Source organism: Salvelinus namaycush, chromosome 20 (assembly GCF_016432855.1).
Source record: "Salvelinus namaycush isolate Seneca chromosome 20, SaNama_1.0, whole genome shotgun sequence".
In the NCBI taxonomy this organism is placed as follows: domain Eukaryota; kingdom Metazoa; phylum Chordata; class Actinopteri; order Salmoniformes; family Salmonidae; genus Salvelinus; species Salvelinus namaycush.
This window is the reverse complement of record NC_052326.1, coordinates 11,697,506-11,769,344: the sequence shown is the minus strand read 5'-3', so window position 1 is coordinate 11,769,344 and position 71,839 is coordinate 11,697,506. Positions and strand designations below refer to the sequence as shown.

The 71,839-nt window shown below is 42.4% G+C and overlaps 3 protein-coding genes across 3 annotated transcripts; 2 read left to right on the top strand and 1 right to left on the bottom strand.

Moving 5' to 3' along the window:
- Positions 1-13,107: 13,107 nt before the first annotated feature.
- LOC120065033 (suppressor of tumorigenicity 7 protein-like) lies at positions 13,108-30,666 on the bottom strand. The gene is made up of 15 exons (XM_039015685.1): positions 30,453-30,666; positions 29,796-29,878; positions 29,390-29,549; positions 29,088-29,142; positions 28,844-28,959; positions 28,573-28,651; positions 28,330-28,418; positions 28,116-28,216; positions 27,260-27,374; positions 26,917-26,989; positions 26,483-26,585; positions 20,010-20,160; positions 19,737-19,829; positions 19,357-19,496; positions 13,108-15,125 (listed from the first exon to the last, which is right to left on the bottom strand). The coding sequence occupies exons 1-15, from the start codon at positions 30,658-30,660 to the stop codon at positions 15,030-15,032; spliced, it is 1,662 nt and encodes a 553-aa protein (XP_038871613.1). The 5' UTR covers positions 30,661-30,666; the 3' UTR covers positions 13,108-15,029.
- A 473-nt stretch (positions 30,667-31,139) lies between these two features.
- Positions 31,140-41,541, top strand: LOC120065032 (F-actin-capping protein subunit alpha-1-like). Its single transcript, XM_039015684.1, has 10 exons — positions 31,140-31,243; positions 37,795-37,858; positions 37,986-38,037; positions 38,123-38,186; positions 38,539-38,745; positions 39,066-39,145; positions 39,283-39,361; positions 39,534-39,605; positions 40,018-40,080; positions 40,186-41,541. The coding sequence occupies exons 1-10, from the start codon at positions 31,205-31,207 to the stop codon at positions 40,324-40,326; spliced, it is 861 nt and encodes a 286-aa protein (XP_038871612.1). The 5' UTR covers positions 31,140-31,204; the 3' UTR covers positions 40,327-41,541.
- A 1,901-nt stretch (positions 41,542-43,442) lies between these two features.
- mov10a (Mov10 RISC complex RNA helicase a) lies at positions 43,443-66,447 on the top strand. The gene is made up of 21 exons (XM_039015683.1): positions 43,443-43,675; positions 43,801-43,906; positions 46,796-46,995; positions 47,217-47,458; positions 47,628-47,883; positions 48,062-48,202; positions 48,336-48,498; positions 48,909-49,060; positions 49,142-49,312; positions 50,223-50,370; positions 55,879-56,040; positions 56,211-56,314; positions 56,499-56,596; positions 56,876-56,974; positions 57,792-57,900; positions 58,041-58,158; positions 58,642-58,833; positions 58,925-58,996; positions 59,391-59,516; positions 62,724-62,812; positions 66,132-66,447. Exons 1-21 carry the CDS (start codon positions 43,551-43,553, stop codon positions 66,277-66,279), a joined length of 3,021 nt encoding a protein of 1,006 aa, XP_038871611.1. The 5' UTR covers positions 43,443-43,550; the 3' UTR covers positions 66,280-66,447.
- Positions 66,448-71,839: the final 5,392 nt, after the last annotated feature.

Genomic DNA, 71,839 nt, shown 5'->3' with positions numbered 1-71,839 from the left:
TCAAGACATCAGTCAGGAAGTTAAAGCTTGGTCGCAAATGGGTCTTCCAAATGGACAATGACCCCAAGCATACTTCCAAAGTTGTGGAAAAATGGCTTAAGGACAACAAAGTCAAGATATTGGAGTGGCCATCACAAAGCCCTGACCTCAATCCTATAGAACATTTGTGGGCAGAACTGAAAAAGCGTGTGCGAGCAAGGAGGCCAACAAACCTGACTCAGTTACACCAGCTCTATCAGGAGGAATGGGCCAAAATTCACCCAACTTATTGTGGGAAGCTTGTGGAAGGCTACCCGAAACATTTGACTCAAGTTAAAAAAAAAATATATATATATTTTTTAAATAACCTTTATTTAACCAGGTAGGCCAGTTGAGAACAAGTTCTCATTTACAACTGTGACCTGGCCAAGATAAACCATACCAGTGCGACAAAAACAACAACACAGAGTTACACATAAACAAACGTACAGTCAATAACACAAAAGAAAAGAAAAATAGAAAGATCTATGTACAGTTTGTGCAAATGTAGAAGAGTAGGGAGGTAAGGCAATAAATAGGCCCTAGAGGCGAAAATAATTACGATTCAGCATTAACACTGGAGTGATAGATGTGCAGATGATGATCTGCAAGTAGAGATACTGGGGTGCAAAAGTGCAAGAGGGTAAGTAATAATATGGGGACGAGGTAGTCGGGTGTGCTATTTACAGATCGGCTGTGTACAGGTACAGTGATCGGTAAGCTGCTCTGACAGCTGATGCTTAAAGTTAGAGAGGGAGATATAAGACTCCAGTTAAACAATTTATAGGCAATGCTACCAAATACTAATTGAGTGTATGTAAACTTCTGACTCACTGGGAATGTGATGAAAGAAATAAAAGCTGATATAAATCATTCTCTCTACTATTATTGATATTTCACATTCTTAAAATGAAGTGGTGATCCTAACTGACCTAAGACAGGGAATTTTTACTAGGATTAAATGTCAGGAATTGTGAAAAACTGAGTTTAAATGTATTTGGCTAAGATGTATGTAAACTTCTGACTTCAACTGTAGGTATGCACGTCAGCTTTGACGTCGGTTTTGTACATCGGCGTTAAACTAGACATCCGATATATCGTGCATCCTTAAACTTAACTCTTAAACATAACCCTTGCCTTAACGCCTAACCCTAATCCCTAGCCTAGCTAATGTTAGCAACCTAGCCACTTAGGAAGAATTTATAATCATAACATATTGTATGTTTTGCAAATTTGTACATATAATACAAATTGTAATTTGTAACATATCATACGAAATGGGTGTTTTGATTTACTTACAGAATAATATGAAATGCTGTGAGACCAGGTTGGAAAGTGAGAACAAAGCAGTCAGTGGGGGCAGGGGAAGTGACTCACTTTCCAGCAGTGGAGGCCTTTAAAAATATTTTTTTTACCCACTTCGTACATTTTGGGGAGACATGTCCCCCCCTGTCCCCCTGGCTCCTACGCCCATGATCATAGAGTATTAACTTCTTAAATCATCTACCAAAGTTGATTGCATTAAAAAACTGTTTTATCAGTATGATGAATGATTAGGCTATAATTACCCTTTATTTATTACAAAAAGTTCATGGGGGCCTACGGCCTTATCTGTCCTTTTTAACAAATCCTGCAGTTCACCCTGCACTCCTTGCCAAATCTGTTTTGTTGAGTAATAGAAGAAAATATGTATGTTTACTTTTAAAAGTTGTCAAATGGCTCCCGGGACTGCATGCGGAAACGTGTTGAAAGTTACCTATGTCTTTGAGAAAACAGCCTGCCAGTTTCATTAGTTTAGTTTGGCCCTGAGCAGAGCCCCATCAACTGTAATCAAGATTTGTAGGTGCACACACTGGTCTTCACTGTGCTCTACAGAACAGCAGCTTCAGCCAAGTGACATCAGCACTAGCTGCTGAAAGAGAGTCAAGTCCTTTTCTTTCGCATCCTAAATTAAAGCTTCATGACAACACAGGCCCACATATCACACATAACCCAAATACGTAGCCCACCCTAACGCATGTAATCTACGATGAACTGCTTAATGGTTACGTTGGCTCATCCCTAATCTTATTTATTTCATAAATTCAACACCATATGAATCATACCACACTGATGTAATCCCATAATCACCACATATCCCGGTTGTGGTCACACTGTGCTGCGGCCTAGGAGGCTGCTTTAGAGTTGGGTGGTGGGTCTGTCTTTGGTTGGGCCGTGTGCTTATTACTTACCTGTCTGTCCGATCCAACCGCAGCGCTGCATAGCAGCGAGCTCAGGGTCCGTGCCAGTGAGAGGTCCCTGGGGGAGATTTATAGGGGAGTTTAGTGTATTATATACGTGACCTTCCGGGGCGTGCATGGCAAGGCTCCCAGGCTAGGTTCATGGTCTATTAACACACTCCCTGTCCGGGTGAGATTACCGGGCTGGCGGCAGAGGATTAACACATAAAAACCCTTATCTAGTGAGTCAACTGTCAAGAATGCGTCCCTCGCCGGGTTTTTGTCAGATGCAGGAGGCGGAGGTTCTGCCTGTCTGTTGCTGTAGAGAGGATGAACCGAAGATGGATACGAAGATAGTGTCTGCTCAGTTATAGGCCAACCATTTTCACACTCATGTTCACACAAACCGTATCATGCTGGCTCAGATTTTTTTGTCTTTTCTAGTATGGTTCCAGCTACTGTGGTGAATGTGAAACCAGGCCGGGGACGCAGTACATCTAAGCTTGGCTCAGTAGTGTAATAAGGTATTATTCTCCCAGCCATTCAGAGACTTATTAGCCTGGCCCCAGATCCATATTAAACCAACACATCTCACTATTGTTGTATTGCCTACATATTCAGAGGAATTGGCTAAAGCACTTAGACCAGGGACCAGGCTTGTGGCTATGCCTATATGCCCTAGTTTGTCTACCCCGAGGTAGACAGCTTACCCTCTCCTCTCCAGCTTCTGACCTCTGACCACCAGCGTTGACCATCTAGGCCAGCCAGCTCCAGCGTTGTTGGTTTAGTTGAGGTGACACCAAGTATATACAATACATCAAAAGGATGTATCAAAGGGACTTGTGTCCCACATCACTCTATTCAGTCTTCAAGTGCAGGAACACACCAAACGATCATCTCTATATATGTTATCAGGGGTCCCAACCAGAAGAATGAGGGCCAACCAGAGAGAATCAACTCCAAACCAGGGGTTGAAACCGGTTCAGGGAACAGAACAGAAAAATAACATAATTTTCCCGATGAACAGAATCAGAACTGAGAACGAAAGTGATCTATACTGTTCCGGAACAGAACCTTTATTTTAAAAGAACAGAAACTGGTTAATGTTATTTTATATTCTAGGCATTTTTTTCCAGTCCCACAAAAAATGCAACCAAGTGCCTATGCAAAGCCCTCACTCTGAAACGTATTCCTGTGTCTGCCTGCCAGCCAGCTGAAAATCTTATCCAGTGTGTGTGTAGGCTACCTGCCCTTTCCCCCTCCGAAGCAAAGTCTAGTAGCCTACTGACGTTACAAGCGTGATTCAGAAATTAGGGAGAGAGATTTGTAATTAGAGAAAAATGGATTAACCTTTTCAATGCTAGTTAAGGATACTATAGGCAGCATGTTTCACATTGGATTTATTAACTTCAAAAAGGTAAGACGTGTTTTTATTTTAATTCTGGTGTCGCTTTGCACACACAAGCTTGTTAGCTAGCTAGTTGGTCCAACGTTAAGCCAACTCTCTGAAGTTCAAAGACATTCAAAGTTCCTTCACAGAAGCCGCTCCTCTGTAGGTATAATTCTGTGGGCCTGATTCAGATAACGAATGTCATAACAACAAGATGCCCAGTGCTTCAAGCCAAGCCTCCTCCACCCTCTGTTGCTCTCTGCCCCACTCACAAAATTTCAGTCGCACCTTGCGCCTTACACTCATTTGTCTAATGCATGTAAATAGCTTGCCCGCTCCATAGCAAGCTACTTTATCCATATTGATTGGTGAAGCAATTTAATGTTGAGCTAAATGTAAAAAAAAAAAAAAAAAGATTTAAGATTCAGAACTTTATTAACAGATTATTAAAGTTCTGAACAGGTTTGAACCCCAAAAATGTAATGGTTTATATCGTTCCTTTCTGTTCCATTTGAAACCTCTTAACCTGTCTAGGACTGGGGTTCCGCTCGCCAACAGCCAATGAAATTGCAGGGCGCCAAATACAAATTAACAGAAATCTCATAAATCAAATTTCTCAAACATACAAGTATTAGGCACCATTTTAAAGATAAAATTCTCGTTAATCCAGCCACAGTGTCTGATTTAAAAAATGCTTTACAGCGAAAGCTCCACAAATGATTACGTTAGGTCACCACCAAGTCACAGAAAAACCCAGCCATTTTTCCCACCAAAGAGAGGAGTCACAAAAAGCACAAATAGAGATAAAATGAATCACTAACCTTTGATGATCTTCATCAGATGACACTCATATGACTTCATGTTACACAATACATGTATGTTTTGTTCGGTAAAGTTCATATTTATATCCAGAAATCTCATTTTACATTGGCGTGTTACGTTCAGTAGTTCCAAAACATGCAGTGAATTTGCAGAGAGCCACATGAATTTACAGAAATACTCATTATAAATGTTGATGAAAATACATGTGTAAAACATGGAAATATAGATAAACTTCTCCTTAATCTGTTCTAACCCCTGCTCTAAAAAGGAAATTCTCTCAGTGTAGCTTTGAGAGTATACTGTAGCTACTGCCATCTGGGGGTATGTAGTGTGAAGTTGGATTTTGCCCGTAATGCTTATCCAATCCTTTCAGAACTACACAAGTACCTAGGGGATAAGGGTTGTTTCAAACCCCACCACTTTTGTGTTGCAAGCACTAACCCTAACCCAAGCACCATGCTCCAGCCCAATGAGTTATGGGAATCACTCTCTATAAGTCTCTGTGTATCTCTCCTGACAAAGACAAAGTGGCTGTTAGTGTATCTTCATAGTGGGACCGATGAGAGTGTTTTGTCCCTGCTGTTGTTGTCATTGCCCCTGAGTCTGAGGAACATTCACCAGCAGTTTGTTGGTTCAAACACAAACATCGTCATTAGTAACTTTCACAAACCCCTGGAGCTAATACAACTTCAATAAGTGGCCAACTTCCTCAGCCTCAAATTGCACGTATAAATGTAAATATAACAGTTGAACAACCCCTAGTCTAGTGTTAGGAAATGGACTCTCTCTTTCACAGTGTTGGGGAAAGGGAACATTGAGTGGGCCATAATGTCAAAGCTGGTTCGCATCCAACCACCAAAAACAGCAAAACAGTTAGGGCATATAATATAGGTGGGTCTCTCTATAAACTAGGGTACGTACCAGTGAGCATTTCTGGAGCTATTACAAAGGCATTAATAATTATTAGATTTTTTTTTCATGTGAATACATTATGATATAATGTATATACCATTTCCTATACCATTATACAGTATCAGTCAAAAGTTTGGACACATCTACTCATTCAAGGGTTTTTCTTTATTTTTACTATTTTCTTCATTGTAGAATAATAGTGAACACATCAAAACTATGAAATAACACATATGGAATCATGTAGTAACCAAAATGGTGTGAAACAAATCAAAATATATTTTATATTTAAGATTCTTCAAAGTAGCCACCCTTTGCCTTGATGACAGCTTTGCACACTCTTGGCATTCTCTCAACCAGCTTCATGAGGTAACCACCTGGAATGCATTTCAATTAACAGGTGTGCCTTGTTAAAAGTAAATTTGTGGCATTTCTTTCCTTAATGCGTTTGAGCTAACCCGTTGTGTTGTGACAAGGTAGGGGTGGTATACAGAAGATTTGGTAAAATACCAAGTCCATATTATGGCAAGAACAGCTCAAATAAGTAAAGAGAAACAACAGTCCATCATTACTTTAAGACATGGTCAGTCAATCCGGAAAACTTCAAGTACTTTGAAAGTTTCTTCAAGTGCAGTCGCAGAAAACATCAAGCGCTATGATGAAACTGGCTCTCATGAGGACCGCCACAGGAAAGGAAGACCCAGAGTTACCTCTGCTGCAGAGGATAAGTTCATTAGAGTTACCAGCCTCAGAAATTGCAGCCCAGTTCAAGTAACAGACACATCTCAACATCAACTGTTCAGAGGAGACTGCGTGAATCAGGCATTTATGGACGAATTGCTGCAAAGAAAACACTACTAAAGGGCACCAATAAGAAGAAGAGACTTGCTTGGGCCAAGAAACACGAGCAATGGACATTAGACCGGTGTAAATCTGTCATCCGTTCACGTAGAGTAGGTGAACAGATGATCTCCGCATGTGTGGTTCCCAGCGTGAAGCATGGAGGAGGAGGTGTGATGGTGCTTTGCTGGTGACACTGTCAGTGATTTATTTAGAATTCAAGGCACACTTAACCAGCATGGCTACCAGAGCATTCTGCAGCGATACGCCATCCCATCTGGTTTGCGCTTAGTGGGACTATCATGTTTTTCAACAGGCCAATGACCCAACAAACCTCCAGGCTGTGTAAGGACTATTTAACCAAGGAGGAGAGTGATGGAGTGCTGCATCAGATGACCTGGCCTTCACAATCACCCGACCTCAACCCAATTGAGATGGTTTGGGATGAGTTGGACAGCAGAGTGAAGGAAACGCAGCCAACTCAGCATATGTGGGAACTCCTTCAAAACTGTTCCAGGTGAAGCTGGTTGAGAGAATGCCAAGAGTGTGCAAAGCTGTCACCAAGACAAAGGGTGGCTACTTTGAAGAATCTAAAATCTATTTTGATTTGTTGAACACTTTTTTGGTTACTACATGGTTCCATATGTGTTATTTCATAGTTTTGATAGCATCACTATTATTCTACAATGTAGAAAATAGTAAAAATAAAGAAAAACACTTGAATAAGTAGGTGTGTCTAAACGTTTGACTGGTACTGTTGATGCATTCAATATAATTAATGAGTTGAATCAAAACTTTGTTGTTTAATCCCTTTCTCATTTTTTTTTTCATTTTTTCACCTTTATTTAACTAGGTAGGCAAGTTGAGAACAAGTTCTCATTTACAATTGCGACCTGGCCAAGATAAAGCAAAGCAGTTCGACACATACAACAACACAGAGTTACACATGGAGTAAAACAAACATAATACAGTAGAAAAATAAGTCTATATACAATGTGAGCAAATGAGGTGAGATAAGGGAGGTAAAGGCAAAAAAAAGGCCATGGTGGCGAAGTTAATACAATATAGCAAGTAAAACACTGGAATTGTAGATTTGCAGTGGAAGAATGTGCAAAGTAGAGATAGAAATAATGGGGTGCAAAGGAGCAAAATAAATAAATAAATACAGTAGGGGGAGAGGTAGTTGTGTGGGCTAAATTATAGATGGGCTATGTACAGGTGCAGTAATCTGTGAGCTGCTCTGACAGCTGGTGCTTAAAGCTAGTGAGGGAGATAAGTGTTTCCAGTTCATGCTTGGAGTCTTCACAGATTTGGCAAAAATCATGTGATATAAAACACTACCTTTCTTTCCTTAGATTTATGATACCATTGTTTATTGTTATATCATATACTAAGCATTTAACAATTGAATTACACATTGACTTTGGCCCTGTGAAATTCCTGAATATTGCTGTCAGGCTCTTTTTTTTTAGTATGGAGATCTCGGAACCTCCTAACATTTGTGTTACCGTGTGAAAACAGCTTTCATTGGCACATATATCCAAAATAACGCAAAGTCCAATGCTTCAAACAGAAAGAGTAACTTTAATATTGATACTGTCATTAATGGGGTTCTTCAATAATTATGCGTAATAGTTGTTTGATACAAGTTTGATGTCTAGCTGTTTAGTTCCATGGGGACATTATTGCACAACATAAGCTGATTCGGGAAAGGATTTTTCTGTGATAAAGAGCTTGTGTGATACTGCACGCAATTTAACAACAGCCAAAGTGGCCAAAGTGCGGGAATTAATGTTGATCTCGAGGATTGACAGAACATTTGTGACTATGTTGTTGCAGTGGTCAAGATAATTAGCCTACTTGGTGGACAGAGCAATCGGGAACATGAAAACGGCTTATTTATGAGTTTTTTAATAGAAATCGAAAAGGAAAAAAAATGGCTTGTTTTTTCCGTTTTTGCATATAAAACCAAAACACAACTTTATATTTCAATGTTCAAATGTGGGTGGGGTTAAATGAGGAATGCCTGGCCAAGTGCACAGCCAACTCTTCCTGTCCTTTCAAAGCAGGAGGTCACCATTCTAACTCCATCCTATGAATCCAAGTCATTCATTGATTAATACATAGCTGCCCATAATATTCCACAGTGCCAAGATAAGGTAAGACTTCTCAATTTCTGCATAATATTTAGTGTGTATTGACTTATTAATGAACTCTTGTTCATGCAAATGGTTAGCTCACTGATATATCCTAGCTAACCATTGGTAATCTTATTAAATAATGCAATACCGCCAAAACAACAGTATCTATTGATAGACTAGAGAACAAATCATATCAAATCAAAGTTTATTTGTCATGTGCGCCGAATACAACAGGTATACGCTGCACCGACGCCGCTCCGACAACGGATCAGAACCAGGGGGCTCTGCCAACGAGGCCTCCAACCACGGCTCTGGCTCTGACAGTGACTGAGGCTTCAAACTCAGAACTGACTTTTTTCCTACTGAACTTTTTTACAGTGAAATGCTTCCTTACAGGCTCTAACCAACAGTGTAATTTCTAAGTAAAAAAAAAAAAGCTATTAGGTGAACAATAGATAAGTTAAGAAATAAAAACAACAGTAAAAAAGACAGTGAAAAATAACAGTAGCGAGGCGATATACAGTAGCGAGGCTATATACAGGCACCGGTTAGTCAGGCTGATTGAGGTAGTATGTACATGTACGTATACATACTTGCACAGGTGTATGCCCCAGCTATAGTTAGTCAGCGGTTTCACATCTAACTAGCTGGAATGAAGCAAGGGTATGAATAGTAGACATGTAAATATATCCTTTGACTGTTTACAGCAGGTCTTCACCTACCCAGACCTGTCTGATAAGCCTGATAGGGTGCCGTGGATGTGTCCAGCTTACACCTGTGCAAATCTGTGTGTATAGCAATGGAATTAAACATCCAATCAACGCCTTAAGTGTCGTGCTGTCGGTCAACCACACACCTGAAGAGGTTTGCGGTTCTGTCCAGAAACAGCCCCTTGTCACGACTTCCACCTTGTTCCGGCGGCGGTCGTCGTCACCAGTCTACTAGCTGGCACCGATTCCTTTTTCTTTTATGTTAGTTTTGTCTTGATTGCTTTCACCTGTTACTTATTTGTTGTTAATTATTGGCCTATTTAAACTTCCAGGGCCCGCCTGCTTTTGTGCGGGCTTATTCTCACTGTCAGTGGTGAGATTGTTTGCTGTCTGTTATTTTCCCTGGTTTTGGGGACAGACCTGTTTATTGGTATTTTTGCCTGTTTTGTTGGCTAGATCCAGCTTAATAAACGTATGCATTGGAAGCATTGCTCTCTGCGCCTGACTCCACACCCACCACTCCTAGCTATCCGTGACACCCCTACTGTAGCTCCTACCCCTAGACACTTGTGGAGATCTGAGAGAATTGGACAGGTGTAAGCAATACCGCCACAATTCAACCAAGCCTATCAGAGAGCAAGGTGGAGCTCTCACCATGTCAACACCCATCAATCCCTCTAAGATCTCCACAAGTGCCTATACTCTTGGCAGTAGAGACTAGGGGTTGTTTCTGGAAAGGCCATGGGTATTATGGTAGCTCAGTAAATCAGTCAGTCTGGCACTGTCAAAAAAATTTAATAGCTGTCAAATACTTGCTTCACCCGTCCTTGGGAGAAAAAATCAATTGCATTTTCTTGATTCGTTGCGTGCTCTCTCCTTGTATCCTTCTCAAAACCCATTGGATGAGAATGTCAGCGTTCCCTCCCCTCTCACCTTCTTATCCAATGGGTTTTGAGGAGGCGGCGAAGAGAGCGGATGTGAGGAATGAAGGAAATGCAATTGAGATTCTCCCCTTGCATACTCCATTCCTCACCTCCTTCTCAAAACACATTGGAGGAGAGGAGGAAAGGTTCCTCCCCTCGGGCGCCAATGCACTTTCAAGGAGAGGCAAGGAGCGGAGGAAACAAGGACAGAGGAAGCAAGAATCAAATCAAATGTTATTTGACACATGCAGAGAATACCGTGAAATGCTTACTTACAAGCCTTTAACCTAACAATGCAGTTTTAAGAAAATATTACTAAATAAACTAAAGTTACAAATTAAAAAAGTAACAATAAAATAACAATAATGAGGTTATATACAGGGGGTACCAACCGAGTCAATTTGTGGGGGTACAGATTATTCGAGATAATATGTACATGTAGGTAGGGGTAAAGTGACTATGAATAGATAATAAACAGCGAGTTGCAGCAGTGTAAAAACAAAGGGGGGTGGGTCAATGCAAATAGTTCAGCAAAATAATTGTTCAGCAGTCTTATGGCTTGGGGGTAGAAGCTGTTAAGGAGCCTTTTGGACCTAGACTTGGCGCTCCGGTACCACTTGCCATGCAGTAGCAGAGAGAACAGTCTATGACTTGGGTGACTGGAGTTTTTGACACATTTTTGGGCCTTCCTCTGACACTGCCTAGTACAGTATATAGGTCCTGGATGGCAGGAAGCTTGGCCCCAGTGATGTACTGGGCCGTACGCACTACCCTCTGTAGCACCTTACGGTCGGATGCCGAGTAGCTGCCATACCAGGCAGTGATGCAACCGGTCAGGATGCGCTCGATGGTGCAGCTGTATAACTTTTTGAGGATCTGGGGACCCATGCCAAGTCTTTTCAGTCTCCTGAGGCGGAAAAGGCATTGTCGTGCCCTCTTCACAACATTCTTGGTGTGTTTGGACCATGATAGTTTGTTGGTGATGTGGACACCAAGGAACTTGAAGCTCTCGACCTGATCCACTACAGCCCCGTCGATGTAAATGGGGGCTTGCTCGGCCCTCCTTTTCCTGTAGTCCACGATCATCTCCTTTGTCTTGCTCACGTTGAGGGAGAGGTTGTTGTCCTGGCACCACAGTCCCAGTCCTCTGACCTCCTCCCTATAGGCTGTCTCATCGTTTTCTGTGATCAGGTCTACCACCGCTGTGTTGTCAGCAAACTTAATGATGGTGTTGGAGTCATGTTTGGCCATGCAGTGGGTAAACATAGCGTACAGTGGGACTAAGCATGCACCCCTGAGGGGCCCCCATGTTGAGGATCAGCGTGGCAGATGTGTTGCCTACGCTCACCACCTGGGGCGTTCAGTCAGGAAGTCCAGGATCCAGTTGCAGAGGTAGGTGTTCAGTCCCAGGGACATTAGCTTAGTGATGAGCTTGGAAGGCACTATGGTGCTGAACGCTGAGCTGTAGTCAATGAACAGCATTCTCACATACACTACCGTTCAAAAGTTTGGGGTCACTTAGAAATGTCCTTGTTTTTGAAAGAAAAGCACATTTTTTGTCCATTAAAATAACATCAAATTGATCAGAAATACAGTGTAGACATTGTTAATGTTGTAAAGGACTATTGTAGCTGGAAACGGCAGATTTTTTATGGAATAACTACTTTACATAGGCGTACAGAGGCACATTATCAGCAACCTGTGTTCCAATAACACATTGTGTTAGCTAATCCAAGTTTATCATTTTTAAAAGGCTAATTGATCATTAGAAATTCCTTTTGCAATTATGTTAGCACAGCTGAAAACTGTTGTTCTGATTAAAGAAGCAATTAAACTGGCCTTCTTTATACTAGTTGAGTATCTGGAGCGTCAGCATTTGTGTGTTCGATTACAGGCTCAAAATGGCCAGAAACAAAGACCTTTCTTCTGAAACTTGTCAGTCTATTCTTATTCTGTAAAATGAAGGCTATTCCATGCGAGAAATTGCCAAGAAACTGAAGATCTCGTACAACGCTGTGTACTGCTCCCTTCACAGAACAGCACAAACTGGCTCTAACCAGAAGAGAAAGAGGAGTGGGTGGCCCCGGTGCACAACTGAGCAAGAGGACAAGTACATTAGAGTGTCGAGTTTGAGAAAGAGATGCCTCACAAGTTCTAAACTGGCAGCTTCATTAAATAGTACCCGCAAAACACCAGTCTCAACGTCAATAGTGAAGAGGCGACTCCGGGATGTTGGCCTTCTCGGATAAACTTGGATTAGCTAACACAACGTGCCATTGGAACACAGGAGTGATGGTTGTTGATAATGGGCCTCTGTATGCCTATGTAGATATTCCATTCAAAATCATCCGTTTCCAGCTACAATAGTCATTTACAACATTGTCTACACTGTATTTTAAAGGGACAAAAAACAAGGACATTTCTAAGTGACCCCAAACTTTTGAATGGTGGTGTTGGTATTCCTTTTATCCAGGTAGGAAAGGACAGTGTGGAGTGTAATTGAGATTGCGCCATCTGTAGATCTGTTGGGGTGGTATGCTTATTGGAGTGGGTCTAGGGTGATGTCTAAGAATGCGATGTCTAGTTTTAACAAACACACACTCAGCTTGAAGAGTTGTGATTATAATGATTTTATCATTGGTTATTATTATTATTGTCAATGATTATGTTGACAGAACCCATTATAATAATTTAATTCAATAATATAATACATCAACTATTAAAAACTATAGAAAAGCTGTTTATCCTTTTTATTCTCCTGGAAGGTTTAGCATGGCTATAAAAGTTGTCTAAAGCACAAACAGACCTAGCTACTAGGCATGACAAAGAAATATGCAGTGTCCATGTTTCATATGACATTTTGCACGACATGTAGATGCTTTGTTGTTGCTAGGAGTCACGATCTCATTGTGTCTATCTAGACTCGTACTCCTGTAACTACACAAGAGAAGCTGCAAGAATATCACATTTAAATGTATATCAAACCTTTCAGAAAATGGGACCTTGATGCCACACATTGGCCCCGTTATAGAAAGACCCAGGTAGTCTGGACTTGTTTAACATGTATGTTCTCTGTCTAGGTAAACCATAGAGCCTCCTAGGACCAAATTCCCAAGACATAATCATAAAAACAAATTCCATCTTGAATCGTTTTTATTATTATTATTCATTTATTTGTTCACAATGTACAACAAAAATTCAAACACAAACACATTCAAATTACATTCAATAACCAATTTATTGTGAGCTATCCAACTCATCATATGGTAGTTAGGTCAAATATTATGACTTCTGTCTTCAGCATTTCATCATGTTACTCAAATATAACCCAAGAGTATGGAATTAAAATAGTGGACAGTAAGTACACCCAGATAGTGCACAGTATAGCCAGACAGGAAGGCTGATGGCTTTGACACAAGTTGAATGTAAGCAAACCAATTATTAGTGCTGTTCAAGCAATGTGTGATAATTGACCGTGATGCCAATGCACCACCAGCAACCAATAAACGGTCAGCTCTCACTGCTGTCTTGACTCATAATTGGGTTCATGTATACTCAAACATATAATACAGTTGAAGGAATTAGCAAATGAATGAGCATGTTCTGAAACCACTGGTCTTCTACGGTGAATAAGGCACTGTATGCCCGCAACGTTGGTTCATCAACACAATAAATAAATATCTGGCAGTATCGTGGGCAATGTCTTTCAATTTCATCAAGCCGATTATTTCCAATCTGTCTGTTGAGCCAGTGAGGCACTTCATGCTATTCAAGTCCTGCCACAAAATATTGGCTATTGACTAGTCTTAGATCATGGTTCAGAGTATTTGCTGATGAGGATAAAGTGAGATCATACAGTACTTCAAACAAATAGTGTCCTGTTGTGATTGCTATTGCCCCATAACCAGTGCTTGACTTGGACTGAAATAGGTGCCGGTACTCATTTTGGGTGCCGGTACTGTTTATATTTTGGTGCAGGAGCTCCACAATACTTTTGAGCTAATATTTTACAAGAGGAACAGGAGCTCAAGCAGTAGAACATGCCGGTGCCGGTACCCAACTCCGGTGAGCTCCTGCCCAAGTTAAACACTGCCCATAACACCTGAGCAATACGAGTTGCCTCCAACTCATAGAGGAGAAACTAGAAATGCAGCTTTCCGTTATGTAATTGGCTGTGAGTGATGCCATGACCAGTCAATATCCCATTTACATTTTCATGCTACGTCTGAGGGGCTAGAGTGATATAATACTGAGGTGGCATGCCGTAGCAACAACTGGCAAAACGTTGCAGGCGTTGTATACACTACAGACAGGGTGAGGCAGTAAATCAAGGATTTATTTTTAGACGGTCTCACAAACTCCACCCCATAGGAAGACAATGTACCATAAAGGTTATGCACATTTTTTTTTTTACCTATCTGAACTGGCATGTACTCCTTTGATACACATACTTTGTTCTAGTGAACAGAAATTTGTCTGTGCATAACTGTGATCCTGGAAAACAGGCCTTTACCTCTATCTCGCTCCTGTTGCACCAGCTAACACAGGCAATACATTTGGCCAGATATTATCGACAGCAAATAGAACAGAGTAGGAACTGTAGTGTTAAGCTTTCAGAATGATGAAACGTGAACCATCACTGCACTCCAAAAGAAAAAGAAGTGTGTGCTCATTTAGAATCATTCATTTATTGTTTCATTTACTGTTTCGGCACTTCATCTATGAGAGAATGGCCCAATTTCGAGGTCAGACTCTGGAGTAAACTGTGGGTTGAAATACTCTCAATTTACCATTCTGTGTTACTCAACGTAACGTCAAGTTCATATAATAATAATAATAATAATAAATGAATGACTGTGCGAATATCTGGTAAACGTTTACTTTAAAAAATATCTGTCTCATGATACAAGACTTGGCCAACAGAATCATTACCAAAGTGTGTGTAAATGCTGAAGACAGGAGAGCAAACATTTCTGTCTATAGTTTTGGAGTGTTGGTGTCTGAGGAGTGTGTTTGTGTATGTGGTGCGTGCGTGTGTGTGTGTGTGTGTGATGGGGTCAGATTCGAGTCAGCTGATGCCAAAAACTGGACGGCATGAAGCTCTCCATCTTGTCAGCGAAGAAACCCAGGGGTGCAAATAGGGTGCTGAAGAACTGAGGAACGAAACAAAGATATTTCAATACACTGCTTTCAATAGCCTACACAAGGGGTACTCAACTCCAACCCTACGAGGTCCGGAGACGGCTGGTTTTCTGTACTACCTGATCATTAATTGCACACACCTGGTGTCCCAGGTCTAAAACCAGTCCCTGATTAGAGGGGGACAATGCAAAAAAATGCAGTGGAACTGGCTTTGAGGTCTAGAGTTCAGTTTGAGGGGCCTACACCATCCCAAATCATACCACACAGCTCTATCTATCTTTGTACATGTATATCTTTACAAGCTCAGGCACAACAATAACACAATTGCACATGTGCTATAACTATATTTCTTACAATGCTATGACGTGGCATTGACCTACTGGGGGTGGCTACCCCAACACGATATAACTGATGAACGGAAATGAACACACTTTATTTTGAATTTTGACAACTGCTATTCAACAAACTACACAGACTGCTGTGGAAAAAAAGAGAGAGTATGGTGAAATCAAATTGAGATGACAAGCATTGGCCTGGCGAGTTGTATTGACGGGGCATGTTAGAATGTACCCTTCATCTAGGGTTGAATACCAGAGCTTGCATCACTACTACACCCTAGGGATCCGAGGTCTAATTCTATAAAACGCTCTCCCAAAACAAATAAGCAAGGAGAGAGGAGACCCATAACCCTTGTCCAGGCCTCTATCTCCAGCTTAACCAATTGAACTTGGCCCACGATCGCATATCTGAAAAATGTTTCAACCCCAATAGTTAAATCCACCATAAACAACACTTTCATGTGTTTATAAAGCAATACGTTTGCGAGGTGAACAGATGGCTGTGACAGGATAGGGGAAGCAAGGCCACAGCATTGCTCTAGTATCTGGAACCACAGCCAAAGCTTAAGCATACAATGCCATGGGTCTCTCTCCCCCAATGCATTTAGCCTCAACCGACGGCGATGCCACTGCCCAACGTGATAGACATAGGCTAGTCTTCATGCCTAGTACAACAACAGGACTAGAAAAATATTTTGAAAACATACTTCACGTTAAGATATTAGCCCAATTGATCGAGGTTTTTCCAAATTCAGGTCTGCAAAAGTGGAAGGTTATTGAGTGTGGTCTTCACACATTATTTTGTTGAAAGGTATTTTGTCCAACTATTTGCTTGTGTTTAGAAAAACAAGCCTTGAGGTAAACATTTCAATAATCACAAGTCTCCAGACACGTCCACCCAGACCAAACAGTGTGCAGTGACCATGAGTCAGATGTGTCAGTGTTTAAAAACACCCAGTCAAATAAGATACACTATATATACAAAAGTATGTGGATACGCCTTCAAATTAGTGGATCTGGCTGTTTCAGCCACACCAGTTGCTGACAGGTGTATACAATTGAGCACACAGCCATGTAATCTCCATAGACAAACATTGGCAGTAGCATGGCCTTACTGAAGAGCTCAGTGACGTTCAACGTGGTACCGCCATAGGATGCCACCTTTCCAACAAGTCAGTTCATCACATTTCTGTCCTGTTAGTGCTGTTATTGTGAAGTGGAAATGTATAGGAGCAACAACGGTTCAGCCGCAAAGTGGTAGACCACACAAGCTCACAGAACGGGACCGTCGAGTGCTGAAGCGTGTAGCGCGTAGAAATCGCCTGTCCTTGGTTGCAACACTCACTACCGAGTTCCAAACGGTCTCTGGAACCAACTTCAGCACAAGAACTGTTGTCAGGAACATCATGAAATGGGTTTCCGTGGCCGAGCAGCCGCACACAAGCCTAAGATCACCACGTGCAATGCCAAGCGTTGGCTGGAGTGGTGTAAAGTTCGTCGCCATTGGACTCTGGAGCAGTGGATACGCGTTCTCTGGAGTGATGAATCACACTTCACCATCTTGCAGTCCGACGGACAAATCTGGGTTTGACGGATGCCAGGAGAACGCTACCTGCCCCAATGCATAGTGCCAACTGTAAAGTTTGGTGGAGGAGGAATAATGGTCTGGGGCTGTTTTTCATGGTTCGGGCTAGGCCCCTTAATGCTACAGCATACAATGACATTCCAACTTTGTGGCAACAGTTTGGGGAAGGCCCTTTCCTGTTTCAGCGTGACAATGCCCCGGTGCATAAAGGGAGGTCCATACAGAAATGGTTTGTTGAGATCCCTGTGGAATAACATGACTGGCCTGCACAGAGCCCTGACCAACTCCATATTAATGCCCATGATTTTGGAATGAGATGTTTGACGAGCAGGTGTTCACATCCTTCTGGCCATGCAGTGTATATAAAAATAAACTCTCTCTCGTCATACCACTCGGTCACCTACTTCTGAAGACTTTGAAAACAACATCCATCCTCCATAAGATGGAGTGAGTTACAAAGCACACTTTGAATTAGGTTAGGCCTACTGACCAACTGCCACCAATGAGCCATAGAATAGGTAACCTAATAAAAGCTGGTTGAGGACAGACATGGCTGCCATGTAGTGGGGCTAGGAGTAGATAAGAGGAAGCGTGGGGGGGGGGTTCACCCCACTGTCCTGTTTCAGGCCGGGGATTTTTATCCTCTTCAGCAGAAATCTCTGTTTTTCCTCAGAGAACAGTGTGGGCCTGGGCAGTTCCCCTCCCTCCAGCCTCCGAGGCTTTCATGTAGTGCCTCTATCTGTCCCTTACACAAACCAGGCTCTCCACTGCGCTGTAAAAGTGTTATCTAGAGGCAGTCTTTCCCATAACAAAAGTGTGAGTGCGAGGCGGTCTCTGCGGACTTGTTTTTGCCCAGGCTAATGGCCCTGCTCTGCTGTGTAAAGTGAGAGCTAATAAACAGGGCCACCGTAAACAGAGGATTAGCGTGAGAGAGGGCCTAGCCAAACAAGCTAAAAACAGAAACACTGACAGTCTGCCACACTGTCTTATAAATAAACAAGGGACTAAATCACATACATCAAACCCAATGCTTAAACCCTGGAACTAATGCGCATTCTGTAAGCCTATGTCGAATTGTGTTATCAGCTGCTGGCTTACGCTCTTTCGGCCCCCATATATTCCCATAATGTGCGGGAAAAGGGGCTCTGTGAAATGGGCTATGGGGGCAATTGGACTGCAGTTCTTTACTTTTGATGTTTAACAGGCACGGTGCATTAGGCAACTGAGCCCGGGCTGGAAAACAGCCCTTTGAGAAGGACTGAGTGGAGGTGTTAACCTGTTCTGGTAGTGACAGGCACACTCTATCATCCTAAACCTTAACCTCCGCATTCCCTGGAGACCCTCCTGACAGGGTGCGGCTCTGTGGAAAACCAGCATCATCAAAGCAAGCTTCCTCTTCAGGTCTCCTATAGTAGCCAAGTACAGTGCTGCTGAGCGAAGGTGTTGTTCGCTTGTTCTCAACCTACATTTCCGGCTTTCTCAAGAGACTTGGAACTGGGGAAGTGTGACAACGCAAGACTAGCCTGCTCTGGTTGAGAAATGCCCACGTCACTTATCTAGTCTGAACTAATCACTAGAGTGGCCCTCTTAGCTGTTGCTCGGTGGATGATCTTCAAGTCCTGCTATCCAATACATGAGTGAACTACTAACTACCTGGCTGGGACAAGGCTTAGTTGGAGATGCTGCTTTTGCGCCAAGTCATACAGTACAGTACTCTGGGAATCTACTTAGACAACAGGATATGGTTAAGCTATATTTCATTCTCACACCTTGGAGATAAAAACAACTCTATTAAATAATACAATATTAAATCCTAAGAGATTCTGGCTGTATTGCTCTAGCGCCGTGCAGTGAAAGACACAGGAGCCTCTTACAAATCAGACCCAGGCATCCCATGAGCCTCGTTGTCGACAGAGATGAGAGGCAGCGACTACACAAGAGGTCAACTGGGTCAGAGTACATGAGAATAATAACACGCATACAACATGTCTTAATCATTTAATTGTTCCCGTTAAAACGCTTCTAAATTTAAAACAGATCCAGTTCGATATCAGCAAATCACTCTAGGTTCATGGTATTTTCTATACTAGGATATGTCAATGCCACACCTCTGCAACTCCTGAGAAAGTTGATCACAAAGCAGAGAAATACCACATCCAGATTCCATTTCTATATTGACAACCTTGTTTTTTGCTAGCCCAAATGACCATCAAGTATTCATTCAGTGAATGTAACATGAAAAGCCATGTGAAGCGGTCCATAGTAAATATTACCCCCCAACAACCAAAACGATCAGTGGAAGACAATTGCACGACTTACTGCTTTGGCAAAGACGCCCATGAGCTCAGGAAACTGGTGTGTGAGCATGGCCAGCATGGCGGTGAACGAACAAAGGCCCGCTGTGAAGAGGATGAAGAAGGGAAGCTCTTTCTTTGGGTACACAGACACCTCGTGGAAGGCTGCAGAAGAGAATGAGAGAGGGGGGGGGGGGGCAGAGAGAGGAGAAGAGAGAGATAGAGGCACATATTATCATCAGAATTCATATCAAATCAAATTTTATTTGTCACATACACATGGTTAGCAGATGTTAATGCGAGTGTAGCGAAATGCTTGTGCTTCTAGTTCCGACAATGCAGTAGAGAGAGAATTGACCATTGCATTGAGTATACTGTATAGTAATGACTTGTCCTACTACTTACAGGGCAGCAGTTCCCGATCTGCTGTTTCTGTGCACCCAGGGTAGGGGTAAAACAGGTGACCCTTCTCTAGAGGGTAGGGAATTATCCGAAAAGCTTCAAGGGCAGGAGAGAAACGCAGAAAAACACATCAAGCATGAGAATAGATTCAAAAGATGTACATGCATAGATTTTAAATGTCAATTCTTTTTTTATGCGAGTACTGCCAGAAATGCAATTAATGAATTAATCAACCTACTAATTAATCAAACAATCAATCAATGTCCCAGTACGTACTGCCTTCCCAGGTGCAGTGCAGCAGGTTTAAGGCTCCCTCGGCCCTCTTCCAGTGCTGCAGGTGAAAGAAGGCATAGGCCACCGCCTCGCTGTCCCCCCTCTTCAGGATGTGTTCTGGAGGCAGGATCAGACTCTTCATCTCTAATAAATACTACAGACAGAGAGGCAGACAGGAGATAACGCCGTTACAGTACATTACAGGCAAAGGCGGTGACATAGTTAAACAGCAGACGCTCTTATCCAGGGTGGCTTACAACCAGCGCTAGGTAAACAACCGCATTTCGAAATAACAGTTGCTATCTGCAACATTTGTGCTGTTCAGAAGAGAGAAGTGTGAATGTGAGTGCAAGGAAGACAAGGGCAGTGTAGTTCATTTATTTGAATGGGAATTAGTCAGCACCTCATCCATATCCTGTTGAGCAATAATTCCCTAGGCTAAGGCTATCTGACCGATAGACTGAAATATACTTTTCCTCGTGAGGTATTTGTTGAGAGCCCTTGTTTTGCAATTGTTCAAGTGGGGAAAATCTAAAGCCTCTCTCTGCTCTGTTACTGTTAGATTCAGAGTGTAAACTCCCCTTCCTCCCACCGAGGCAGTACTATGCTGTGTGGTGCTGCCGACTTTCCTCCGTGTCTGGACTGTGTGTGTGTGTGTGTGGCGGCGTGGCAGTGGCGTTAATCCCCTCTGAACTGGTCCCCTGGGCTGTGGGGCCAGCAGGGACCGTTGGGGTTGGGCCTTCTGGATTCCCAGGCAGCCTGCTTCACAGGACTACGGGTCTTAGACTGACACTTTGGGAAGGTTACCCTAAAGCTAATCCTGTTTAATCCCCCCCCATGGTCACAGGCTCAGCCAGCCAGCCAGCCAGCCCAGTGCAAAGTAGCCCAGAGCCGCCCTGCTTGCCCAGGAGGCTGCACCCAGGGCCCGAGGGGCAGACCAGCCCTCTGCACTGCTCTCCTCTTCCCTCAGGGACAGTTAGCTGGTGTGTTAGCTGGCTGGCTACAGTGTGTCTGCATGAATATGATGCTGATTGGTTATGCTTGGATAACTGAGTTTCACGTTTTTGAGAACGAGTGTCGAGCACATTTTAAAGACGTTTTCAGCGCACTCCACCCCTCGTTGCAGTGATTTATTTGAGCTGCAGTCGTTCAATGGCGTGCGCGACTTTCATGTCCTCGCCAAATTTGAGACTTTTACGCCAGTCAGCACTTAGGCTTACTGTATAGATCAGGGCTCTCCCACCCTGTTCCTGGAGAGCTACCCTCCTGTAGGTTTACGCTCCAACCCCAGTTGTCACTAACCTGATTCAGCTTTTCAACCAGCTAATTATTAAAATCAGGTGTGCTAGATTAGGGTTGGAGTGAAAACCTACACGGTAGCTCTCCAGGAACAGGGTTGGAGAGGCCTGCTATATAGATGCTGAGCATACTTAATTCTGTTAGGAGCAGCACTTTTAACCAGGTATACCAGTGTGTTTAATAAGGGTAGAGGTGATGGTTACCAAAGCATTTGACGGGCAGCTGTCCTTCCTGGCATGCCCTGGCATAAGGGTGGGTAACACCTCGGCCCTCTGCGCTGCCTCCCTCCTCCGTACCCCCCCCCCCCCCCCCCCCTTCACCAGTCGCCTCTTTGATGAAGGGATTGAGTTTCATCGACGTTCCTCTTTTATCTTGGAACACTCATAAGCCGGAGCATAACTCATAAGCCTCCCTCAGATTTTAATCTTTGGCATTTAGCACAATGGAACAAGTCGACGACATCTAGCCGTCGTCTCATTGGCTCACGGTGCTGTTGAAGGATAGGTGACCTCTGAGGCCGTCTGTCATGTTAGGTCACCCGAAGGTAGCGGTGGACTGAACTGGACGGATGCTGGAATAGGAGGATGATATTGACCCGAGAAAGTGATCTAAAAAGGTCAGTTTTGTATTGCTCCTTCCAATGATTAAGGTTAGGATCTGGTGAAGGTGAGCTGACCCTAGAGCTGTGCTAAGGCACTTCTTACTACCGTCCATCTCCTCCAGTGAAGTGTTGGATCACACCTACTACTACCACCTAAGTCAAGCCTCCATCCACCTGAATTCTGAACAAGGCTGAGGAGGCCATCGCCACAACATAGACTACCGGGCACAAAGCAGCACACTCCAAATGCGCGAGGAAGTGTTAACCGCAGGAGTGTGCTAAATATAAAACACATTCAGGTGTCCTTAACACTTGACCAGCCATACAGGCTTCCCTCTGTCCGGTTCCTCAACCTTCCTACTGTTCCTTGGAGAGAGAGAGGGAGAGAGAGAAGAGAGAGCGAGACTGATTGGGACAGACAAGAAAAAAGTGGCGAGGAGAGGGGTAGCGAGCAGAGCGGTTAAGAGGTTGAGCACTGAAACAGCTGGGTGTGTGGAGCATTTAGTGCAGTCTGCTCATGTGATGTAGCGTGATGTCCATATATAATCCCCTCAGGCCTGCTGCGATGCTGGCCCTAACACTCCCCACGCCTGACCTCCCAGAATGCCCATAAATCTTGCCTTCATTACACCACTCTTCCAAGGCTGCCTGGTGGGGGCTGGCTGGTGGACTGACTGACTGCTGAGGGGTCACGTTGCTGAGGCCGGTGGGAGGAATCGGGGGGTCTCGCTCGTTGATTGAAGCAGGGGAATGCGGGGAAGCTGCTGGGAATGGAAGCCCACCCACAACAGAGCCAGAGCAGCTCGCTCCAGTCCAGTGAACAACTGGTATCTGTGTGTGAACACTGGCTGCTGGGCAGAAAACAGCCCACGCCAGGCATGCCTCGGGCTCTACGGCTACAGGTGCACTCACTGACCATTTAGACAGACAAGGACAGGGGTCCCTTGTGAAAGAGATACACACCGTATCTTCATAAGATCTCAATGGGACTCACCTTGATAAATAAATAAATAAAGACAAGTCTGACACAAATCATTTAGACCAGGAAATAATCCCGCTGCATAATCTCAAACGCTTTGACTATAAGAAGACCAAAGCACCCAACCTCTAGTGGACTCAATGAATTGACTTGACAGGGTGAGGCCGACAGAACATGCTTCACTCCCGCGCTCCTGAGGACAATCCGACAGACACAACTCTTTAAAAGTCGCCACGTTAAGTCAGTCGTCATGTCTGTCTGCGTGTAGCAAGGCGCATGCCACCCACCTGAGGATCTGCCTTTTCCATCCATCTATTTCCTGTGTTTGAGGGGTGTAAAATCCACTTGTCACTTCAATCTCGCTGGATTGATTGCTTTCATTTGACTCCTGCGAACGTTTCATACTCTTGCTAGTGCCTGTTGTTTTTTCCAATTAAAGGCATCTCATTTGATTTATTTTACCAAAGAAAAAAATACCTGATACCATTAGAAAATGTACAGTATCATCAGAAAGTATTCATACCCCATGACTTATTCCACATTTTGTTGTGTTACAGCCTGAACTCAAAATGGATGAAATAAAAACAATTCTCATCCATGTACACACAATACCGCATGACAAAGTGAAAACATGTTTTTAGAAATGTTAGCAATTGTATTGAAAATGAAATACAGATATGTATATAGGTATTCACAGGATTGAGCCAATATACGTTAGATTCAACTTTGCCATAGATTTTCAAGCAGATTTAAGTCCAAACTGTAACTAGGCCAATCAGGAACATTAAATGTTGTCTTGGTAAGCAACTCCAGTGTATATTTGGCCTTGTGTTTTATGTTATTGTCCTGCTGAATGTTGACTTCTCTGGTAGAAAGCAGACAACCAGGTTTTCCTCTAGGATTTTGCCTGAGCTTAGCTCTATTCTGTTTCTTTTAATCCTGAAAAACTCCCTAGTCCACTCTTTGCCGGTGACAAGCATACCCATAACATGATGCAGCCACCACCATGCTTGAATATATGAAAAGTGGTACTCAGTGATGTGGTGTGTTGGATTTTCCCCTAACATAATGGTTTGTATTCAGAACAAAGTTAATTTCTTTGCCACATTTTTTACAATTTTATTTTAGTGCCTTATTGCAAACAGGATGCATGTTTTGGAATATTTTTTATATGTACAGACTTCTTTTCACTCAGGCATTTATGTTAGTATTGTTGAGTAACTACAATGTTGTTGATCCATACTCTGTTTTTTCACTACCATTAAAAACTCTAACTGTTTAAAATCACAACTGGCCATGAGCGGTTTCTTTCCTCTCCGGCAACTGAGTAAGGAAGGACACCAGTATGTTTGTAGGGACTGGGTGTATTGATACACCATCCAAAGTGTAATTAATAACTTCACCATTCTCAAAGGGATATTCAATGCCTGCTTCTTTTTTCCCCCTTACCCATCTAGCCCATCTAACTACCATTAGGTGCCCTTCTTTGTGAAAACCTCCCTGGTCTATGTGTTTGAAATTCACTGCTTGACTGAGGGACCTTACAGATAATTGTATATGTGTGGGGTACAGAGATGAGGTAATCATTCAAAAATGATATGTTAAAAACACTATCCATGCAACTTATTATGTGACTTGTTAAGCACATTTTTATTCCTGAACTGATTTAGGCTTGCCATAACAAAGGTGTTGAATTGACTCATGACATTTCAGCTTTTCATTTTTTATTAATTTGTAAAAATGTCTAAAAACATCATTCCACTTTGACATTATGGTGTAGGCCAGTGACACAAAATCTAAATTGAATCACAACAAAATCTAGAAAAAGTCAAGGGGTGTGAGTACTTTCTGAAGGCACTGTGTGTATGTATATATATATATATATATATATATATATATATATATATATATATATATATATATAAGTGCATTCTAAGAAAATAAGTGACATATGACAATACATGTTATACCTGAATTCCCACCAAAATCCCTGAACTCCATTCATTATGTGTCAGTGCCAGTAAAATGTTTTATGTGCTATAATTCAGTCGATATCTGATGGATTTAAACAATTCTAAAAGGTTTGGAGTGTCTCCTGTCTGTCTGTCTACTATGAGACGTGAGATCTTCTTCAATGGGACAGAGATTGACAGACGGAGAGAACATATTAGTCTATTAGCTCAACGGTCTAGGGCAGGGGTATTCAACTCTACAAGGTCCGGAGCTTGCTGGTTTTTGGTTCTACCTGATAATTCATTGCACACACCTGGTGTCCCAGGTCTAAATCAGTCCCTGTTTTGAAGGGAACTATGACAAAATGCAGTGGAACTGGCTTCAAGGTCCAGAGTTTAGTTTGAAGGGTCTAGGGTATCACCAGTTGAAAGCAGAGGTGCTGTAGATGTGCAATATCTCTGGGATCACTACTTTATAGTCTGACCCTCCCTGTTTGTCAGTGCCGTGGCAGGGGAATGAGAGGGGGCAAAGGGTTGCTGAGAGGGGGGCTGAGAAGGGAGCAGAGAGGGGGGCAGCAATGCCCCTGGGGCGGGGTGGGGGACAGGGAGACACTCAGGATGAGGGCCCTCACATCAAAGCCTGGATCAAAGCACTGAGTTTCCCCCTCGCTGCCTGTGACTGCCACACATCGCAACACACACACACACACAAACATTTGCTGTAGGGAGACTGCGACCTCTGTGTACGTGCGTGTGTATGTGAGTGAGTGTGAGAGAGAGAGTGTGTGTGTGTGTGTGTGTGTGGGGGGGATTGTGTGTTTTACTATAGGACATCCAAGCCTAATCCCTGTGGGAAGAGATGTGCAGGAATTGTTTCTGTCTGTCTACTGCAGGGGACACATCAGGGCCCCTTGTTGTCACCCAGACCAGAGCCCAGCCCAGTCATGTCCATGATCAACGAGGTTACACCTCAGGTTCTTTTTCAGTAGGTAGAAAATATTTTGAAACGGGGGATGTACAACCTGATCTTGTGCAGTAAAAATACAGATTTGTATTTTCTGTTGCAAAATACTTTGCTACAGTATGCCCTACTGAACACGATCCAGATCTCACCAGGAACTCTTCATAGTCAACTGATAGATAGCTAATGGAATAATAATTAGGTTAATAGTTTCACCTTTGGAAAAATCCACTAAGTGCAGGGCACCATGTTCTACTGTGCTACAGAGAGTGAGTAGAAGTGGCTCACAGGTCCAGTCCTAACGACAGCAGCTACATTTACGATGCAGTGCAATACTGACACCTGCTGGCTATCCTAGGTCATTACTAAAGTCAGCACACTTCTGATAGAGATGTTGATGCTCTCTGCTGCCATCACCCCAGAAGAGAATGGAGTACAGCAAAATAACTAAATAGCCATCACCTGTGTTGTAAAATATGACAGAATTTGCTCAAATAAAGCTAATGGAAAAAACATACAAAGTCATATCAGTTGTCATTTCCCCCACTAATTGTTCAGGTTAGGACTTGGATAGGGTACGCTAAGCTGATTCTAGATATGTACCTTTCTTGCAATTAATGATTAAGGTTAGGATTTGGATAGCGTAAGCTTATCCTAGATCTGTGGCTGAAGGTCTCGACTGACCTTTGGCACATGTGGGTTGAACTCCACAGCTCTGTGTATAGCCTCCACAGCGTTCATCTCCGCAGTGCTCAGGCCCCGCCGGGACGCTGCCTCAGGAGAAAACCTGGGACGGATGGAGAGAGAGAGAGAGAGACAGAGAGAAAGACACACCCGTGTTAAGACAGAAGTCAGGAAGACAGCTTCAAGTGTGGGGGGGGGGGGGGGGGGGTCTCCTGTACTTCAGTCACAAAAAGAGTTGGACATCCCACAAAAAAAGTATTGATTGTTAGTAGACAGAATTCCCCTGTGCTACTTATCTGACCTATAAAAACAGATGCATCTTTGTCAAGTATAGATCATGCAATATACTGTTTTTGTATGTCTTATAAAAAATGGTACAATAATGGTTACTAACGGATCTTTAAAATCAAAATTTCCCCCAAGGGGACACTTACTTCTCCGATACAGCCCGTGCTTTCAGCAGTGCAGACGTGTAGCATATAGTAGCTGACTTTGGCAAGCTGATGTCTACAACGAGAACACATGACGGTTATTTCACTTTAAACTCAAACGAGGAGTCTGGAAATCGTGAACACAGAGGATTGGTTCAAAGTTATTGTAGTTTGTTAGCTTGAACCCTGTTTTTCTCATGTGGTCCTACGTGGTTCAGTTGGTAGCATGGGGCTTTCAACGCCAGGATTATGGGTTTGATTAACGCTGGGCCCACTAATATGAAAATGTACACACTCATTACTGTCGCCTTGGATAAAAGCATCTGCTACATGCTATATAGCTTACCGTCATATTTGGCAAGGACTGCTTGTACGTCAGCGTAAGCCTGCAGCTCCAGTAACGCCTCTAGGAGATTTTCATGTATATTCAACATTCCCAACAGTGGGAATTCTTTCATTAACTGGGGAAAAGTAAGGAACAGTAAGTGAGAGAAGGAATCATAACATGTCAGGACTAACCAGTATTAAAAGGTGCATAGAAGAGGGCTAAAGACAGGAAGTTAAACATCAGGGCGTCCAGGTCCACATTACTTCTGTTTGTTCTATCCTCTAAACAGCGACTAATTCAGACCTGGGATACCAGGGCTGCGTTCATTATGACAAAACGGTGTAAAATGTTGAATTCAACGGAAATGGTACTGTACTGTACTGAAAGACCAGTTGAAAAGCTTTGTGATTATGGTGGCCCAGAGGGCGATTATGAATGGGGTGCTGCAGGAGTTTTGGGATTTCAGATGGTCACACCCATATTGATCCGGCCACACCTCGCCACACCCACCAAACGGGAGCAAACATACCACAAAGGCTCTTTAAGAACGCATGCAAACCGTCACGCAATGTAGTAAATGTTGAAGCGAACTGAATGCATCCCAGGTAAGAGAACTCTCCCTCTAGCCAATCAATGGCATCAATCAATACAAATGTATCTTACATACACCGGATAGGTGAAATATGTTGTTTTTACAGGGTTGCTCCAGGGCACAGACAGATTTTTCACCTTGTCGGCTTGAGTATTTGAACCAGCTACCTTTCGGTTACTGGCTCAATGCTGTAACTGCTAGGTTACCTGCATAAAACAGCCATAATGCAGAACTCAAGGCCCTGATTTTAACACCCCTCGTTAAGGAAATGGCAACACTCACATCTCTCATCATTTTCACTGCTTCCTTGATGCGTCCCAGCTTGCGTGCACACATGGCCAGTCTGCGTTTGATATATACCAGCAAGTTGATGTCTTTGCCAGCTATGCAAGAGAGGAAATGTATTGCATTTAATTACAAAAGTCCCATCCCTGACTAATGACTTCAAAAGGTCTGAGGCTTGTGATTTGGTCCTGTGCGCTCTGTTCTCTCTTACCGCTCCGCAGGGCTTGTTTGAACAGCCGCTCTGCCTCTGTGATGGTGGTGGCTTCCTCCTCAGCCAGGAGTACATAGGCAGCAGCACACCTATAAACCACAAGGAAGACACTTGCTATGCTTTCTACTTCATAGAATACACATACTTTGTTTGGCTGAATAAGACTATTCCTTTTGGATTTCCCGAAATGAGCGTGCAATGTCTTCGAACCGCAACCGAAACTGTCATGGTGGTAGAACTCACTCGTGGTTCATCTCTATGGCCTGGTAAGCTGCTCTGATCCGGGCTTGGGGATTTCTCTCCCTCCAGGCCTTCTGCATAACTGTAAGAGAACAGAAAAATATAACAAAATACTGAACGTATTACCTAGACATGGATCCAGAAGACTGTCCGCAGGCCAATAAGGCCCAAAGCAGTCTTTTACAAAGAATGAAGGATTCTATTCCTTCCCAGAAATGTAAACTTTGGCTTTCACTATATCATAATATACCGGTTGAAAAGCTTAGATTCAAACCAGTATCTTCAGGCTTGAGTTGCTGAGTGTCGCCAGTGAAGAAGGTCTGGTGGTCTTGAGCAGACAGGTTCATATCGTAGTAGGTCAAAGGCTCTTTTCCAGTCACCCATGTGTACCTTTAGAGGGGTACAAAATAAAGAGTGTCAGGGGCAAATTATTTACAAATAGCAATTTACCTTTAGATAGAAGGCCAGTGTAGCTAAAACTCAGGATGAGTGACATCCTGTGGTGGGGATGTACGTACCTGCTGTATTCTGCTCCTCTGAATAGATTTAAAGGATTCCTCCAAACTTTACACTCTGCAAAAGACAAGTATCATTACAGTGATGGCCTTGAAAACCTGAGTCATATTCACTGGTCACCAAATGGAAGAAAAATGGACTGAAACAGTGAGAGAGTACCTGAACTTGTCCAATCAGAAATGCTCATTTTTGTTGTCCATTGCAAAATGTTTTGTTGCGGTTTGCTACAGTGTGCTGTGCACTAATTCATTTGACCCAGGTCTTTGGTCTGTTTGGGGAACCATACTATTGGTGAAATGTTTACCTGAGACACTGGGTCTAGGCTCAGCCTCTCCGTTGACTGAGGAGAACAGGCCAGTGGTCGTGCTGCTCTCCACCCCACCTAGGAGAGGCCGCAGATGGCTAACAGACACCTGCTCAATGAACGAGGTCCCATACTTACGGAAGTACCACCACTCAAATATCTGCAAGCAGGGGATTGGGACAGTCATACAGACAGCAATGTACCAGTGTACAAATCTTCTTGACAATTAAATTGATTGCCATTTATTTTAATCGTATCATTGTGCACTAGCTAACACATCTAGGTTACCTTTGGTGTTGGTATTTGAAATGCACATTTGCAAATGTGGAGTGTCCAATCTACAATCAGGGCTAACTATATTCACCAACCCCATGCAGTGAATAACCCTGTGATCTTCACAACTCACCAAGATTAGGCCAGAGATGAGAGAGGATGTTCCAGTGAGTGCCACATAGAATTTAGGGGTCAGTGTATTCAAGAACGCAGATGCTGAAACAACAGGTAACGCTATGTTAGATCAAATGCATAACACACAAATTAATGACACTGCACAAGCCTGACTGAATAATAAGACTGGGATTCAGATTTAACACTGAACGTAAATTAGAGGCTGATAATGCAGAGCCCACTACAGACAGAGCCTGTGCTGGGTCAGTGTACCTAGCTAGCGATGTTGAAGTACCATGCCCATAGATGAAGATAGATATAGCTAGTTAGCTATGTCTCTAGCGAATAGCCACACTGACTAAGAAACTCGTGCAATTCTAGCAATCACTATGCATTCCTAGTTTGAATGATGTAAACTGGCGATCTAGCAAACAGGTTAGTTGTTATGCATAAGCATAACAGCTAACGTTAGTTAGGTGTCTAATAGCTAGCTAATATTTAATAAATAAACCAACCTGAGATGCTGGCTATGGAACTGTCAAACTTTCACTTCATCCACTGTCTCTCGATATATATTTGTTAGCTAGCAGGCTGGCTACATTAGCTAACTAGCTAGCTTGCCCATTCTTTGATGGCTCTGCATTACAGCTAATGTTACTTTAGCTAGCTAACTCACCTGAGGTAAGAGTATCCTGCAGTTTCAAGGGGCTTCGCAGAACATAGATCATAGTTAAAACCATGGCAAACCAAACTGCACATATGTATGTCCATGACCAGGACAACCACGATTTTAATTTCTCTGTAAATCCAATAGATTGAGGATTACTGCTGGTGGCGTCCTCCATGTTTTTACCGGATGGCTGTGCTGTAAACAGAGGAATCATGTGCCAGTGGCACCAAAGATTTGTTATAAGTAACCCAAGAAAGATCAGAGCCTGTCGTTTCCAATGGGGGCGAATTAATCATACTGGCCAGAACAAACAAGGAGATGGGCAGAGCCAAGCACGAGATAGCGAGCTCCTATTGGCGAGTTCTAGGATTAATTTGCATATTCCGTTAGGGAACGCATACTATGTGATGTGCGCGTATGCAATAACACAATTCGCCCTCGCACTCCATCGAAACAACGCTTTTTTAAAACTTTGGTAAAGCCTAAAGTCTAAAAAACGCAGTCCACTCTGTTTGTTACAGATTATAGTTTTGGAAACAGAAAACTGAGAAAATTTTCAGAATGTCGGACAAAATCCTTCTCGCTCCATCTTCTCCTACTGCCGGCCACTGGGCTTCCTCTCATCACCATATTTGGTAGTGAGTGGAACGCCAACCGGATGTTTGACATTTATACATCCGGTGAAATATCTGGCTCATTGTTTTTGTCTATTGTGACACTGTGGAGATCCGCTTCCTCACTGTCGCAGATCAGCCAAGATGGCAGATTTCGAAGAACAGCTCACTGGGGAAGAGAAGGTAGCTACATAACTAGTCAGTATTTTGATAAACTTTGTTTACTGTTTTACGATGTTTAGTAAATTAGCTAGGTTGTTGTGTCCTTCCTAAATGATTTTGGCTGCAAAAATAACGTTAGCTAAGCTAGTACCTAGCTAAAGTTAGCTTGCTGGCAGACTAACGTTAACGGTACCTAGTTAAAAACATATTTGAGCTAACTATCCTGTCTGCTAGGGAATAAACTGACGGAGTTAATTGAACCAACTATTCTCCATACGCATCATGTAAATGATACCGAACGCAAGAAGCAGTTTGCGTAAACACGAGTCTGTAGCTAGCCAAAATGTTTGTAAACGTTAGCTAAGGTGTCTTAAGGTCTTAAGACTTTGACACATATACCCACTGTGCTAGACACAACTCCGAAGAATATAGCCATAATTCTATTCATTATCACATTGTCTGTCTTGGTGGTATTACATTGCACCTAGGCGATTGACTATAACAACCAGGGCTGTCAAACATTAAATACAAATCTTGATTAATGTCAAATTCAGAATTAGTTCAAATTAAGATGTAATTAAATCAGATTTTTTAATTTTATTTTTACTTTACCATAATGACTTATTGGTTTTGTCTAAAGTAACGGTTAGCACAATTATGTAAATTGAAAAACAGCACACTTGTTTTTTTTTTTTACTTAACAAAAATATAAACTCAACATGAAACAATTTCGAAGATTTTACTGAGTTACAGTTCATATAAGGAAATCATTTTAAATAAATAGATTAGGTGCTAATCTATGGATTTCACGTGACTGACAATACAGATATGCATCTGTTGGTCACAAAAAAAAACGTAGGGGCGTGGATCACAACCAGTCAGTATCTTGTGTGACCACCATTTGCCTCATGCAGTGTGACACATCTCCTTCGCATAGAGTTGATCAGGCTGCTGATTGTGGCCTGTGGAATGTTGTCCCACTCCTCTTTAGTGGTTGCGGGAAGTGGAGCACGCTGTTGTACACGTCGATTCAGAGCCTACCGAACATGTTCAATGGGTGACATGTCTAGTGATTATGCAGGTCATGGAAGAACTGGAACATTTTCAGCTTCCAGGAATTGTGTACAGATCCTAGCGACATGGGGCCATGCATTAACATGCTAAAACATGAGGTGATGGCAGCGGATGAATGGCACGACAATGGGCCTCAGGATCTCGTCACGGTATCTCTGCATTAAAATTTCCATCGATAAAATTCAATTGTGTTCATTGTCTGTAGCTTATGCTGCCGGCCCATACCATAACCCCATCGCCACCATGGCATTGACATCAGCAAACCACTCACCCACAAAACGCTATACATGTGGTGGTGAGGCCAGTTGGACATACTGCCAAGTTCTCTAAAATGACTTTGGAGGCGGTTTATGGTAGAGAAATTAACATTAAATTCTCTGTCAACAGCTCTGGTGGACATTCCTGCAGTCAGCATGCCAATTGAACAATCCCTCAGTTTGAGACAATCTGTGTCATTGTGTTGTGACAACTGTACATTTTAGTGGCCTTTTATTGTCCTGAGCACAAGGTGCACCTGTGTAATGATCATGCTGTTCAATCAGCTTCTTGATATGCCACACCTGTTAGGTGGATGGACTATCTTGGCGAAGGAGAAATGCTCACTAACAGGGATGTAAACAAATTTGTGCACAGTTTGAGAGAAATAAGCTTTTTGTTTGTATGGAAAAATGTATTTAAGCTCATGAAACATCGGACCAACACTTTACATGTTGCATTTATATTTTTGTTCAGTGGCCATTGCATTGTTGTTTTTAGCTGTTTACCTTAGATTGTATTTGGGTTGCCCAAAGGCCGACAGATGGCGATATTGGGTAATTTCATTTTACCGTCCAAAGGGAATCTATGCAGCCAGCTATACACTCATATCCCCTGTGGATTGGTTTGTGCATAAAACATGATCCATTCAGGCCGCAAAGGCAACAATTTCCTCAACTGGATTAAAGGCAAGAAAGCAGATTTTTTTTGTTGTTGTTGAAATATATGCATACTTTCTTTATGAAACACCATTTTCCACTACCATGCTACAGTGACTAATGCTACTCCCGGATGTTGCGTATCGCGTTCAGCCAATCAGACCAGGATTGAAAAAAGACTGCTGCAACCTGATTGGCTGAATACGATACGCAACATCTGGGACTTGCATTAGCCACTGTAGCATGGTGGTGAAAAATAAGGAGGAAATCGACACCTTGCAGCCTAAATAGAGATTGTTTTTTGTCTGAACCGGTTCACGGGGGATACGAGTGTATCCGGCTGCGTAGATTCCCTTAAGATGAAAAAATCGCCATCTGCTGGTCTTTGAGGCAGTATTTGGGATGTTTTCAGTGTATTTTAAAAGGGTGACTAAACACCCCGACTGGCAGGTGTTTTTCTGTTGCTCATTAGAAAAATGTGATTTCAGTCTTGGTGTGTTTTCTGACAGCTTCCGTGTTTGGTGGAAGCCTATTTCACTTCCTCAAAAGCCACAGAATGATCTAAGAACTCAAAATCAGTAATTAATTTGACTTTTTTTTGTAGAGGATGTTTTATTTGACATCTAACTAAGGTGTTTGCAGTATTTCTCAAGTAAAAAAAGGGAAAGGTTTTGTATTAGGTAAACAAATGTGTGCTGCCGGGCAGGTCTCTCACTGCCTATGCTATTGGATAGAGAGCAATCACCACAGCTGTTAACCCCATGTTAGAAGGCAAATGGACATCGTCAAATCAAAACCCAACCTTAATTTTCTCCTTGTGACGCACATACAGTGTCGTGAAAGTATTTGCCCACATTCTGATTTTCTCTATTTTTGCTACTGTATGTTATCAGATCTTCAACCCAACCCTAATATTAGATAAAGGGAACTTGAGTGAAGAAATAACAAAAATAATTTATCCATATTTATTTAATCAACAAAGTTATGCAACACAATTCTTGTGTGTGGAAAAAGTAATTGTCCCTTTGCACTCAATAATGGGTTGTGCCACCTTTTAGCTGCAATGACTGCAACCAAATGCTTCCTGTAGTTGTTGATCAGTCTCTCACATCACTGTGGAGGAATTTTGACCTACTCTTGAATGCGGAACTGCTTTAACTCAGTGACATTTGTAGGTTTTCAAGCATGAACAGCTCATTTCAAGTCCTGCCACATCTCGATTGGGATTAGGTCTGGACTTTGACTAGGTCATTCCACAACTTCAAATTTCTTGCTTTTTAGCCATTTTCATGTAGGTTTGATTGTGTGTTTTGGATCATTGTCTTGCTGCATGATCCAAAGACAACTGGTGGCACAACCAGTTGAGTGTAAGGGGGAAATTACTTTTTCACACAGGGGAATTGGGTGTTGCATAACTTTGTTTATGAAATAAGTATTTAATTGTTACTTTTTCACTCAGGTTCCCTTAATCTAATATTAGGTTTTGGTTGATCTGATAACATTCAGTATAAAAAATATGCAAAAGTTGAGAATTTGAAAGGGGGCAAATACTTTTTCACAGCACTGTATGTTCCAAACTCAGTTTGAGAGACTAACTTTATGACAAATGATCCTATTCACTTTGTAGTCATTTTGTATACTACAATAACGGTTTCTGACTCATATTGATGCCACATAGGACATTTTCAAAGGGATTTGTTGCTTTTAAAGGCAGTCGGTCTTGAACACTTTCAGATAATGCAATTAATCGCAATAAAAATTGAATTACAAGAACTCTGACAGCCCTAATTACAACACAAGGAACTTTTGACCTCTTACTTGGTATAGGAATCATTGATCTCATGGAAAGTCCACGCAAACATACTGTACAACGATATTCACAAGACTTCTTCTGAAGGTAATAATTGCGATTGAATCACCAAAAACGAAACAACCTTCATATGAAAGCTTGTAAACGGACTGTTCTTGCTGTCAGCTGCATGCAGATACATGTTTGAAGCTGCCTAGTCCCTACTGGGGTGTAGCATTCCTATCACTTCAATGGCAGGCCCACAGCAGGGATACGGTCAGATACATGTACAGACCAGTAGAATGAGTATATGTATTTTGCAAATACTGCTCTGTGGGAAGGTGCCTAACAGTCTTTGGGAGCATCTACAGTGCTTTCAGAAGTATTCACACCCTTGACTTATTCATTTTGTTTTATTCAGGTTGTAACAAAAAACAAATAAAAATCTCACCAATCTAGACACAAGACCCCATATTGACAAAGTGAAAACATGCAAATGTATTGAAAATGAAATACAGATATCTCATTTACGTAAGTATTCACACCCCTGAGCCAATGCATGTTACAATCACCTTTGACAGAGATTACAGCTGTGAGTCCTTCTGGTAAATTCTATAAGAGCATTACACATCTGGATTGTACAATATTTGCACATTATTCTTTAAAAATGTCTTCAATCTCTGTCAAGTTGGTTGTTGATCATTGGTGGACAGACATTGTCAAGTCTTGCCATAGGTTTTCAAGACAATTTTTTAAAGTCAAAACAGTAACTAGGCCACTCAGGAACAATAAATGCCATCTTGGTAACTTTGGCTTTGTGTTTTAGGTTATTGTCCTGCTGAAAGGTGAATTTGTCTCCCAGTGTCTGTTGTAAAGCCTATTTGAACCAGGTTTTACTTTTAGTATTTAGCCTGTGCTTAGCTCTATTCCATTTCTTTTTATCCTAAAAAAAACCTCCCTATTCCTTGGCAATGACAAGCATACCCATAACATGATGCAGCAACTACTATGCTTGAAAATATGAAGTGGTACTCAGTGATGTGGTGTGTAGGATTTGCCCCAAACATAACGCTTTGTATTCAGGACATAAATTTCATTTTAATTGCCACATTTTTGACAGTTCTACTTTTCCTTGTTGCAAACAGGATGCAAGTTTTATTTTTATTCTATAGATGCTTCCTTTTCATTCTGTCATTTAGCTTTGTATTGTGGAGTAATTACAATGTTGTTGATCCATCCTCTGTTTTCTCCTGTCACAGCCATTAAACTCTAGCTTTTTTTAAAGTCACTGTTGTCCTCCTGGTGAAATCTCTGAGCGGTTTTCTTCCTCTCTGGCAGCTGAGTTAGGAAGGATGCCTGCATCTTTGTAGTGACTGGGTTTATTGATACACCATCCAAAGTGTAATTCATAATTTCACCATGCTCATTGGGATATTCAGTGTCTGCTTCTATTTTTTTTTTTAAACGTTTTATTTACGCATCTACCAATAGGTGCCCTTATTTGTGAGGCATTGGAAAACCTCCCTGGTCTTTGTGGTTGAATCTGAAATTCCCTGAGGGACCTTAAAGATAATTGTATGTGTGGGGTAGAGAGGAAAGTTAGTCATTCAAATCACGTTAACACTACTGCACACGGAGTTAGTCCATGAAATTTGTGATTTGTTAAGTGAATGTTTACTCGTGAAATTGAGGCTTAACAAAGGGGTTCAGTACTTACATATTGACACGACATTTCAGCTTTTCATTTTCAAATAATTTGTAAAAATGTCAAACACAATTCAACTTTGACGTTATGGGGTATTGTGTGTAGGCCAGTGACCCCAAAAATATATTTAATCAATTTTAATTTCAGACTAACACAACAAAATGTGGAAAAGTCAAGGGGTGTGAATACTTTCTGAAGTCACTTTAGGCCTAACTGTGCAGCAGCATACACACAGCAGAACTTGTTTGTTTCAATTTTTGACATGACCAGTGAAGAGTTGCAAAAATAGAACTATACAGTGAGTACTTTACTTGTATTGAATTAAGCTATATAACCCACACAACCTTTGGGTCTGCATCTGGACATAAACACAGTACCAGTCAAAAGTTTGGACACACCCACTCATTCAAGGGTTTAAATAACACATATGGAATAATGTATTAACCAAAAAAGCCTTAACCAAATCCATATATTATATTTGAGATTAGTAGTGTGGCTACTATGAAGAATCTCAAATATAAAATAACACTTTTTGGTTACTACATGATTCTGTATGTGTTATTTAATAGATTTTATGTCTTCACTATTCTTCTACATTGTAGAAAATATAAAGAAAAACCCTGGACTGAGTAGGTGTGTTGACTTTTGACTGGTACTGTACATAGGCCTACAATACTGTCGTTCCATCAACGGATTTCAGTGCACTCTAGACTTTTTCAGGGGGGGCCCTTGTTAAAATGTCCTAGCTCCCTCCCTGTTTAACTGTCAGTGCCTCTGACACCCCACATGCTTACATATGCATTACAGCTGCTAAGAAAAGCTCCTTCCATCTAAGGAGTGGCTTGGACAGAGCAGAGGTAGGCTCATCAGGCAGCCACGCCAGTCACTGCTCTCTGCTTCACTCTAGTGACCAGGGTAAAATGTCATTACACTGTCTCTGGGTGTAGTATCAGTGGTAGAAATATTCATATGCAAATATCATATAGTACCAAAATGTTTTTCTACTGGCAGTCAGCCTTAAAAGTTGTATGGCAAAAAAAAGTGGATAATCGCCTGTTTATCACATTGTATTGTATTATCTTTCTCTCAGGTCCGCATTGCGGCTAATTTCGTCGTCCATGCTCCACCTGGAGAATTCAATGAAGTCTTCAACGGTGGGTATGCTTAGAAATAGTATGATCATTGTACTGTTTATTTACTACCCAGACACTTGTTTTTTTATACAGTCTGTTAATGCATTGCTGTTGGTAGTCTCTTGATAATGCCATCTCTTGATTTAAGATGTGCGGATACTGCTCAACAATGACAATCTTCTCAGGGAGGGTACAGCGCAGTGAGTAGAGTTTTCTTTATTTATCTATATTCTGTTCATGCATTGTTGTGCAAATATAACCTTTTAACCTGCTGTATTTCAACAGTGCCTTTGCCCAGTACAACATGGATCAGTTCACCCTTGCCAAACTTGAAGGGTATGATGATCAGGTAAGATGCTCAGTCACCTGAACTGTGACTCTTACCCAGCTGTTTTGAAACTGGTTGGTCTCATACTGTGACATACATACATGCATGCATACATACAGTACCAGTCAAAAGTAGCCACCCTTTGCCTGGATGACAGCTTTGCACACTCTTGTTTGTTTGTATGTATGTTTGATGTCTTTGCTATTATTCTACAATGTGAAAATAGTAAAAATAAGGAAAACCCTGGAACGAGTAGGTGTGTCCAAACTTTTGACTGGTACTGTGTACGTATGTGTAAATATCACATTAACTGTAAGGTCAATGCAGCAACTGATGCCCTCTATCTGTGTCCCTGTGCGCCGTCCCTCTCCAGGTACTGATCACAGAGCATGGAGACTTGGGCAACGGCCGTTTCTTTGACCCCCACAACAAGCAGTCATTCAAGTTTGACCACCTGAGGAAGGAGGCCAGTGACACCCAGCCCCACGAGGGAGAGGCGTCTCTCAGACCCTGGAGAGATGCGTGTGACAGTGCCCTGAGGGCCTACGTCAAGGAGCACTACCCCAGCGGCGTCTGCACTGTACGTCCTCCCTTTCACCTGCAGGATAGGATTATTTTTTTTATTTAACCTTTTTATTTAACTAGGCAAGTCAGTTAAGAACGTTCTTATTTACAATGACGGCCTACACCGGCCGAACCAGGACGATGCTGGGCCTATTGTGCGCCGCCCTATGGGACTCCCAATCACGGCCGGTTGTGATACAGCCTGGATTCGACATAATATTATTATCTTTAAAGAGCTGTTCATGCTGGAAACATTAATTATTTCGGACTGTACAAGTGTAGTTGATAAAGATGAGAATGGTAAACATTGACAGAACCTTGTTTTATTCATCACAGGTTTATGGGAAAACTATAGACGGCCAGCAAACCATAATTGCTTGCATTGAAGGTCACCAATTTCAACCAAAGAACTTCTGGTAAATGACAGTGTACAATGCAAGTACACTTTAAGAAGTCTTAATTTAAATTACATTTTGTTTTGTTTTTGTTTACAACATAATCTACTTCTATGACTGGGTAAGGAGTCAGGACTCATATTGATTTGTGTTTTCAGGAATGGCCGTTGCAGGTCTGAATGGAAGTTCAGTATATCCCAATCTACAGCTCAAGTCGTTGGAGTCCTCAAAATACAGGTAGGCTAGTGTCTGTCGCAAAGTGTCCTCCATTTTGTCTGGCTGTGTAAAAGCCTGTTCAAAGACAATGGGTTGGGCACAGGCCCCTGAAAGTCAAATTGATCTACTGAAAATGTATCTTGTTCTCATGTCATATTGTATATTGCTTCTCACCCCTATCTTGTGGTTATAGGTACATTACTATGAGGATGGAAATGTGCAGCTGGTCAGCCACAAGGATGTCCAGGAATCCCTCACAGTGAATGTGAGTTTCCCTTTCAGTAGAATGTGCCCACAATCAGTAGCACTAAAGGCATGCTTCTTTTGCAAAGGACACTGGTAATGATAGAACTCTTGAAGTGTCAGTCAACCCTAGTAGAGGAGACACTTATGATACTCTACTGTGGTTTTGTGGCCTATTTCTTCTAACCTGCACATAAGTGTTAAAAGGAAGTACAAGGGTGCAGACTAACTGTTCATTGGCGCATGAGCGGAAGTAGGATGAAGAAGAAAAAAAATAAGTCCTTTATGATAGAGAGATGGTCTTCAATATCTGTCAAGTTTACAGGCAATTGTCAAAGGCATGAATTCTGATGTTTTTATTAGTCCTTTGGCATGACAACTCTTATCTTACATCAGAGGTGTGACACTTGTTTTTGATTCTCTTGTTTTGACAGAATGAGACTCAGACTGCAAAGGAGTTTGTGAAAATCATTGAGGATGCAGAAAATGAATACCAGGTATGCAACTTATGTTTCCTCCCAGTAATATTTTGATAAATTGAAGAAGATAAAAAAATTATTGGGGGGGGGGGGCGAGAGTCTAAACATTTCTCTCATTTCCAGACGGCCATCAGTGAGAATTACCAGACCATGTCTGACACCACGTTCAAAGCCTTACGCCGACAGCTTCCTGTCACCCGCACCAAGATTGACTGGAACAAGATCCTCAGCTACAAGATTGGCAAGGAGATGCAGAATGCCTAGAGGACAGTTTGTCGGTCTGTCTGTTACTGCAAAGACAAATCGCTTGAATGGGTGAAATCAGAAAAGGAGAGGGTGGTCTCATGAAATTTGTGGTCTAATGTGTCTATTTTGTCTGCGTTTAAGAATGCCACGATTTGATGTCAAGAGTTAGTGTACTTCCTTCGCCACGTTACAAGGTGATGCCTTCATTTTAAGAGGACATTTTGATGGGTTGTTCATTTGCAACAACAACAAAACAAAACAAAAATATATATTTTTTAATGCCTTTACTGACACTGAAAGTTTGGGTCATTGGGTCATCCCCTCCTGCCCACACACATGCTTCAAATTGTAGTCATACCCCTCAGTTGGTTGTCTGGGTGCCACAGGTAGCAATCTGTTTAAGCACTGTTTGTAACCCTACAAGTGCTGGGATTCAAACAAATGCAGATAAACGACCTGTGTTTTGTGGTTGATCTTTGGTTAAAGGTGATTTCTGATTGAGCTGCCGTCCGCTTCGTTTACGGCTAATTTGATCTCTGTTAATGTCTGGGGATATTGCTTTTAACAGCATGCACACAGCGATAGGCTTTTAATCTGCGTTGGATTGAATTCTGACCTATATAATTTTGTATAGGTATTGGCAAATCTTTCTGTAACCCAAGGTCTCCTCTGAGTGAGGTGTATACTCCTTTTAATATGACAAAAATATAGTGCACCCCCCCCACCCCAAAGAAAAGACCCAAGTAACAGTTCTGTTCCGTGCAATCTTTCCCGTGGTAAAGATATGTACTTTGAACTGTTTGAAAAAATTATAATTCATCACACTGAATGAATCTTCATTTCACACACGAGGCAGGCCTACGTGCTCGGCTCTCAGTGGTTTAATCAAGCCTAAACAAGTACAGTACCATCAGTATCCTCTATCGGTAATTAGGCTACGTTAATATATAATACCTATATTCCCTTTTTACCTCCTTTTTACTCTATTTTTTTATACAAAATGTCTAACATGTATAATTAACAAAAGGAATGAAGAAGTTGCACCAAATGCAATGCTGTAACTATTGTGATCATTAACTGTTAACCATAGTGTTTCCCATACCAGTGTGTAGAAATCTTCTGATTGGTGGAAATTCAAATCAGAATTGGTGCCAAATGTGTAAATGCTGAAAAACACTGAAAATACAGTAAAGGGACAATTTGAATAAAGACACATTATTGTATATCACTTTATAATGAAGTACCTCTTGACTGTTTATCTGGGGAGTTTCTCCCGTTTCTTCTTTGCAGATCTTCTCAAGCTCTGTCAGGTTGGATGGGGAGTGTTGCTGCACAGCTATTTTCAGGTCTCTCCAGAGTTGTTTGATCAGGTTCAAGTCCAGGCTCTGGCTGGGCCACTCGAAGACATTCAGAGGCTTGTCCCGAAGCCACTCCTGCATTGTCTTGGCTGTGTGCTTAGGGCTTAACCTTCAACCTAGTCTGAGGTCCTGAGCGCTCTGGGGCAGGTTTTAAAGGATCTCTGTACTTTGCTCCATTCATCTTTCCCTCGAATCCTGACTAGTCTCCCAGTCCCTGCCACTGAAAAACATCCCCACAGCATGATGCTGCCACCATGCTTCACTGTAGGGATGGTGCCAGGTTTCCTCCAGATGTGATGCTTGACATTCAGGCCAAATAGTTCAATCTTGGTTTCATCAGACCAGAGAATCTTGTTTTCCATGGTCTGAGAGTCCTTTAGGTGCATTTTGGCCAACACCAGACGGCTGTCAAGTTCCTTTTACTGAGGAGTGGCTTCTGTCTGGCCACTCTACCATAAAGGCCTGATTGGTGGAGTGCTGCAGAGATGGTTGTCCTTCTGGAAGGTTCTTCCATCTCCACAGAGAAACTCTGGAGCGCTGTCAGTGACCATCGGGTTCTTGGTCATCTCCCTGACCAAGGCCCTTCTGCCCCGGATGCTCAGTTTGTCTGGGCGGCCAGCTCTAGGAAGAGTCATGGTCGTTGGTGGTTCCAAACTTCTTCCATTTAAGAATGATGGAGGCCACTGTGTTCTTGGGGACCTTCAATGCTGCAGAAATGTTTTGGTACCCTGCCCCAGATCTGTGCCTTGACTCATTCCCGTCTCGGAGCTCTACGGACGTATTCTTCGACCTCATGGCCTGGTTTTTGCTCTGACATGCACTGTCAACTGTGGGATCTTATATAAACAGGTGTGCGCCTTTCCAAATCATGTCCAATCGCTTGAATTTACCAGAGATGGACTCCAAGTTATAGAAATATCTCAAGGATGATCAATGGAAACAGGATTCACCTGAGCTTAATTTTGATTCTCATAACAAAGGGTCTGAATACTTATGTAAATAGGGTATTTCTGTAAAAAAAAAAAAAACATACACTTGCAAAATTTCTTTCTCTGTTTTCGCTTTGTCATTATTGGGTATTGTGTGTAGCTTGATTGGAAAAATGTTAATTTTATCAATTTTAGAATAAGGCTAAAGTTTTTTTTAAAGTGGAATTTAGGGAAGGGGTCTGAATACTTATACTATAACCTTGCCTTCATAATACTCGCATGATAATCTTATATTGACGCCCTGTTTTGGTGAAAACTGTATGGCCCAGTTAGATTATGTAATTTTTAAAATATATTTTGTTTGGATTTAAACAATTTGGAATACACAAAACACAATCATACCACAGTGAACAGGGAAGGGTTGACAAACAACACAATCGCTTTTCTTGGAATACTAAACTCAAAAGCTAGAAATCCATGTTTTAGATAAGAAATAAGTGATGTGCGACCCATGCCGGATTGTTTGCATCACGTACACAATTTCAGTTTCATTGTGATGGTTTCAATTGTAGGGATTATGTAACAAATTGCCCTGGGAGGGACTAACGTTAATTCATGTTAACGTAAAGACTTCTCTTTTTATCATGAGTATATTAATCTATCATGTATCAAATATTAAAGGTACTATGTGATTTAATATGAACACTACATAATTTACACATATTCTGTGAAAATTTGGTTTCAAACTACTTTTCGTTCCTGCGCTCAGTAAGCACTTTACAGATATGTCCCTGAAACGCTGAAACAGTTTTTACTGAATGCACACGTGAACACACGGCGCCGAAAAGCGAATAGGGGGTTGCCATTTTGACCATAGCCAATACCTTTAATTTGTTTCCACTGTCTGCAATACAATCATTAATCAAAACACTATCAATCGTTGTTACGTTGCAACATGCCGTCGCTCATGGACTCGCTCGAATCCGGATTGGACTTCATAGAATTCCTCGGAGAGAGGAAATCGACTATGTCGGATAGAAAAGAACTTCGTGACATTTACAACTTAGAATTCAAATGCAGGTAATGAAAAGGATTGGTTTTCAAAGGCTGACTAACTGTGACACCTGACCTGTCATAGACGGCATAATAGTACACGGTATGCTTCAGTCAGATAGCTGACATGACTACATGGTTTTGTTTTTCAGGGAAGGAATGAAAGACCCCCACTTTTCCAACGTTCTATATGCCCTGCTGAAATTCAACAAAGTCCGCATACGACAGGGGAAATTATACTTTAATGTCAAACCCCAGGTAATAATACCTTATTGCACTTTACAATCCTGATCAGCTCTATTATACTGTAGTTATTATGTTCTTGATGTGAGGCTCAGCCTCAAACTAAGGCACCACACAATGTTTGGCCAAAGGGAAGACAAGTGAAACAGATAATTGATCAGCATATGGGCTATGCGCTTGTCAGGTAATACATAGAGCTCAATATCCCCTTTACACCCTTGTGGATATGCCCTAGACCAGGTATTCCCAAACTGGGGTACGCCAAATAAAAATGTGATTCACATTAAAAAAATTCACATTTTCAAACAGTCCATTTATATTTTCCAACAGGGCTATACATTTGGGTGAGTTTTTTTTTCTCTCGCCTGAGTAGCCTCGTTTAACTGCCAAAAATAAAATTAAACCATCTAGTGTTCAGTGAAATAACAACATAATGTCAAATACAGGTAGCCTAGTCAAATAATTAACATCCAATCACATTAACCGTTACTCTCTCGCGGGAATTCCACTAACGGTCCGTATGTAGCCAAACGTAGCTGCGGCTCATTCCGTTTGCTCTAAAATTGATAAATGGTTCAAAAAGTAAGGCCCGCGTCCATAGAGACACATCCCAGCAGTACTACACCTGCAGCTGTCGATGACACAAGTTGTTCTGCTTCCACGAGCAATTCCAATGCTAGCATCAGTAATTCTACAGTTGTTAGCCCAGCTAGCATAGACACTGACAGTTGAGAATCTGATGCAGCCGATGAGCTACTGCCCCCTGACCCTGGAAAGCACAGAACAACAGACAGGGACGTTGGACCATCGAAGAGGCGCAAATATGATGAGAACTACATTGATATGGGGTTCACTTATATTGGGAGTAGTGCCTTTCCTCAGCCACAGTGCAAAAGTACTATCGCACAACTCAATTAAACCATCACTCTGCGAAGACTTTTAGAAACAAAGCATGCCAATTTGAAAAATAAGCCATGGGAGTTTTTTGAGCGAGAATTAAAACAACCTTCGAGTAGTAAGACGTGTATAAAAACAACAGATACCATTAATTAGAAGGGGCTAGAAGCATCTTATATGTTGAGCTACTGAGTGGCTAGGACAGGCAAGCCCCATACTATTGTAGAGGACTTAATTCTTCCGGCTGCCGTGGATATGGCTGGGACAATGCTGGGGGAAAAGGCCAAAAAATTATACAGACAATGCCTTCATCAAACAACACTGTTTCACGACGCATCAGCGACATGGCAGGAGATGTTTTGAAACAATTACTGCTTCGCATACAAGCCAGTGAATTCTATGCGTTACAGCTGGATGAGTCAACAGATGTGGCGGGCCTGGCACAGCTCCTGGTATATGTCCGTTACGTTTATGGGGGGTCAATTAAGGAAGAGATGCTCTTCTGGAAACCAGGACAACAGGAGAGGATATGTTTAAAGTACTCGACAGCTTTGTGACATCAAGTGGACTTTGGTGGTCAAGATGTGTTGGTATCTGTACTGATGGCGCAAAAGCCCTGACAGGGAGACATAGTGGAGAGGTAACGCGCGTGCAAGCAGTTGGTCCCGACGCCACTTGGGTACACTGTAGCATCCACAGAGAGGCTCTTGCTGCCAAGGTAATGCCGGACAGCTTGAAATACGTTTTGGACACTACAGTGAAAATGGTCAACTTTGTTAAAGCAAGGCCCCTGAACTCTTGTGTATTTTCTGAACTATGCAATGATATGGACAGAGACTGTGTAACGCACAACATACAGAAGTGCGCTGGTTATCAAGGGACACAGTATTGACACGTTCTTTTTTAAATTGAGAGACGAGTTTAAAGTTTTCTTTACTGACCATAATTTTCACTTGTCTGACCGCTTGCATGATGATGAGTTTCTCACATCTGGCCTATCTGGGTGATGTTTTTTCTCGCCTGAATGATCTGAATCTAGGATTACAGGTACTCTCCGCAACTATATTCAATGTGCGGGACAAAATTGAGACTATGATTAAGAAGTTGGAGCTCTTCTCTGTCTGCATTAACAAGGACAACACACAGGTATTTCCATCATTGTATGATTTTTTGTGTGCAAATGAACTCAAGCTTAAGGACAATGTCAGATGTGATTTAGCAAAGCACCTGAGTGAGTTGGGTGCGCAATTACACAGGTACTTTCCCGAAACGGATGACAGAAACTGGATTCGTTATCCCTTTCGTGCCCTGCCTTACTGATATCTGAACAAGAGAGCCTCATCGAAATTGCAACAAGTGGTTCTGTGAAAATTGAATTTAATCAGAAGCCACTGCCAGATTTCTTGATTGGGCTGCGCTCAGAGTATCCTGCCTTGGCACATCGCGCTGTTAAGACACTGATGCCCTTTGCAACCACATACCTACAGTATGTGAGAGTGGATTCTCAGCCCTCACTAGCATGAAAACTGAATACAGGCACAGACTGTGGAAAATAATTTAAGACTGAGACTCTCCAATACAACCCAACATTGCAGAGTTATGTGCATCCTTTCAAGCACACCCTTCTCATTAACCTGTGGTGAGTTATTCACAATGTTCAATGAACAAATAAGGTTTTATATGTAAGATAGTTAAATAAAGAGCAAAATTCTTGATTATTATTATATTATTATTTGTGCCCTGGTCCTATAAGAGCTCTTTGTCACTTCCCACGAGCCCGGTTGTGACAAAAACTCACACTCGTTCTTATGTTTAATACATGTATCATATAGTGTGTGTGTGGCAGGCTTACAATGATGGCAAAAAAACAAATTTGAGAGTGCGCTGACCCTGGTGCTAGAGGGGGTACGCAGCTGGAGGTTGAATGTTCGAAGGGGTACGGGACTATTAAAGGTTTGGGAACCACTGCCCTAGACAATATCTTCTTTCTGGTCTCTGGTACGACAGGTCCGAGTGTACTACTGTGACCAGTGGAGGAGACCTTCAGTACGTCAACAACAGAACAATATCACACCTCAGGAAAATGGAGGAGCCCCAGAGCCTTTCTCTCCTCTCCTCCCATCCTCTTCCGCTACCCATGTCGACACTGTGTTGACACCCAAGAAGAGGCTTGCTAAAGAAATCCTCCAAAGCCTAAAGGTGAACAGGTGAGATATTGTGTGAGCTCCTACAGTATAAGACTGGTTGGTGACCAGTCAGATGTGACAACAAGATAGCCATTAGATTAGTTGCAGCAGTTGGTCCATGTCCTATCTAGATTGAATGGTGATCGTGTAGATGATGATCTTCTGTGGTTTGACTGGTATGTCCTCCCCTCTCTCTCCCTCTCTTCTCTCTCTCTCTCTCTCTCTCTCTCTCTCTCTCTCAGGGCAGAGTTGACCTCTGACAAGGGCGGCATTGAGATCACTTCAGATCCTGAGATGACCAATGGTAAGGTCACGTTCAGCGTGGAGCGCCTGCAGGAAATGTTTGTAGTCAAGTTCTACATTTCTAACAACGGAGCGAGCTTTGTGTATTTCACCTATTACACAGCTCTGCACAGGATCCGCTGTTTTACACTGATGGATGAGAGGAGAGTGACTCGGGCCTGTCCGCTCTTCCTATGTCCAGGTGAGAAAGAGACGAGCACCATCTGTCTCAGTGCACTGTCAAAATTGTCTGAATACATTAGGTTTTGCAAACAAAAGAACACCTTAAAATAAATGAACTTCCAGTGAGTTTGCCCTCACACCCTCTCTATTAAACCCTGCCTGGGTATGTGTTCTGTTGTTTTTCACAGGGGAAAGCTATGATGTAGAGGTTCACTATTGGCTGCATCATTATGGCCATTTCCCTGCCACCATGTACTTTGAGTTCTGCACAGAGTCAGACCCTCCAGGCTCCTCTAAGCCCTTCTGCATAGTGAGGGAGATGGAGGTATCAGCCATGACTCACTTAGCTGTGGAGCTGGGGCCTTTCGCTCCCTTCAAGCCTTATCAAGTGGCGCCATACAAGCCTGTGGACACGGTGATAGTTGAGGGAGAGCCCCCTGAAAGGTACAGTAAGACAAAGTGATGTTTACCCATTTGTTTACCCGTTTTCATCAATAGTCGTATACTGTACATACTTTGTTCTAATTCTAATGAGCTTTCTTTTCACATTGTTTATGTGGCTTGATAATAATATTCCTTATAGTCAAACGTTACATTTAATCGTTCTCATTTGTCACGGCAGATCTGTTGTCCAGCCTCTGAAAATGCTAGTGAAACTCGGAGACTATAAGTATCCCTTTTATCTGAAGGACCTGGCTAAACAGAGACTGGAGGACTCTGAGTACCTCTCACCTACAGCCAGACAGAAGCTCTCATCAGTGAGGTCAGTGTGCTGCCTGCCTGCCTGCCTGCTGGGATCAATAACTGCCTAGACCCCATCCTCCCCAGACTGATAGCTTCTATACTTGAAGGTCATTCTCATTGACAATTCTGTCTTGTCTCTATGTTCTTCCCAGAAACCTCCTTAAATGCCCCCTGAAGATGAGGAACTACCACCATCGCTTCCACCTCCTGCTGCACCTGGAGGAGATCCAGATGGAGGTGGACATCAAGAAATACGACCTCCATAACCAAACCATGACTCAGGACAGGGACAACAGAAGACTCCTGGTTCTACAAGTAAGAAAAGGCAAAAGGCCATAATGTACTGTATGTCTGCAGTCGTCAATCAATCATATTTATTTATAAAGCCCTTTTTACATCAGCTGATGTCACAAAGTGCTATACAGAAACCCAGCCTAAAACCCCAAACAGCAAGCAATGCAGGTGTAGAGAGAGAGAGAGAGGACAATGATCAGAGAGGACAATGATGACCTAAAGTGATAGTTCATTCCAAAACTAAATTGACAGTCTTTTTATTTTATTTTATTTTTTTACCTCAAAGTTGTGTAATGAGTTCCCATCTCGTGCTCTGTTTTGTTTAGATCCAGTGATATAACTCAACCCCAAATGAATGGGTACGATCACTGACTCTAAATATCACTCTAACCATAAGTATGCTGAGTGTCTTTCTCCATGATATTCACCAGGTCCCGGGTGTGGCAGAGAATAGGCCGTCTGTCCTAAGGGGAGACTGCCTGAAGGTGGCCAAGTCTGAGGACAAGGTCCAACCCATCACAGTGTATACAGGCTACGTTCACAGAGTGGAGCTAGAAAGAGTCAAGCTGGGCTTCTCAAAGAGGTAAGAGAGAGAGACCCCGCATAATGTTACAATGCAATGGCCATCTGTAGGATACTTTCCAACTCCCTCCCTGCCTCTCAGGCTAGTGCAGAGCTTCATCAGTAACACGAGGTTTGACGTGGAGTTCACCATCAACCGTTTCCCCCTGAAGCTTCAGCACCGGGCGGTGGACCTGGCAGAGAAGCACCGGATGGACGAGGTGCTCTTCCCATCGGGCTCTGGAGTCCGGACTACCCCCATGCCCAAACTCAGGTCTGGATCCCCCCCTTCCAGCCAATAGCAAAGCACTCACACTGGCTTTGCTCTGTTGTTGTGGGTAGATGGTTGTGTCATTATACAACAGGAATAGAGACTGTTTCTTGTAACACTCATGTAATAGCAAGAACCGTTCAACTCCATTAGTATGGAATCACAAGCCAATTACGATGATGTATCTGCGGTAATTATAGTGTCGCTACACAAGTACGAGAGCAACGTCATCTAAAGTGTTACAATGACATTTCATACCAAATAACAAACTGTCGGTGTGTAGGAATGAATATCTCTCTCAGAGGAAGGTTACGGACAGAAGCGTTGGTGTGATTCCCATTTATATAATACAATTTTGTAAGAAGGAGTGTCGCAATGACATTTCAAAACGTAGATTGTGAATTGCTCCTCTCATATTTCTAATTTTGTTCCCTCCGGGCCTCTTGGTTTCATGTCAGTGACTAGACCTCATTAATGAGTTTGAAATCTAGACGGTCTGCCTTTTGTTAGCCTAAAAAGTCCCACGCTTATCACAAGATAGCAAGACATTTCCCCAGGAGGAGGAGTTTATTCAAATAAAGGATCCAACTGGCAGCTCTGGCTGTGTCAAGTTGGCGGGGCCCATATCTAGTTTCTACATCACATACCTTCTCGTAGTTTAGTGGCTCCATTTCTTCGGTTCAGTGTGTACTTGACATGCAAGAACATATTTTCCTATTCCGGATCAAACAGTTTGAGTGGAAACAGTTGATGACAGTAGATAAGCCTGGCATGTGATCTAAGTGATCGTTATCTCCTTCTGTCTCCAGCATCTTCTTTTTAAACATGTTTTTGATTGGAGATTACAGGTTCACACATATATGATATGACATTGTAGTAACAATGGTCCAATGTTTCCTCCACATTTCTCCAGTATGTTTAATCGTCAGCTGGAGAACAACCCGGAACAACATGCAGCCATCCAGCGCATCGTGTCTGGGGCCTCCAAGCCTGCTCCATACCTGGTGTTTGGCCCTCCAGGGACCGGCAAGACTATCACTCTAGTTGAAGCCATGAACCAGGTATAAACCCCCTCCATCACACAGAAATGAAGTATAACATATTGCATACATTTTCTATGATGTGTCTTAATATTTGATGTACCATTTCGTCTTCGCTCGCTTTGATGGGGCAGTGGAGCGCTCATATTCTATATACCATATGTAACATTACATGTAAATAGCATAACATAGCACTACATAAAAACAATAGAAACAATATGCCACCCCCCCCACAAACCTGTCTTAAACTCGGGAGTGCTGGAATTCATTCTGACTGTTGATCTTTCAATTGTGTAAATATTCCACAATAAATGATCAATTGCAAAACGAATGCATTTACTATGTTAAAATATGTCATAAGAAACCTCAGGACACTAAATGTAAATTGTAATAAGTCTGAAAATGTATTTATCGATCCAGAAGCGCATAGACTGTAAATACTCAAATAAGACAATAGTGTATTTTCTGACTGTAAGACAAGAGTTGCCTGCCCAGCTAATGGTCCATCCAAACTACACCTAAACTATATTGAAAAATGTTTGTACGTACAGGATAATAATAGATGTAGCCTAAAGAGAAAATTAAATTGACAATAGTCTGATGGGTCAAATCATCCTACAAAGGTCCATGTAGGCCAGAGGTTTTGATTTGCTATACCCTATTGGAAAGAGCAGATTGTAAGGTTTCTAATTAACCTGGTTTTGCCAATAAGCTCTCAAAATTGTGTGGATGGGCTCTTTTTCAAAACTATTTCCTAGAATTATCGTGACTCCACATGTTCTTCATGTGAGTACTGGCGACAATCAGCGATAGCCATTTGGAAAACATATTTATGTTTGATTCTTGTTATATTCTGTTATAATCTTACTGTAAAATATACACTGAATATACAAAACATTAAGAACACCTGCTCTTTCCATGATGTAGACTGACCAAGTGAATCCAGGTGAAAGCTATGATCCCTTATTGAGGGTGAATGGGCAAGACAAAACATGTAAGTGCCTTTGAACAGGGTATAGTAGTAGGTGCCAGGCGCATCGGTTTGTGTCAAGAACTGCAACGCTGCTTGGTTTTTCACACTCAACAGTTTCCCGTGTGTATCAAGAATGGTCCACCATCCAAAGGACATCCAGACAATTTGGCACACCTGTGGGAAACATTGGAGTCAAACTGGACCAGATGGAATGCTTTCGAACACCTTGTAGAGTCCATGCCCCGACAAATTGAGGCTGTTCTGAGGGCAAAAGGGGGGAGTGCAACTCAATATTAGGAAGGTGTTCCTAATGTTTGGTATACTCAGTGTTGACTGTGTGGTAGGGCAGGGAATTATAAGCATGTCATGTCTGCTACATGTAGATTTTTAAAGATTGGCGCTGGAGGGGAAGGCTGCCGTTTTACGGCCTCCTAACCAATTGTGCTATTTTGTGTTTTTTTTCTCGCATTGTTTGTAACTTATTTTGTACATACTGTTGATTCTACCGTCTCTTATGACCGAACAGAGCTTCTGGATATCAGAACAATGAACACTCACCTCGAACTGGACAAAGATTTTTTCTTTAATGAGTCTGATCAAAGGATATAATGTTGCTACCGGACAAGGCCCAAATCCCCATCATTCACATGAAGAAAATAAGGAAATACAGAGATTGCAGATCAGGGGGCCTTGTGAGAATTTGTCGATGAGTGTGCAACCTGCCTCTACCATCTGTTATATTGCCCAACGTGCAATCACTGGAGAATAAACTGGATGAGTTCCGTTCGAGACTATCCTACCAACGGGACATTAAAAACTGTAATATCTTTTGTTTCACCGAGTCGTGGCTAAACGACGACACGGATAATATACAGTTGGCTGGGATTTCCGTGCATCGGCAGGACAGAACGGCTACGTCCGGTAAGATGAGGGGTGGGGGTGGTCAGATGACACGGATGCTACGCTAAAGGACTGTTTTGCTAGCACAGACTGGAACATGTTCCTGGATTCATCCAATGGCATTGAGGAGTATACCACCTCAGTCACCGGCTTCATCAATAAGTGCATCGACGACGTCGTCCCCACAGTGACCATACGTAAATATCCCAAACAGAAGCCATTTATTACAGGCAAAATCTGCTCCAAGCTAAAGGCTAGAGCTGCCACTTTCAAGGAGCAGGACTAATCTGTACACTTACAAGAAATCCTGCTATGCCCTCAGACGAACCATCAAACAGGCAAAGCGTCTATACAGGAGTAAGATTGAGTCTTACTACACCGGCTCTGACACTTGTCGGATGTAGCAGGGCTTGAAAACTATTACGGACTACAAAGGGAAAGCCAGCTGCGAGCTGCCCAGTGACGCAAGCCTACCAGAAGGGCTAAATGCCTTTTATACTCGCATCGAGGCAAGCAACATTGAAGCATGCATGAGAGCATAAGCTGTTCTGGACGACTGTGTGATCATGCTCTCTGTAGCCTGTTTTTTTTACCTTTATTTATCTAGGCAAGTCAGTTAAGAACAGATTCTATTTACAATGACGGCCTGCTCCGGCCAAACCCGGACGATGCTGGGCCAATTGTGCGCCGACCTATGGGACTCACAATCATGGCCGGTTGTGATACAGCCTGGAATCAAACCAGGGTATCTGTAGTGACTCCTCAGGGCACTGAGATGGAGTGCCTTAGACCACAGCGCCACTTGGGAGCAAGACCTTTAAACAGGTCAACATTCACAAGGATGCGGGGCCAGAAGGACGTGTACTCAGAGCATGCGCGAGCCAACTGGCAAGTGTCTTCACTGTCGTTTTCAACATCTCCCTGACCAAGTCTGTAATACCTACATGTTTCAAGCAGACCACCATAGTCCCTGTGCCCAAGAAAGCGAAGGTAACCTGCCTAAATGACTACCGACCTGTATCACTCACGTCGGTAGCCATGGAGTGCTTTGAAAGGCTGGTCATGGCTCACATCAACACCATCATCACGGAAACCCTAGACCCACTCCAATTCGCATACCGCCCCACACATGACGCAATCTCAATCACACTCCACACTGCCCTTTCCCACCTGGACAAAAGGAACACCTATGTGAGAATGCTGTTCATTGACTACAGCTCAGCATTCAACACCATAATGCCCACAAAGCTCATGACTAAGCTAAGGACCCTGGGACTGAACACCTCCCTCTGCAACTAGATCCTGGACTTCCTGACGGCCGCCCCCAGGTGGTAAGGGTAGGCAACAACACATCGGCCACACTCATCCTCAACACCCTCAGGGGTGTGTGCTTAGTCCCCTCCTGAACTCCCTGTTCACCCACAACTGTGTGGCCAAGCACAACTCCAACACCATCATTAAGTTTGCTGATGACACAACGGTGGTAGACCTGATCACAGAAAACGGTGAGACAGCCTATAGGGAGGAGGTCAGACACCTGGCAGTGTGGTGCCAGGACAACAACCTCTCCTTCAACGTGAGCAAGACAAAGGAGATGATCATGGATTACAGGAAAAGCTGGGCCGAACACGCCCCCATTCACATCGACGTGGCTGGAGTGCAGCGAGTCGAAAGTTTCAAGTTCCTTGGTGTCCACATCACCAACAAACTATCATGGTCCAAAAACACCAAGAAAGTTGTGAAGAGGGCCCGACAATGCCTTTTCCCCCTTGGCATGGTTCCTCAGATCCTCAAAACGTTCTACAGCTGCACCATCGAGGGCATCCTGACCGGTTGCATAACCGCCTGGTATGGCAACTGCTCGGCATCCGACCGTAGTGTGTACGGCCCAGTACATCACTGGAGCCAAGGTTTCTGCCATCCAGGACCTACAGTGGGGACAAGAAGTATTTGATACACTGCCAATTTTGCAGGTTTTCCTACTTACAAAGCATGTAGAGGTCTGTAATTTTTATCATAGGTACACTTCAACTGTGAGAGACGGAATCTAAAACAAAAATCCAGAAAATCACATTGTATGATTTTTAAGTAATTAATTTGCATTTTATTGCATGACATAAGTATTTGATCACCTACCAACCAGTAAGAAGTCCGGCTCTCACATACCTGTTAGTTTTTCTTTAAGAAGCCCTCCTGTTCTCCACTCATTACCTGTATTAACTGCACCTGTTTGAACTCGTTACCTGTATAAAATACACCTGTCCACACACTCAATCAAACAGACTCCAACCTCTCCACAATGGCCAAGACCAGAGAGCTGTGTAAGGACATCAGGGATAAAATTGTAGACCTGCACAAGGCTGGGATGGGCTACAGGACAATAGGCAAGCAGCTTGGTGAGAAGGCAACAACTGTTGGCACAATTATTAGAAAATGGAAGAAGTTCAAGATGACGGTCAATCACCCTCGGTCTGGGGCTCCATGCAAGATCTCACCTCGTGGAGCATCAATGATCATGAGGAAGGTGAGGGATCAGCCCAGAACTACACGACAGGACCTGGTCAATGACCTGAAGAGAGCTGGGACCACAGTCTCAAAGAAAACCATTAGTAACACACTACGCCGTCATGGATTAAAATCCTGCAGCGCACGCAAGGTCCCCCTGCTCAAGCCAGCGCATGTCCAGGCCCGTCTGAAGTTTGCCAATGACCATCTGGATGATCCAGAGGAGGAATGGGAGAAGGTCATGTGGTCTGATGAGACAAAAATAGCTTTTTGGTCTAAACTCCACTTGCCGTGTTTGGAGGAAGAAGAAGGATGAGTACAACCCCAAGAACACCATCCCAACCGTGAAGCATGGAGGTGGAAACATCATTCTTCGGGGATGCTTTTCTGCAAAGGGGACAGGACGACTGCACCGTGTTCAGGGGAGGATGGATGGGGCCATGTATCGCGAGATCTTGGCCAACAACCTCCTTCCCTCAGTAAGAGCCTTGAAGATGGGTCGTGGCTGGATCTTCCAGCATGACAACGACCCAAAACACACAGCCAGGGCAACTAAGGAGTGGCTCCGTAAGAAGCATCTCAAGGTCCTGGAGTAACCTAGCCAGTCTCCAGACCTGAACCCAATAGAAAATCTTTGGAGGGAGCTGAAAGTCCGTATTGCCCAGCGACAGCCCCGAAACCTGAAGGATCTGGAGAAGGTCTGTATGGAGGAGTGGGCCAAAATCCCTGCTGCAGTGTGTGCAAACCTGGTCAAGAACTACAGGAAACGTATGATCTCTGTAATTGCAAACAAAGGTTTCTGTACCAAATATTAAGTTCTGCTTTTCTGATGTATCAAATACTTATGTCATGCAATAAAATGCAAATTAATTACTTAAAAATCATACAATGTGATTTTCTGGATTTTTGTTTTAGATTCCGTCTCTCACAGTTGAAGTGTACCTATGATAAAAAATTACAGACCTCTACATGCTTTGTAAGTTGGAAAACCTGAAAAATCGGCAGTGTATCAAATACTTCTTCTCCCCATTGTATTTAGGAAAAGTCAGGGACAAGTGGGTTCAAGTTTTTATTGAAATTACAAAGTTTGAAAACGGTCAGATTGACCATCTTGGCAGTTCTAGTGTTAAACGTTATGCCTGTGTTTTCAGCTGAACAGAGTGGATCCTCTGTGCCACATCCTGGCATGTGCCCCATCTAACAGTGCATCAGACCTGTTGTGTGAGAGGCTGCTGGGTCACATGGACCCTCACTGTGTCTACCGTCTCTACGCCAGCAGCAGACCCCTCAGCACTGTGCCCCAAAACCTCCTGGTGAGGTTCACACATATTACATGAGGTTGTAGGCCACTTGCATGGTGAAAAAAGGTTAAACAAATAAAATACATTGAGAATACAAGTCTCAACAGATTTTTAAACTCACTGACATTTCGCTGTGTGTCCTTTCCAATGACTCTCCCTCTCCTCGTTCTTCGGCGTTCCAGAAACATTGTAACTGGGACGCGAGCCAGGACAGCTTTGTGTTTCCCACAAAGGAGGTTTTGATGGGCTACAAGGTCATCATCACCACACTGGTGACAGCAGGACGGTACGGCTCATTTTTACAGTAGAAAGGCTGAATGGTTTTATACTGCTGTAAGAACCGATTTGCAGTGTGTAATTACTAAAGTTGTTACATTCTACTTACAGGTTATTACAGTTTTACACAAAATATATCCTTATTCCTGAGGAGGTCTCTGTTTAACCACTGTGTGTTGGTGTTCCTTTCCTAGGCTTGTGTCCGGCGGCATCCCAGTCGGTCACTTCACCCATGTGTTCATAGATGAGTCGGGTCAAGCAGTGGAGCCAGAGAGCATCATTGGGATCGCAGGTGAGATAGATAATACCAGGGGGGGGGGGGGTACTGCTCAATGTGTGAGCCCTATATTAGATTGTACACCATAGGCCTGGCTTGTGGTCAGTAGGGAACAACTCAGCAAAACGTTCTGTAACAGATAACGAAAATCTGTCATCGTATTGGATAAACTCCTCTTGCACCTCCTCTATTTCACTATATTTCAAAATGCTTCATCCAGTTTTGGCCCTAGTGAACATGACCATATTGTCTTGCTACTATCCAGTAGCCAATGGCTGTCTCTTGTATCCACAGGCCTGCTCCATCCAGAGGAGGGCCAGCTGGTATTGGCTGGAGACCCTCAGCAGCTAGGACCCATCTTACGATCCCCCCTGGCCCTGCAGTATGGAATGGGTAGGCTCTAATACGCAATCAATGAATCATACCCAATGACTATTGTCAATAAACAATCCCCATTTCTGTCATGTCTCATAGCTGGAATATCAGCAAGCTCCATGTACTATAAGCGGGGGGAAAGTAAGGCGGTGCGGTCTGGTGCGGCGTCCCAGCAAAATAAATAGTGGGGGTACGCCATACTGGTAAAACATGAGCCTATCACAATAATTAAAACAAAAGAAAACTAGGCTATTACGCCACTTTTTATCATTACTGCATGAAAAAGAAACTTGAAAACGGGTGAGAGAACCTACGCTCCAAAATGTGATGTCGTTCGACGAGAACACTGACATCCTGTCTAGGCAGAGATGAGTGGCCGATACCGAGACGCGCGCGGACAGCAGTGTACGCATAAATTCTGCCCTAATGACATTCGCCAAATGTCATTACACTTTTCTGTGTAACAGATGTCTCTTTCCATTCACCACTGTTTGGAGGCTGTAAATATGTTGCTAGTGGATGAACGTGCACGGGTAGCCTAGTAAAGGAGCCCTTTGAAGTGATTGTTTAACAGTCAGATTAAACCATTATGACTGGTTGTGTTTATGCCACAGTGAAAAGTAATACATTTTATAAGTTAAATGACAGATCTTTACGACTATGCCAACAGAAATCCTATTGAATTAATAGGGGTTCTATATGTCATTCTATGATTAGGCCCAGAATTTTTGGGGGGCACACACACAAGCTTGTGTGTATATCGAACGTCCCGTACTGGGAATAAATTAATTCTTCTTTCTCCCATGACTATAAGATCAACTTTTGTGTATCCCAGGGATTTCTTTGCTAGAGAGACTGATGAAAGACAACACACTGTATCAGAAGGATGGAGATTTTGGACACTTTGACAGTCGCTTTGTGACCAAGCTCCTTCGCAACTACAGGTAACAGCTCTGGGATTTCTTCCATCCTGTTCTTTCCAGTGTTGCTCTTTTGTAACATCGTTTGATTAGATAGTTCTGAGCTCATCTACCTTAACTATTTCCTTTCCCCTCTTCCTTTCTTCTCTTCTCTTCCTCCCCAGGTCCCACCCTGCTATTCTGAAGATCCCCAATGAGCTCTTCTATGAGAAGGAGCTGCAGGTGTTTGCAGACCAGTGGGATCGTGAAACCTACTGCAACTGGGAGCATCTGCCCAAGGAGGTGTGACAGTGTTGTTTTTGTACAGGTTCTGCTAGCACCATCTCTGATTCAAACGTTTTCTTCCATTTAGTGCCTACTGAACATTATTCTGATTTGAGGTTTGTTAGGTGTGTGAGTTAGTGTTGTTACAACTCTCCAGGGTCTCTTCTCCTCAGGCAGCTCAGTAATTATAATGTCAGTGCGTGCCTGTCTGTCTGTCTGTAGCAGGGCTGCTCTCCTTTGACCACAGAGCTATTCCTGAATCCCCATTAACATTAGTAGCAGCATATTTAAAAAAGCATCTCCCTCTTTCTCAAACATGCAGTAACAGGTCTATGTGGACTGCTGTTTCTCCTGATTTCTTAATGAATATTAAAAAAAATAAAAAAAATATGAGTGGCCATGTTGCAGAAAGCTGAATCTTAATCATGGGTTAAGTTGTGATTGTGTGGGTGGTGGAAATGTCTCCAGTATTGTTTGCATTCCTGTGGTCTTTCTGTGTAGGGGTTCCCAGTGATATTCCATGGAGTGTTGGGAAAGGATGAGAGAGAAGGCAACAGTCCGTCCTTCTTCAACGTGTCAGAGATTGAGGTCCTGGTGGACTACCTCACCAAGTTGATGAAGACCCAGGGCAAGAAGGGCCTGCCCAAACTATCCCCTAAAGACATTGGCATCATCGCTCCCTATAGGAAACAGGTGAGACGTCATCCATGGAGTTAAAGCACCCATCATTAACTATACCTGATGTGCAGGAGTTTTACCTAAGTTAATCTGCTGTTTTTAACAGGTTGAGAAAATCCAAAAAGCTCTGAATTTTGTCAAAGAGTTGAGTCAATGGAAGGACATCAAGGAGCTCAAGGTGAGTCCTGTGTTATACATCAGTCTTACAACCTGAGGCCTTTGTTTAGATGAGGCGTTAAAGGTGCAATATGCGGAAATTGCTCCTGGTTGCTAAAATTAAAATTGTTCACCTAATTTCAGTTTGTGACAAAACACATTGTACCATCTAATCCGCTGTGAAATATATTTTCAATAACCAAAAATATTGTATTTTCAGCAGTTTGAAGCTAAAACTAAACTTAAGAACGGGAAGCAAAGAAATAGTGCACATAGAACAGATCTACAGCTTCTTTGACTTTCTTTCAATGAGAAGGACATATCTATAACTTACATTTCTATGTGAATTTGGTCAGGTCAACCAAAAAGTTACATATTGAAGCTTTAAGTGTTGATGAAGCATGTTGTTGTTTCAGGTGGGTTCAGTGGAGGAGTTCCAGGGACAGGAGAGAAAGATCATCATGGTCTCTACCGTCCGCAGTAGCATCAACTACGTTAAGATGGACCAAGACTTTAACCTAGGCTTCCTCACTAACGAGAAGGTTCCCAGCACTTACCTTTTACTCACTCTTACTCTATATGATGTCTGTGTGTGCCCACATGTGTACGTTTTCTGCCCGCATGTGTACGTTGTGTATATGCATAAATAATAGTGTAATAGTGCATCATTATCATATTTCCCAGCATGCTCTATTGCAGGTTGATTTTTACAACATTTTGTTTCAATATTTATGTTTTTGCATGTATATTGACAGATTAATTAATCTTATGCTACTCAAATATAAATAACATACATTCTTCTCAACTAATCCAATATGTTAGTTGGACTAATTACACCCGTTACTGAAAAGGTCATTCCAGTTTAGATGCTTTCGGTAGTCTCATTTCTAAATGTTGGATATCCCCACTCTGGCTGGATTCCAATAGGAATGACACATTACTTTGCAAGCCAGCATAATGTGACTTGCAGGCCTGATGTGGCTTGTAAACCATGAATTTCAGGCCACTGTATCAGGGTAAAAACTAGGCCCTCAACATAAGGCCTTATGAAATATATGTATTGTCTTAAAGAATTCCATTTTAATGATAACATATTTTCTTAGGATCTTTGTGAATGCAACAGGAATGAAAATGGGTGAATGCAACAAATACAGTCATGGGTGGTAATTCTACAATTCACTCGAAAGGCAAGGCACTCTGGGAAATATGCAAATAATGCTTTACACTTAGCAATATGTTAATTTAACACTGAAAAGTGTGGACCCATATAGACACTGGACCAGTGTTAAATTTAACGCTCTGTGTTGATTTAACACTGGCAAATTTTCTGTGTACTAGACCCAAGAGAAAGTATTAGCTTTTCACCATGTCCTGCAGTGAAACACTAGGATTTAGAACGCCAGCTAACTGCAACTGTAAATCGCCATTTTTACATCACTGGCAGGAGAGGACATTTTGGAACTCCCTAAAATGGCTGAATTTATAGAGAGTAGCTCCGAGTCTGAGAATGAGTTCATGGTAGAGGATGAAATAACGTTACTTAGGGAGCCAATAAACCTACTGAAGCCGTTCATTTTTGAGCCGATCGTTGCCCCAGATCAGAGAGTTCGTTCTCGTAGCACTAATAACACAGACATGCCGCCTGAAACACCTCAACTAGAGGGCTCAGCGGGAAAACTCAATACCACAGACAGTTTACTGATTCCTACCAGTGAAGCGCTAGCGTCAGTTGTTACTATGGCAATTTAAAATGGCACTGTCCATTCTTTTGCTGAAATAAACCTTGTCGTCGATAAAAACAATAAATATAGAGAGATTTTTATGTTAAATGAACATGTTTAGTATTAGTGGATTGAATACATCTTTGCTTAGATTTACTTCCTAAGGTGTTTCCATTCCACTTTAAGTACAGTACCAGTCACGTTTTTTTCTTTATTTTTACTATTTTCTACATTGTAGAATAATATTGAAAACATCAAAACTATGAAATAACACATATGGAATCATGTAGTAACCAAAAAAGTGTTAAACAAATCAAAATATATTTTAGATTCTTCAAAGTAGCCACCTTTGCCTTGATGATAGCTTTGTACACTCTTTGCATTCTTTCAACCATCTTCACCTGGAATGCTTTTCCAACAGTCTTGAAGGAGTTCCCACACATGCTGAGCACATTTTGGCTGCTTTTCCTTCAATCTGCGGTTCAACTCATCCCAAACCATCTCAATTGGGTTGAGGTCGGGTGATTGTGGAGGCCAGGTCATCTGATGCAGCACTCCATCACTCCTCCTTGGTCAAAAAGCACTTACCCAGCCTGGAGGTGTGTTGAGTCATTGTCCTGTTGAGAAACAAATGATAGTCCCACTAAGCGCAAACCAGATGGGATGGCGTGTCACTGCAGAATGCTGGTGTAGCCATGCTGGTTAAGTGTGCCTTGAATTCTAAATAAATCACTGACAGTGTCACCCGCAAAGCACCATCACACCACCACCTCCATGCTTCACGGTGGGAACTACACATGCAGAGATCATCCGTTCTTCTACTCTGCATCTCACAAAGGCACGGCAGTTGGAACCAAAAATCTAAAATTTGGACTCATCAGACCAAAGGACTGTCACGTTCTGACCTTAGTTCCTTTTTTATGTCTTTTTTTTAGTTTGGTCAGGGCGTGAGTTGGGGTGGGCATTCTATGTTCTATATTCTATGTTTTGTTCTATGTGTTGTATTTCTGTGTTTGGCCTAGTATGGTTCCCAATCAGAGGCAGCTGTCAATCGTTGTCTCTGATTGAGAACCATACTTAGGTAGCCTGTTCCCACCTGTGTTTGTGGGTGGTTGTTTCCTGTTTTTGTGTTTGTGTCACCATTCAGGACTGTTTCGATTTTTGTTGTCATTCACTTTGTTATTTTTGTCTTTTTCCCGTGTTCAGTTAATAGATTTAACATGGACACTTACTACGCTGCATTTTGGTCCGATCCTTCATATTCCCCATCGGAAGAAGAAGAAAATCGTTACAAGGACAGATTTCCACCGGTCTAATGTCCATTGCTCGTGTTTCTTGGCTCAAGCAAGTCTCTTCTTATTGGTGTCCTTTTGTAGTGGTTTCTTTGCAGAAATTTGACCATGAAGGCCTGATTCACACAGTCTCCTCTGAACAGTTGATGTTGAGATGTGTCTGTTACTTGAACTCTGAAGCATTTATTTTGGCTGCAATTTCTGAGGGTGGTAATTAATGAACTTATGCTCTACAGCAGAGGTAACTCTGGGTCTTCCTTTCATGTGGCGGCCTTCATGAGAGCCAGTTTCATCATAGCACTTGATGGTTTATGCGACTGCTCTTTCAAAGTTCTTGAAATGTTCCGTATTTACTGACCTTCGTGTCTTAAAGTAACGATGGACTGTCGTTTCTCTTTGCTTATTTGAGCTGGTCTTGCCATAATATGGTCTTTTACCAAATAGGGCTATCTTATGTATACCACCCCTACATTGTCACAACACAACTGATTGGCTGACATAAAATCTCACATATGGAATCTCACATGTAAAATATATTTTGATGGTTACTACATGATTCCATATGTGTTATTTTGTAGTTTTGATGTTTTCCCTATTATTCTACAATGCAGAAAATAGTAAAAATAAAGAAAAACCCTGGAATGAGTAGGTGTGTCCAAACTTTTGACTGGTACTGTATGTCCCATCTTTCTGTGCAACTGTCAGCTGACCCCACCATGTCCTCTCTTCTCTACAGAGGTTCAATGTGGCCATGACCAGAGCCAAGGCCCTGCTAATAGTGGTGGGAAACCCTGTTATCCTCAACAAGGACCCAACTTGGGAGCGGTAAGACCTTTGTTCTCCCAAGGGCCGAGGAAAGTTAACGTGAGGAGAATGTTATCTATCCTCTGTAGAATGGAATGAATCCACTCTGACTACTGAGGATGACAATTAGTGTAGGAGGAATATGATTGGAATATAATAATTTAATCTGACTCCATAATCACGTGAATAAATGCAATAGGCCTTAAGCATCTCTGGCAAGTCCAGCAAGACAGCTAGTCTTGCATCACCTGTCCCATTAACTATAATTACACGTGTTTAAGATAACTGTTATGCAATTAACAATGTCCAGATACTATGAGCTAATTCTAGCAATCAAAGTTCCAGCATTGAGTCAAGCTTAGCGCAGAGATGTAAAGTTAGAACCCAAGCATAGGCTATGTGTAGTGTAAATAACATGTACCATTAGACCATTACATCAAAGAATAATTAAGGAAAATATTACTCTGAAATATGAGGACAACCGTACATATTGTGTGTCCTGTATAGTCATAAGGATTGGCGGATGTCCGGCCCCCGAGTAACCTCCCTTGAAACCTATCAGGGCCAGGGAGAGTTTAAGAGAGGTTTATGGTACACCCTAGACTCTCAGGCTCCGGTCGTGGGGGATGGGGAATGGAGTGTGCAGCTCAGGGTTGCGAGGTGCTGATGACGGTCACCAGCAAGGAATTCGTAACAATTACAGTTATGCAATAAGAATACAATTATCAAAGAGCACACACAAGAAGTCTTACATTTGAAAAAGATACACCATTATTAAGCATAACAAATACACCACTATGGCATACAAAGTATGACATTGTTTTACAATGACTCCCTGAACGAAGCAACTCTTTTTTTTGTCCTAACCAGGACAGAACTCCACTTCAATAACACCCATTGTTTCATTTCCATCACTCTGCTTTGCCAAAACAATTAAACAAAAGCATAACAATTCACACACATTCTCTAGTCTAATCAACACAATAATAGGAGCGCACAATCTGGGCTGCTCCCACTTTGAACTGACCGGCTCCTGGCCAACACTTTAACACAGCAACTCTGGGGGGAAAATTAATCCATAACATGTACAGTACAATAAGGAATATCAACATTCACAGCTCTTTATGAACTCTTGAAACAATTGAAACATGACAAATGAATTCACAGTAACATTCATTTTGTCAAGTTTCATCAGTCTTCACACCTCCGTCAGTAATCCCCAGGGCCCCGGAAAAAGCCAATGACGAAGGTGTTTCACTCCTGTGATATGCAAACATACGGCCATCGAAATCCGGACAATGCCATAAATTGTGATCGAATCATCACGCTGTGCTGGCGTCAGCAAGTCACCAGACACAAGGGCCACCCTCTCTCATTTCTTTCCCACTACACTCTTAGGAAAAAAAGGTGCTATCTAGAACCAAAAAGGGTTATTCCGCTGTCTCCATAGGAGAACCCTTTTTAGAGCTCCTTTTGGTTCCAGGTAGAACCCTTTTGGTTCCAGGCAGAACTCTTTTGGGTTCCATGTAGAACCCTTTCCACAGAGGGTTCTACATGGAACCCAAAATAGTTCTGCTTACACCAAAAATCAAATCAAATGTATTTATATAGCCCTTCGTACATCAGCTGATATCTCAAAGTGCTGTACAGACACCCAGCCTAAAACCCCAAACAGCAAGCAATGCAGGTGTAGAAGCACGGTGGCTAGGAAAAACTCGCTAGAAAGGCCAAAACCTAGGAAGAAAACTAGAGAGGAACCAGGCTATGTGGGGTGGCCAGTCCTCTTCTGGCTGTGCCAGGTGGAGATTATAACAGAACATGTTCAAAGTTCATAAATGACCAGCATGGTCAAATAATAATAATCACAGTAGTTGTCGAGGGTGCAGCAAGTCAGCACCTCAGGAGTAAATGTCAGTTGGCTTTTCATAGCCGATCATTAAGAGTATCTCTACCGCTCCTGCGGTCTCTAGAGAGTTGAAAACAGCAGGTCTGGGACAGGTAGCACGTCCGGTGAACAGGTCAGGGTTCCATAGCCGCAGGGAGAACAGTTGAAACTGGAGCAGCAGCACGGCCAAGTGGACTGGGGACAGCAAGGAGTCATCATGTCAGGTCGTCCTGAGGCATGGTCCTAGGGCTCAGGTCCTCCGAGAGAGAGAAAGAAAGAGAGAAAGAGAGAGAGAATTAGAGAGAGCATACTTAAATTCACACAGGACACCGGATAAGACAGGAGAAGCCCCCCGACACACAAACTACTGCAGCATAAATACTGGAGGCTGAGACAGGAGGGGTCAGGAGACACTGTGGACCCATCCGATGATACCCCCGGACAGGGCCAAACAGGAAGGATATAACCCCACCCACTTTGCCAAGGCACAGCCCCCACACCACTAGAGGGATATCTTCAACCACCAACTTACCATCCTGAGACAAGGCCGAGTATAGCCCACAAAGATCTCCGCCACGGCACAACCCAAGGGGGGGCGCCAACCCAGACAGGAAGATCACGTCAGTGACTCAACCCACTCAAGTGACGCACCCCTCCTAGGGACGGCATGAAAGAGCACCAGTAAGCCAGTGACTCAGCCCCTGTAATAGGGTTAGAGGCAGAGAATCCCAGTGGAGAGAGGGGAACCGGCCAGGCAGAGACAGCAAGGGCGGTTCGTTGCTCCAGAGCCTTTCCGTTCACCTTCACACTCCTGGGCCAGACTACACTCAAACATATGACCCACTGAAGAGATAAGTCTTCAGTAAAGACTTAAAGGTTGAGACCGAGTCTGCGTCTCTCACATGGGTAGGCAGACCATTCCATAAAAATGGAGATCTATAGGAGAAAGCCCTGCCTCCAGCTGTTTGCTTAGAAATTCTAGGGACAATTAGGAGGCCTGCGTCTTGTGACCGTAGCGTACGTGTAGGTATGTACGGCAGGACCAACTCGGAAAGATAGGTAGGAGCAAGCCCATGTTACGCTTTGTAGGTTAACAGTAAAACCTTGAAATCAGAAATCAGTGTAGGGAGGCTAGCACTGGAAAAAGGGATCTACTTTGCACCAAAAAGGGTTCTCCCATGGGGACAGCTGCAGAACCCTTTTGGAACCCTCTACCGCCACATACACATATTGGTGCTCTCTTCTCTTAAGTAGAATAAAGAACACAGGACAACTCCTCGTTATAGTTGCTATATGTATGGCTTAGTTGGTAGAGCACAGTGCTTTCAATGCCAGGATTGTGGGTTCGATTTCTGAGGCCACCCATACGTAAAATGTATGTACACATGACTGTAAGTGGGTTTGGATGATTTTGCTAGATTTTTTTAGCTCACTCAACACTGTCTGTGTGTTCAGGTTTATCAGCTATTGTGTGGAGGAGGAGGGGTACACTGGCTTCGACTTCACTGACGCTGAAGGAGAAGAAGATGTAGTAACACGACTGGCTTCCCTTAAAATCACGGTGGAGTGTTCCACAGGTCTGGCAAAGGAGAGTGACCTCTAGCAGTATGTCCATCCAGAGTGGAGGACTGAGCAGTAGCCTTCTGGACACCAGCAAAGCTGTGCAGGAGCTAGGGCTGTGGCGGTCATGACATTTTTTCAGCCGGTCTCATGGTAATTGACAGTTAATCAACATAAACATGTTTAGCATCTCCAGGCCTCCACTCATACAAGCCGCTGATGCACGCCTTTGGAACATCTACATTTTAAAAAAAAAAGTCAAATAAATCTATTTTAATATACACCATCACAATAAATCCATTATTTCTTTTAGGCAGGTCTAAAGAAACATTATATAAAGATAATTTGTTTTCAGAAGAACAGAATATGAGTTGAGAATATTTATTTATTTAACCTTTATTTAACCAGGAAGGGCTCATTGAGATTTGAAATCTATTTTTCGAGAGCGTCCTGGCCAAGATAGGCAGCACCAAGTCATTAGACAATTACAGACAGACAACATGAAAAACTGCAAGTAATCTAGTAAAAACCATAGAATTCACAAGAGTAAAATCATAAAACAGAAAATTAAAAACATTGACAGGTCAGGGAATCAGTCTCAAAATCCTTCATCGGTGATTTAAAAACACCAATCGTGACAAGTTCTTACAGTTTAAAAGTATTTTGTAAGGCGTTCCAAGCAGATGGCGCAGAGTACATAAAAGCCCTTTTACCAAATTCAGTTCGGAAATTTCTAACAGTTAGCAGGATAAAGTCCTGCGAACGAAGAGAGTACCCACCACATTTCTGAACAATAAAAATGCCCAAATAAAATGGTAGTAAACCCAAAATGGCTTTGTAAATAAAAGTTTACCAGTGACTGAGCCTACGAGTGACTAGAGAAGGCCAGCCAACCTTGGTATACAAAGTGCAGTGGTGCGTAAGGGTTTTGGAGTTGAAAATAAATCTCAATGCGCCATGGTAAAGGGTGTCAATTGATCTCAAACACTGAGTGGAAGCATTCGTATATAAAATATCCCCATAGTCTAGTAAAGGCATAAATGTAGCTGATACTAGCCTCCTGGCTTCAAAACAAAAACAGGCCTTATTCCTAAAATAAAATCCCAACTTCAGCTTCAATTTTTTTGTAAGTTGTTGAATATGCAATTTAAAAGAGAGTCCGTAATCAATTAAAATTCCAAGATATTTATATGAGGTTACACTCTCAATCTCATTGCCCTGACAGGTAGTAATAGGTGAAAGGTTCAGAGATCTATTTCTTGCTTTAGAAAGCACCATTAGTTTAGTTTTGTCAGTATTGAGGATAAGCTTCAATTGACACAAGGTATGTTGAACAGTATAAAAAGCAGTTTGCAAGTTCTGGAAAGCTTTTGTGCGAGACGAGGCACAATAATAAATAACAGTATCATCAACATAAAAGTGAAGTTGCGCATTTTTCAAATTTTTGTCTAAATTATTTATAGAAATAGTGAATAAGAGGGGACCAAGTACAGAGCCCTGGGGCACACCATTACAGACAGACAATTTAATATGACTATGTTATCTGGCTATAGGCTGTAGGCTTGTTAATTTAGTAGACAAGAAATGGTTTTAAGTCCCATTCCATTATTTTATATTATAGGATTTTATAGTAAGAAGAATATAATTGAACTTAGCTGAATAAAACAGAAAGGATATTTTTCCCATTTCGGAGCGAGTGCGCATATGAAGTGGCGATGTTGAGCGTTAAAGTGATCATTTGAACAGGTCCTATACAGTGCACTGGGAAATTATTCAGACCCCATGACTTATTCCACTTTTTGTTACATTATAGCCTTATTCTAAAATGGATGAAATTGTTTTTTTTCTCTCATCAATCTACACACAATACCCCATAATGACAAAGCATTGTTTTCAAATGTATTCAAAATAAACAACTGAATTATCACATTTACATAAGTATTCAGACCCTTTACTCAGTACTTTGTTGAAGCAGCGATTACAGCCTCGAGTCTTCTTGAGTATGATGCTATAAGCTTGGCACACCTGTATTTGGGGAGTTTCTCCCATTCTCTGCAGATTCTCTCAAGATCTGTCAGGTTGAATGGGGAGCGTCGCTGCACAGCTGTTTTCAGGTCTCTCCAGAGATGTTCGATTGGGTTTAAGTCCGGGCTCTGGCTGAGCCACACAAGGACATTCCGAGACTTGTCCCGAAGACTTGCCCACTCCTGTGTTGTCTTGGCTGTGTGCTTAGGATCATTGTCCCTTTGGAAGGTGAACTTTCGCCCCAGTCTGAGTTCCTGAGCGCTCTGGAGCAGGTTTTCATCAGGCGTCTCTCTGTACTTTGCTCCATTCATCTTTCCCTTGATCCTGACTAGTCTCCCAGTCCCTGCCGCTGAAAAACATCATGATGATGCCACCACCATGCTTCACTGTAGGGATGGTGCCAGGTTTCCTCCAGACGTGATACTTGACATGCAGGCCAAAGAGTTCAATCTTGGTTTCATCAGACCAGAGAATATTGTTTCTCACGGTCTGAGAGTTTTTAGGTACTTTTGGGCAAACTCCAAGCTGGCTGTCGGGTGCCTTTTACTGAGGAGTGGCATCTGTCCGGCCACTCTACCATAAAGGCCTGATTGGTGGAGTGCTGCAGAGATGGTTGTCCTTCTGGAAGGATCTCCCATTTCCTTAGAGGAACTCTGGAGCTTTGTCAGAGTGGCCATCGGGTTCTTGGTCGCCTCCCTGACCAAGGCCCTTCTCCCTCGATTGCTCAGTTTGGTCGGGCGGCCAGCTCTAGGAAGAGTCTTGGTGGTTCCAAACTTCTTCCATTTAAGAATGATGGACGCCACTGTGTTCTTGGGGACCTTCAATGCTGCAGACATTTTTTGGTACCTTTCCCCAGATCTGTGCCTTGACACAATCCTGTCTCGGAGCTCTAGTTGTAGAAACATCTCAACGATGATCAATGGAAACAGGATGCACCTGAGCTCAGTTTCGAGTCTCATAGCAAAGGGTCTAAATACTTATGTAAATATGTTGTTTCTGCTTTTTTTTGTAATACATTTGCAAAAATTTCTAAAAACCTGTCTTTGCATTATCATTATGGGGTATTGTGTGTAGATTGTTTAGGAAAAATAGTAATTTAATAAATTTTAGATTTATGTGGAATGTGGTCAAGGGGTCTCAATACTTTCCGAATGCACTGTGTGCTAGATTTAGAGTTATTTGGCAACTTTAGTTGTAAATGATACAAACCTTTGAATGTCTTACAAATCAAAACAAACCATGATGTGACGATGATTTGAAAAAGTCACAAAAAAAACTTGCTCTCTATTCCTTGCCTCTCATCAAGTGATCATATTTTCACAATTCACAATTTAATCCTGTCTTTACTAATATGTAAAATTTGTTTTGATTTAGAATGGCCATTTAACAAATGGGGAGGAACAGGGGCAGGGGAAAAAATACATGTCATCAGTATGCACTCGAATAGCGAATGGAGGCCGCTTTCCCACTAGTTCGTTTTTCAATCATGCTGGTAGGCTACTTCACATCAACCACTGTGAGGATGATGCAGCTTCTTGCTAAATGATAGGTTAATATTTTGCGCCAAACTCTGTATGCCATGGGCTCTCCAACCCTGTTCCTGCAGCTACCCAGTGCTTAATTTGGGAAACCAAGTGAAATCTGTTCGGGGACATTGATAGTAACATGTTTTCACAACAAAACATATTTCATGAAGTTCACCGCCCATCTCTCTGAGTGCTGGCGAAAGGAATGAAGGAGAGAGGAGATGGAAATGCACAGTGGTAAGATATATTCTGTAGCTAAAAGTAATGTCAGCCTATTAATTATGAAAATATAAATAACACCCTAGGCTATTCAAAATCAAATAAAAATGTACTATAATTGCAGGCTTAGCCATCATGCATAATCAATTAACCAACGGCATCACCTAGGCCTAAATGTTTTCCCCCAGACTCATGGATAGAACGTTTGGAGCGTAGCATAAGCAGTCCATCCAGTCCATCCAGTATGCATAATAATACAGTCCACACTCAAAGGTGATTACTTATAATTTATTTAATTTTGTAGTATAGGCTGCTAGACCAATTATGTACCAAATACATCTTAAATGCGTAAAATGCGGTAGGCTATGTATTGTATAACGGCACAATCATTATTTTCATTCCGTTTTTTTTTTCGGGCTTGGGCTCATAGGCCTATGCATAAACTCTAATATGCATATGGGGTTTTGAATGAATGATCAGCTTAGAAAGCGCTGTCCATTTCGGTGTGTTTGAAACAACATCCTCAACGACCATGTTTTCCACTTCAACCTGCTGTTTAACTTCTTTCTTCGAATTGATCATTCACGGTGAGGTGAGTTTTAAAAGCATAATACTGTTTTGATGTGATTTTTGAACACATTTGCATTGATGTCAGAGTGGTTAGAGGGACAATAGAGCCCTGAGTACCAGGCCATTAGTGACCTGATGGTTGTGAGCGAGTTGGGTACTACTAATGCATGTCCAGAGTGCATAAAAGGAGATTACTGTGACTCAACGGTCACATGAAATTCTACTGCGGTCATGACTCATGACTGCCAGTGGCGGTAATATGGTCACCGCAACAGCCCTTGGGAGCTACAAAATTATACCGGAGGTACTGTATGTCTCAAACTGACATTCCAGACATATTTTTGCTGCCTTTTGTGAACTTGATATCAAAATGAAGTATAGCAATCAATTGGCAACAACTATATTTTGGAAAGTTATGTCTCGATGGATGATTGAAATCCTTGCTCAGCAGAAACTGGATGAAATCTTCAGCCTGACAAGTTCACTGTTTTGTAATAGGAAATGGTCACTTGTCAGTGGGACAATGGAAACAAACACATTCCTACTACTTTAAAGGCAGTATCTCCTCAGAGCATATGATGGGAGTATATTTAATATTCAAAATACATATATTTTCTGCTTGTGGTAATGTATTTTTATACCTCCGTTGTATTTTCAGTATGCCGACAATTGAACCACTACATTTTAGATACAGTAGTATGATGACTATTGGATCAGTGTCACCTGGTCTAACATTCATGTTTCAGTCGCTCAGGAATCTGTAACCATGTACTGTAAGTTCATGTCTCACAACTACATCCCTAACTGAAGCAGGGGCTGCTAAACTGGAAAACAAGCGCTAAATGATTTTGGATTCGCACATAGCTTTCATCGTCTGTGTGTAAAATGTAACAACTGGAATAGGGAGGCAGTGTATAATCTCGTCTCAAAAATAGTTGATTAACATTGTTCGTGTTCACTTTAATCAAACATTCACTACATCACTTTCCGTTTAAGCATTATTACAATGAGCTTTCTTATACAAATCTGGATTGTTATTTTAGATACTTCCAGAAAGAGAAGTTAGACACTGAGCAGATCGAAGCTGTTCCCATAGTGGAGCAACTGCTGTAGAGACCATAGTTTCACTCATGCAGACACCGACATAAAAGACAAGATTAGGTTTAGTAGTAGTGTGATCTAGGTTTAGTAGCAGCGTACACAAAACAGCAGTCTACATGCTTATCTTGATATGTAGTTTGCCTTCTGCTTTGGGGTGGGGGT

Excerpts from the sequence above, each read along its gene's own strand:
- LOC120065033 (XM_039015685.1), bottom strand. The coding sequence starts at position 30,660 with ATGATTCCTCTGTTTACAGCACAGCCATCCGGTAAAAACATGGAGGAC. Across the intron at positions 28,652-28,843 it reads ACTCAAGCCTGAAGATACTG|TTATGCAGAAGGCCTGGAGG; the intron begins GTTTGAATCTAA and ends GTTCTCTTACAG. Across the intron at positions 28,419-28,572 it reads GCCATAGAGATGAACCACGA|GTGTGCTGCTGCCTATGTAC; the intron begins GTGAGTTCTACC and ends TGTGGTTTATAG.
- LOC120065032 (XM_039015684.1), top strand. The coding sequence starts at position 31,205 with ATGGCAGATTTCGAAGAACAGCTCACTGGGGAAGAGAAG. Across the intron at positions 31,244-37,794 it reads AGCTCACTGGGGAAGAGAAG|GTCCGCATTGCGGCTAATTT; the intron begins GTAGCTACATAA and ends TCTTTCTCTCAG. Across the intron at positions 39,146-39,282 it reads TTTCAACCAAAGAACTTCTG|GAATGGCCGTTGCAGGTCTG; the intron begins GTAAATGACAGT and ends TTGTGTTTTCAG.
- mov10a (XM_039015683.1), top strand. The coding sequence starts at position 43,551 with ATGCCGTCGCTCATGGACTCGCTCGAATCCGGATTGGACTTCATAGAA. Across the intron at positions 49,061-49,141 it reads AAGCTGGGCTTCTCAAAGAG|GCTAGTGCAGAGCTTCATCA; the intron begins GTAAGAGAGAGA and ends CCTGCCTCTCAG. Across the intron at positions 57,901-58,040 it reads AAGCTCCTTCGCAACTACAG|GTCCCACCCTGCTATTCTGA; the intron begins GTAACAGCTCTG and ends CTTCCTCCCCAG.